This window comes from Eptatretus burgeri, chromosome 9 (genome assembly GCF_056783735.1).
Source record: "Eptatretus burgeri isolate ZD-2024b chromosome 9, Ebu_testis_v1, whole genome shotgun sequence".
NCBI lineage: Eukaryota > Metazoa > Chordata > Myxini > Myxiniformes > Myxinidae > Eptatretus > Eptatretus burgeri.
The window spans coordinates 16,269,306-16,341,394 of NC_140969.1; the positions used below are offsets into that span (position 1 = coordinate 16,269,306).

The 72,089-nt window shown below is 41.1% G+C and overlaps 2 long non-coding RNA genes across 2 annotated transcripts in view; one reads left to right on the plus strand and one right to left on the minus strand.

The window, feature by feature from the left end:
• Positions 1 to 6,050: 6,050 nt before the first annotated feature.
• LOC147019621 (uncharacterized) lies at positions 6,051 to 33,604 on the minus strand. Its single transcript, XR_015061466.1, has 7 exons — positions 33,373 to 33,604; positions 13,905 to 14,334; positions 13,383 to 13,813; positions 11,934 to 13,199; positions 11,277 to 11,392; positions 8,164 to 8,509; positions 6,051 to 7,932 (listed from the first exon to the last, which is right to left on the minus strand). It is a non-coding gene; the product is annotated as an uncharacterized LOC147019621 (long non-coding RNA).
• Positions 33,605 to 71,660: 38,056 nt separating this feature from the next.
• Positions 71,661 to 72,089, plus strand: part of LOC147019622 (uncharacterized) — a 9,772-nt gene continuing 9,343 nt past the window's right edge. The window contains exon 1 of the long non-coding RNA XR_015062032.1: positions 71,661 to 71,908. This is a non-coding gene — a long non-coding RNA (uncharacterized LOC147019622). The remainder of the gene's footprint in view (positions 71,909 to 72,089) is intronic.

Sequence of the window (72,089 nt, forward strand, 5' to 3'; positions counted from 1 at the left end):
CTGAAAATTAGTGAGGAGGGTGTGGGGGGCTGTAACACTGCAGTCTTTGATTTTTCAGTGAAGTATAGACTCTTATTTGAGAATGGATCCTGATTGGTTCAACACTATCTCAATCCATCATAATCATCAGTTGTTTTTTTTTGTTTGTTAAATTACAACTTACAAATTACCCAAAGAAATACAGACCCACCCACACCTTACTTCACCTCCGGTTCAAATATAATTTGAATATAAAGAGGATACCTCTTCTTACACCATCTTTGTAATCCGGGTTTATCGCAGTGCATTGGTGATGGAAGCTTAAGCACCGCTCACCGCAAGCTTCATCGGCTTGTCTTGAGGGACCTGCTAATCCTCCTGCTTGTGTCTGGGCTTTTTTCCAACAGCAAGACAATTCATAGCTGGGAAGCTTTCCAGCTGATATTATCTACTGTGAGCACCTTGTTTCTTTCACAGATGACACGTTTTTCTCATGACCAGTGATATAAAAATGGAGGTGAAAACAAATCGGTATAACTGCCTCAAGGCTGGATTCAGATTGCATGCATGCTGGGCTCTGTGACCTCCACTGATTATTCCTTTTCATCGAAAACAAGTTGATGTTGTAAATCCAAAGGTCAAAGTTTGAATCTTTCAAATCTTATCATCCCACTCTTTATATTCTTTGTCAACAACGCTCTTTCATCATATTTCACAGGAGAAAGTTTCAGCAAGAATCTACTGGCATACCTGTGGCCTGTGATGTGATGGCAACATCACAACCACCTGTGATGAATCAAACAATCCATTTTCGAGTAGTTGTATTTCCTGTGGGTGGTTGGGCACATACCTCTTCACAATGACTTTGCTGGAAGTGGAAAGCAACATAAAGCAAAAATATATGGAGAATTAAAAAAATTGAAAACTGCAAGCCTTATCAACTGCCAATGAAAAGGATTCCTGCTAATCTGTTTCTTTATTTCTATGTAAAATCAACCAACTTCCTCTTTCTCACACAATTCCTCCCATGCTGTACAGTCTTTAATAATTACGTCTGCCACCAAAGGTGGACTGACGTTATGTTTTCATAGGATATCTCAAAAAGTTATGGACAGATTCGGACAAAACTTGGTGAACAGGTTGGGTGTGTGCCAAGGACGAATTGATGAGATTTTAAGGAAAAGCCAAATCCAGAAACGAGAATTTTTTGATTTTTCAAAGTGATTCTACATAGTTGAGAGATATGACCAAAAATGGTATTCATCATATTTCAAAAAGAAAGTTGTGCACGGGTTATGACAAAACTTGGTGGATGAGTTGGGTCAGTGACAAGAACAAGCCAATTAGATATCAGTTCAGGTGCGGATGCAGATCCGGCCTATCAGTGGGATACAAAACGTAAACTGTTCAACCTGGTGGAGGTATGCGCTCTACCGAGTAGATCATAGTATATATGATCTCCTCCATTCATACCAAGAGAGGGGAGGGGGTCTGGGGGGGGGTGTACTTGGCTCTGCTCCGCTGGATGAGCTTTTCCCGGCAGTGGTTTCGGGACGTGTGGGACATTGTAAAGCTTTGGAGTTATTGGCATCATGGTGGTTACCTAGAGCACTTTCTGACCCCACATCCTGATACACACTTTATAGTGAACTTTGGTGGCCTCAAAATGGACGTCAAGGCCAACATGTGAAAGCTTAAAACCATGCACAGATACTGAAATACCTACACCAAAAATTGGGGCCTCCACGTGCTATGGTTCGGCCATGAACGAGTAACATATAAATGCACAAACAAACACAAAAACACTTAAAAATATTTGCAAAAAAGTTTCAATCACTGTTGTAATCAATCCAATATAAACCAGCACAAATTTCTTTGTCTTGTGATGGATAAATAGTTAAGACCATTTTGGTGTGGCATCCATCATACCTTTGAAAATGGCAGTCACATGCTCAAACACGACAAGCAATGGACATGCTGGACCTGCCTCAAGATGTGATGCCAGATTTGAATCCAACATCCTGTGTTGTTTCGTCTATTGTCTCCTAATGTCCTTTTTCAATGTCCTCTGTCTCGCGTAGCGAACGCTGCTCATAGAGAGCTCGGAGTTGTTCTTCTTCTTCTTGTTGTTCTTCTTCTTCTTGTGAAGACAAAACCTTAATCTCTGGGACTCGGCTCTTGTATATATAAGATCCGGATCTCCTTAAATACTGAGCACATGTACACATCCTCACATAAATGGTGCCTTTTGAGAGCGTCTATCATGAACTTTTAAATATATTCGGACATTTGCTTTAAAGTTTCGAAAAGTTCACATTACTATTTAAAGATTATTCCATTTATCGTATTGTAATTTCGTAAATACATTATTTATTTCGTAAATACATGATATAGCGTAAATACGTAAATACATTATGACGGGTTTCGCTATTGGCTTAGTCAAGGCACGGGACGAAATATCGGAAGTTGTTGTTTTTTAAAAAAAAATTTAATTTTTTGTTTGAGTCGACAAAACTTTTATGATGCTGCTCTTGGACACATTTCTCCTCGTTTTTTAACCTCTGCCATCAAAGATGGATGGAGGTTACTGTTTTCACCCGTGTTTGTTTGTTTGTGAACAGTATTACGGAAAAACTCCTGGACGGATTTCGACGAAACTTGGTGGGGAGATGAGGTATGGTCCAAGGATCATGCCATTAGATTTTGGACTTGCTCCAAAAAAAAAAAATTTCGATTTTATTTGAAAAATATTTTAATTTTTTTTTTTTGCATTTCTACATGTTTTAACTGATTTCCAACCCCCCCTCCCCAAAAAAATTGTTAGAGAAAAAAAAACAACAAATTTTGAAACTTTTTTTTTCAAAAAAATTTCGATTTTTTTTTTTTTTGGCATTTCTCCATGCGCGTTGATCTAGTTTAGTTTATTCAATCGTGGTTCAGTAGAGTCTGATCCGTTTTGACCGACAATGAATAGGATTTTCAGGTTCACTTGAGTGACCCAGCAGTATTGGCGGCGGAGGTTTTGCACTCTACCGAGTGCTCTCCCTCTAGTTTCAGCATGTAAGAGTACATTGTTGTTTTTGTACACCGCTCCTTCCCAATTCCATATCCAGGTGATGAATGACGTCATCGCCAGGCTCCAAAGGAAGGGAGTACTCAGTTTTTACTCCGTTTGTTTTCTTTCTTGTTTGTTTGTCTGGGCGATATCTCAGCCATCCTTTGATCGAGGAAGCTGAAATTTGGGAACAAAAGTGAAGATGTGCTTTGTCAAAAACAGTATTTCTTATTTTTCGATTAATCATTTAATTATATAATTATTAGCGATTTATTAAGTACTTATTTATTTTATTTCTCATCCTGGCAATATCTCAGGCACCTTTTGAGTGAGGAAGCTGAGATTTGGACATGACAGTGACCAAGTGATTTGGCTAGAAAGAGTATTTTTTATTTATTGATTCATCAAATAATCGATTAATTATTTTCTTTCTTGCTTTCTGTGCGATATCTCAGCCATCCTTTGAGCTCGGAAGCTGAAATTTAGGGACAAAAGTGAAGATGTGCTTTGGTGAAAAAGTATTTTTAATTTTTTGATTAATCAATCAATCAATTAATTATTATCGATTTATTCATTACTAAAATATTTTATTTCTCATCCTGGCACTATCTCTGGCATACTTTGAGCTCGGAAGCTGATCTTTGGATATGTCAGTGTCCAAGTGATTTGGCTATAAAGGATATATTTGATTATTGATTAATCAATTGATCGATTAATTATTCGTTTTTTGATTAATTACTTAATTTTCAAAAAGTTACAGATTTGAATGAAACGGTGGTGGTTTAGGTATGCTATTAGCTAATTTATTAAGAAATTAGTTATTTTATGATTATTATTTATTTATTTTAATTATGCAATTAATCAATCAATTATTGTACACCACTCCCTCCAAATTCCGATTCCATGTGTTGCATGGTGAGTCAGCATCATTTGTACACGTTCACTTCAGAAGTGCACCGCTCCCTCCCAATTCCATCTCCATCTCCATGTGATGCACGGCGACATCGCCGAGCATTGAAGGTGCCCTGGCAATATCACGTGCTGGAGGATTTGTTATTTATTTATTTGGCATGGGGGCAATGCACTTTAAATGTACCTCAACTGGTCTAATATACTTATCTTGGTATGCAGCTTTTTTTATTCCATTATTTTTTTAATGCATGACACTCTCAGGAAGAGACATACCCATATTAACACAAGCTGCCCTGCCCCTCTTGTAGCAAAAACTCCCACAGCAAAAACCGTGCCTGTGGCACCATATCCAAAAGTGAGTGAAAATGGTGAGTCCATTCATGGTGAGTGGTGGTACAGCCCTGGATCGGCAAGTAAAAATCCACAAACCACCATTGGTTTCAATTTAGAGTTTTACTTCGCCACAGCTACAAACTGTCTGCACGAGAGGTCAGGCAGTACAATTTGGGTTAGAAGAGGATATTTGATCCTCTCACCATGAAGGGTGCTTTCTCGGGGTTGATGTGGTAATCTCTCAACCTTGCCCAGTCATGACTAGTTCTCCGGACACCATTTTATAGTAAACAATTTAGTCTATAAAGCTTGCAGTGATAAAAACAGGTCCATTGCACATTCAGTTCATGGCAAAACATACATTGAGTTTTTAATGGAGACCCAGTTGTTTGGTGGCAATGTAAAATTCAAGAAAACATTTTGTTCTAAAAAATATTATTTCCTCAAATATATCTGTATTCAATTAACAAGGAGAAGGTTTGCATTTTCAAATGAATAAAAAAAAACATCTAAAACAGCCATTTGATTTCTCTCTCGAAGGAAAATGGCTTTTCCCTCGCACCATTTCCTGTCTTACAACATGATCATAACTTGTGGGAATTAAACTTTACAAGTAGAAAGAGCAATAAAATTAACCTGGGTTGGTTTTAATATGATAGCATTGACAGTAAAATTGTTTAAACATTCTCTTTTTTTTAGGAGCGTGCTATATTATGCATTTTATACTCTGAATTCACTGAAGTTTGTTCATGATCCTGTGATTTAAGCATGATTAAACAAATCATGTATTATTCATGTTTAATGACAATCTTTCATGAAATGCATTCATCATGCTGCCCCTTATGGTCTGTATTTACCGAAATCGTATCTTCATCTGTGTGAGCAATTTTAGCTCGTCTACGACGAAGTAGAGATGTCCTGTTAAAGCCACAGCGATGTCCTTCCGTTGGTGCATCCTGTGTCAGTCAGGTAGTCTGTCTGTGGGTTCATTAACAATTTTTCGTTTTTTCCGTCTCCTCCGAGGCGGTTCAACGGATCGTTTTAAAACTCGGCATGATGATTCATGATGTTGATGTGCAAAAGATAGTGGAGCCCTTACAAAAAAACCCCCAAAAAACAACTTCCATCCAGGTGGTGAGATAATTAGCTAATTAATTCAAAATGCAATCGATGTTTGTATGTCCATCATGTATCGTGAGATTCCATCTCACGAGATGTTCCGTTGCTGTTTAATTTAAACCTTTTAATTTAATGTGATTGTAATCATAATTTTATTTAACCGCTTAATTTCATCTTAACCTCAATGTCATTAATGCCCTCTTGCTTTGAAAAATGGGAAAGAAAGGAGGAGGGGAGGACAGAGAGTTGGGGTTGTGGGGAGAGTGGCAGGGAGGGAGTCCTTTCAGGCCCTTTTTTTCGTCCCTTTTAGTACTTTTACCATTTTAAGACCCTTTTGACACTTCACACCTTTTACACCACTTAAGACCATATAGACCTTGAGACCCTAACTGCAATTGGAGTGTACTCTTTCGACCTTTGGATCCCATAGACCCTTTAGACTATTGGACCACTTGACACCATTAAGTCCTCTTTAGACACTTTAGACCCTTTCAACACTTAAGACCCTCTAGACCCATTAGATTGCTTAGACCCCTTGACCCTTTAGACCCTTTACACCCCTTAGACCTTTTCACACCCTTTAGACATTTACATCCTTGAAATCCCATTCGATCCTTTTGACCATAAATAGACCCATTATAGCCTACTTTTGAAACGTAACCTTTAGACCTTTAGACCCATTAGATCCCACTGACCTTTAGACCCTTTATGATCCTTTAAACCCTTAGATCCTTTAATCTGTTTACCTTTTTGACATTTAGACAGATTATATAGACCTCTTTAGACCTTTTAAGACCCATTCAATACTTTCAACACTTTCAACCCCTTTAGACCCATCCAACTGTTCGGCCCTATCCTTTCGATCCTTTAGACCCTTGAAACCCCTGAGACTGTTTGGACCCTAACTACTATTGAAATTATATCCCTTTACACCCCTTCGATTCCATCGCCTCTTTGGACCCCTTATGAGTCTTTAAACCCCTATGTATCCTTTAGACATTTAGATCATTTCAATCTTTTCATTCCTTTTAATCCTTTCAACACTTTCGACCCATTTAGACCCTTGAGATGTTTCGATCCTTGAGGGTCTAAAAGGGTTTGAAGGGTCCTTTCACTGGACAAAAACGAATGGAACGTTTTTCATCAATTCAGGACCCGATCATTCTGCACAGTTTTCACTGCACAAATACAATTGTATTATCAGGCCTTTCAGCTTCAGTGGGCCCATAAATTTCCATCGAATCGAACTGAAAATTAACTTTATCACCAAATGCACCCAAACTACTACAATCACCCTCCATCTGGAAATGATCGTCTATCCTACTTGGGACTATTCGTGAGATTTTCTGAGGGTAAGCACAGTGCAAGGTAGCTATAGGTAAAGCTAAGGGTCTTCGACTGTATTTATCGGGAGATAAATTATAAATCAAAAGAGGTGGTGTTAACTTGGTGCAGGAATTTATTGAAGCCTCATCTGGAAAAATGTGTACAGTCTTGATTGCCACATCTGAAGAAGGACAAAGGGTTCTGAGGATAGCTGGAATATATGGAGAGGGTGCAGTGCAGAGCAACTACATTGATTCTGGAGCTATCTCGGCTAAAATCTGAGGATCGACTGAAGGAAACGAGACTTTCTACATAAGAAAGGAGGCGATTACGATGGGATCTGATGGAGATTTTTAATATATTAAAGGGTGTAGAACACATATGTGGATAAGAGTTTTACAGAATGGACAGTGATGATCAACATGACCATAAGCCACATACTTATAATCAAGAAGAGGAGAGTCAGGATGGTAGTAAGGCAGGTCACTCAGAGTCATGAAAGCATGGAATGATTTCCCTGGAAAGGTAGTGGCAGAAGAAAAAGTAGATAGGTATAAATGGAAAAATATCTATCTATCAAGAAACCTCGAAGATAAAGGGGATGTTGGATATTGGTAGGACTTGCACATGGCTTAGGTTATAGATGGATGATTGTATACAGCACATGTAAAGTGATTCTGATGTCTGTGAGGGGGTCTCGTCAAAAGGTGATTATGCTGTCGGTGTTTGTTCACGATACAGCTCCCAATAAAAAGCAAAACTTTGAAAGACACACACAAACACAGCTTTAAAATCAGAGTGAAAATATATTATACACATACATAATGCATTATGACAGACAACATACAAAAACAAAATGAATACGTCTACAGTACAGTGCACGAGCATTTGCTCTGTGAGCCCATTGCGTGATACGGGGCATGATACCTTCTTTTCATGCTCCCATGCAGTGCATCGATGCATGGTTGTGGTATGTTCTTCCAAGCATCTCGTTGTACTTTCCACAATTCATCCAAGATTATTGGTTTCCATTTGTCTCTTTTTATACCCGAATAACTCCATATGGCCTCATTGATGTTCATATGAGGACTTTGTGCAGGCTAAGGCATTTTTGTGAGTGTTCCATAAACCTCGTTAAGTTCCAGGTCCTCTTTGCTTGGGGTCATTATCATGCTGAAAGATGAATCCTCACCCAATGAGAAGCGTTCCTGAGGGGATGCCATGATGGATCAGAACCTGCCTGTAACTGTCGGCAGTCAGTGTATCTTCGATTTTATATCAATCACCTACACCCTCGGCTCAGATCCAGTCCCACACTTGTATTGATCCACTCTCATGCTTCAATCTAGCTGTTATACACTGACTGTTATAATGCTCCCTGGTCAACCTTCGAACAAACCACAGTTGAATATTTCCAAAATGTTCAAACTATGACTCACCTGAGCACCTGATTCCACATTTGATCATCCCACTGTTTCATTCCTGCTGCTCATTTAAGCCTTTTTGGTTGGTTTCTTCTCACCAGCAAAGGCTTTTGGGTCGCCACTCATCCATTAAGACAACTTTGCATCAATATGCATCTCATTGGTCTTGAAGAAACGTTAACAGTCGTACTTTGAGCGAGGCCAATAACAAGAACTGTCCTGAATAGTTGGAAATATCATGTAATGAATATACCGGAGTACTTGACATCACTTTTCGAGAGATTGTGCTTCCTTGCTCTGCCAATTGTCTTGTCAACTGTACCAGTTTTGCACATCATACTCTAGATCTTGCATACAGCTCCTGAAACATGAAGTTGGGCTGCAATCAGTTGCTTTCACTAATGTGGACTTTCACTTCCATACACTCTTCATTTGTTTTTTTCCTTCCCAGAAGCCAGAGGATTGATTCACCACACATTCATCACAGTACATCGGTATCACCACCTACACATTCATGGTGTTTCTGCAGATTTAGCACTTCTCAATTGCTCTGGCATGACAACCAATCATTGCGTAACACTAGAACAGCACTCAGTAGAGTGCATAACTCTGCCAGGCTAAACAGTTTACGTTTTTTATCCTGCTGATAGGTAAGATCTGGATCCGGACCTGAACCAAAATCTAATTGGTTGTTCTTATCACATACCCAAATCATCCATCAAGTTTTGTCAAAACCCGTCCATAACTTTTTGAAATATCGTGATTATATACTGACATATATCCAGTATCTGATGGACCATACTCTGTTACAAAGCAGTTTCTTAACAAGGGTTATGCTGGGTGGTTTGCCATTGCTTTCCCATATACTGTATATAATATATGTGTATATATATATACATACACACACACACACACACACACACACACACACACACACACACACACACACACACACACACACACACACACACACACACACACACACACATACACACACATTGAAACGCAAAAGAAGCTTACCACCTTTTAAACCTTCAAATATCAAGAATAACACTGCGTGTCGTAAATGTGTGAACTTATTTGTAGACAATAGTGTCCTCACTGTCAGACAAAATCGTCATGGATGGTCACTTGAACCTTCAATGGTCTCTTCATAGCACAGCTGGTGAACAGCCGTTTTGACTGTCAGTGATTAGCCAAGGGGTACGGGATGATTTTAATGAGCTGCACGTGATATCTTGATATTGGCTTTAAAAAGGCCAGTGTAAAATGGGCATTTCAATCAACATGCCACGATTGTCAAGGGATCAACGGCAGTGTGCCTTGGGCATACTGCAAGGCGGATTGAGCTACCGTGAGGTGGCACGTCGCCTTGGCTGTTCACACCAGACGATATCGGCCCTGGTGGACAGCGACACCCTCCACAACTCTGCAGATGACAGACCTCCATCAGGGAGGCCAAGAGTCACCACTGCATGGCAGGACAGGCAGATGGTCCTAAGTCAGATGGCTTCAGACATTGAGGACTGAGTGGGACAGAATCCAGCAGCAATCCATCCAAAGAATGGTAGGCAGTATGCGTCGATGATGCACTGCCTGTATCCAAAACAATGGTGGCCACACACGCTATTGAAAAGGGTCTGACATTGCACCCTGTGCTGTTCTGTACTGTAGAACAAACTTATGAGATGGTGTATCTTGGTCAAAAATTTGACATGTCATCAATAAAATGCCAATGTTTCAATTAGCAATTGTTGGTTTGTTTTATTTTGAACTGTTACAATTTTATTACATTTCAAACAAGTGGTAAGTTTCTTTTGCGTTTCAGTATATATATATATATATATATATATATATATATATATATATATATATATATATATATATATATATATATATATATATATATATATATATATATATATACACACACACACACTCCACCAGTCTAAAAGTTTTAGAACAGACTCATTTTTCCAGTTTTTACTGAAATTTAAGCAGTTTAATGTTTCAATGTACTCTGAAATTAAAGCAGGGAAACAAGTAAACAATTGCAGGTAAAAAATAAATCATGGAATCGTTTTGTTGAACAAAATTTAATCTAAATTTTTGACTCATCAAAGTAGCCACTTTTTGCAGATATAACAGCCGAATATACTCGTGGCATTCTTTCTCCAATGGAAATCAAATATTGTTCAGAAAGTTCTTCCCAACACTGTTGCAGAAGTTCCCACAAATGTGTTGCACTTGTAGGTTGCTTTGCTTTCACCCTTCTGTCCAGTTCATCAGAAACCAGCTCGATGGAGTTTAAGTTTGGAGACTGTGCTGGCCATTCCATGATTTTAAGCCTACCGTCTTGTTCTTTTCTTCTGAGGTAGTTCTGACATAGCCTGGAGGTATGTTTTGGGTCGTTATCTTGCTGTAGGATGAACCCCTGACCAACTAGGTATAGAGCAGAGGGTATTGTATGGCGCTGCAAAATGCTGCGGTAGCCCTTTTGGTTCAGGTTTCCAGTCACTCTGTGCAAGTCGCCGACTTTGGATCCAGCAAAAGAGCCCCAGATCATCACGCTTCCTCCTCCACGTTTGACAGTTAGTGACACACAATGAGGAAACATCCTTTCGAATACTCGGCTATGAACAAAAACCCTGCGTGATGAACCGAAGATTTCAAATTTAGGCTCATCGGTCCATAAGATCGTTTTCCAGTTTTCAGTAGTCCACTGGCGGTGCTTCATGGCCCAGGGAAGCCTCTTTTTCTTATTTTGCCATCTTAGCAATGGCTTTCTTACTGCCACTCGACATGTCAAACCTGCAGCTCGAAGTATTTAGCTTAGCTTCGTACCACTTAGCTTCGTACCATTTCATGTTATTCACTGGAATTGAACTGTTTAAATTTCAGTAAAAATTGAAAAATGGGGGTGTTCTTTAACTTTTGAACAGTTGAGTATATATATATATATATATATATATATATATATATATATATATATATATATATATATATATATATATATATATATATATATATGTTATAAATAAGAAGGTAAACAATTTTCTTCTTGACATATGTTATGGGATGATAGTCTGTAAGAAGATAAACAACGTGAAATAAACTACTAATCTCACCTACGGAATTTTGAAGTGAGATTGTAGATTGCAGCTCTGAGAGAAAAGAAAACATTTATTTGACTGTGACATTCAAGGCAACTGCGACACCATTGTGAGATGTTCCAATTGGCATCCTGCAAAGTAAGTTATAGATAGCATTTAGACACAATGCCACACAAGTCAACTCCAGGATAAACAACAAAGGCAAAACGTTTTCGAGAGATAAGAAGTACATTATGAAGTATTTTTCTTTGCAATACTCTGCGAGGTTATTTGGCAGAAACAGTCGATGTAATCAAAGTAAAATGATTGTTGTCGATCGAATTGCCTGCATGCTGAGGCACAAAGGCTGCTGGATTACTATAGGCTAACAGACATTGAACGAAATGTTGGTCTGTGATTCCTTGTATGCTCAATCAATTGTGCAATTGGCACATCGACTTGATTATCTACAGAACCATTTTTTACTATTCAAGATCGAGGCTCATGGAAGAGTAAGGAATCCGGCAGTGAGACAAACATCAAAGGAATGAACTCACAGGAAAAGAGGAAAGCGATGAGGGGAAGAAACACTGAAGGTAGCAAATAAGATGATTAGGTTAGGAAAGGTTCATGGGGTAATAAAGATAATGGGTCAGAATTGACGATGGCATGATATAGTGGTACACTGCTTACTTGGAGTCCTGGAGGGAAGAGTGAGTCAGAACAGCTGCTGGAAGATGGTTCCATAGAGGCCAAACCACCTTCTCATTCCCTTGTTTCAGGTCTACTAGATGTGGCATAGATCACTATACGAGGTCCGTCTAAAAAGTAACGGGACTGACTTCACAGAAATTTTATTCCAAAAAATATATTGAAATCATTGCTTGTCGCCTTCAAAATAGTTTCCCTCCAATCTCACACATGTCCATCCTCTTCTTCCATGCTTCGCTGAACCCCCGGAAGGCTTCTTCTGGAATCCTCCAGAGCTCCATCGTCACAGCCCTTTTGATGACCTCCGCATAAGGAAATGGGGTCCCCTTGAACACCCCCTTGAGCTTGGGGAATAGGAAAAAAAATCACAAGGGGCAAACTCTGGCGAATACAGGGGTTGCTCCAGAGTTGGCACATATCTCTCCGCCAGAAACTGTCGGATGCTTAGGGCACTGTGAGCAGGGGCTTTGTCATGGTGGAGCACCCAGGCGTTGTTCTCCCACAGATCCCTCCTATTGTCCCGGACTGATCTCATGAGGCACCGGAAGATCTTCTTGTACACGTATTGATTCACTGTTTGACCCTGTGGGAGAAACTTGAAGTGGACGATGCCCTTGATGTCAAAAAATGTGATGAGCATCACCTTGACCTTCAACTTCAACATCCTTGCTTTCTTTGATCTTGGTGATGCCGGACTTTTCCACTGACGACTCTTCCGTTTGGTCTTGGGATCGTATTTGAATATCCACGATTCATTGCCAGTAATGACTCTCCCGAGCAGGTCTGGATAGTCCCAGAGGCGTTCAATAATGTCTTGACAGACAGTGACTCTTTGCTGTTTCTGGTCCTCAGACAACAGCTTGGGGACCATCTTTGCGCACACCTTGCGCATTGAGAGATTTTCAGTGATGATGCTCCAGACAGTGTCCTTGTTGATGGAAAGTTCCTCAGCAATCATCAACGATATGTGCACACCATCTGCTTCACACGCTCAATGTTGTCCGCCATTCTGCTTGTTGAAGGTCTTCCAGACTGTGGATCATCTTCAACCTCCTCCCGTGCCTCTTTGAACCTCTTGTGCCATTCAAATGCATGTGTACGTGACATCGTTTCTTCCCTGTAGACTTGCTGCAGCATTGCGAAGGATTCGGAAGGTGTTTTGCCAAGCTTGGCAAAAAACTTCAGATTGGCTCTCTGCTCAGGAATAGTAGCGCGACGACTCAGACTCGACAACGTGTAAAGCACGACCTGTAAAAAAATCACACAATGAGTGCAGTCAACAATCACCAATCATATATATTGCTGGAATGTTGTGAAAGACTGTGACGCAACCCGTTCATTCAAGTTGTGCAAGTGGAGCACACAGCAGGCTCATTCCCGTTACTTTTTAGACGGACTTCGTATTGTCGTGTCCAGGGGGTTAGTCCCTACCTGGACGGATAGGCGAACAGTTTTCCATTGGAGTCAAGCATGTGATCCTTGGAGATCATGGTGTGTGTGTGGGAAGGAAGGGCGGCAAGGACGGAGGCACATGAGTTTATACTCGAACCCACGACAAGTAGACAACACAAGCAACTTAAATGAATGCGGGAGTCCAATGAAAATAAATCAAATATTTACAATGGCAACAATTCAAAGTGTGATAATAAAAAAGGAATGTGAGGTCAAACTAGATCTAATTTTGAGGTGCCTCCACACAGACTTAAATACAGACAAGGAGACAGAGTAAATAAAAGAAAAATCTTCCCTTTTTCCCGGCACTTAGCTGTGTGTCCAGAGATGAATTTCTGAAGCTTGGGGTTCGCCAAACCGCGTCGTCACTGCACGGGAAAACGTGCCCAAAAATGGCGCCCAGCCGCTCTCTGGGTGGGAAATATACAGGAGGCAATTCAGGTGGTGATACTCAACATCAGGGCTCAGACACCACCATGCAGCTTCTTTCATTGATCGCACTTGCTGATGCCGCTCCTCTGTAGAATGGCGCCGACTCCTTCCCCGATGGCACAACAAGAGGCTTCGAGGAACGGTCTCACCCGACCCAGCCAACAGTCAATGGCCAGCATCTTGCTGCATCACGCGAGCCAATTCACCTCAGCATGAACATGAGAATCATGCAGCCTTCTTCACCGTGTCGAGGGGAAGCCAGCCATAATGCCCATCTCTTCCACCTGCCATCTTGCCTCACTCACTTCTGTCTTGCTCCTTCTTCGTGTCCCGTTCCTGAACCTAACTCTCTTCTCTCTCTCTGATGTCAAGCCCATTAATCATCCACTCCAGGGGCGTGGTTTGCTTGTTGTCATTCCTGGAGGTGGGGTTTCTTGCCTGCTTGGAAGTGCCACTCGGTTGTTGTTGTTTTAAGTACATGATCCGTTTTTATCGCCATCTTGGAAATGCAAAAACATAGGAAAAGGTCACGGGTGTAATCACAGACTGTGAATAATTATCGTGAAATCATACCTAATTAACACAGCACCACCCCCCCCCCCCCCCGTGTGGTGACACGCAACACTTAAGCTCACAGTTTCTCGACTAAATTTACATTGAGATGTCTCCTAAATGTCTACGGACCAAGCAACTCTCTACAATCCGACCTTTTCTATGAAATTCCTCCATCTACCGCACAAACAGAGCAATATGTATGTATATTTAGGATAGTGTACATTTATATACATGAACTATATATATATATATATATATATATATATATATATATATATATATATATATATATATATATATATATATATATACTGTAAATATGTATAATAGAAAAGCTCTTTCTAACCACTGACTGACTCACTGACTATTATAAAGATCGGTACTTTCCAGGTGACTGAGAAAGCTGAAATTTTGCATGCTAATGGACATCAAAGCTGGAATACCGGGAAAAATCACAGAATCATCGCAGAACATCCATAAATGAAAATATAAATAAAGGAAAGTAAATAAATAAATGAAAAATCAAATGCAGGTGAGCGACCTGAGACAATGGGGAAGCATGGCATACCCCACAATGTAAAAATAATCAACCAGCCAATTATTTTGAGGTTATTTTTGAAGGTTTCAAACTTTAATATCAGCCAGTGAGTCAGTCAGAGAGTAAGTCAGTCAGTCTCTGGTTAGAAAGAGCTTTATATATTTTTAATTATATATATATATATATATATATATATATATATATATATATATATATATATATATATATATATATATATATATATATGTGTGTGTGTGTGTGTGTGTGTGTGTGTGTGTGTGTGTATATATATATATATATATATATATATATATATATATATATATATATATATATATATATATATATATATATATATATATATATATATATATATAAATATATATATATATATATATATATATATATAGACAGTAGACTAGGCGTAAGTCGTCACCATCGGGACCGAGAAAAAATTGACGACTTAGAAATGTGACGACTTACGCATATCAGCGTATGCAAACATTCATGATGACTGTGGGGTGAAGGATGAAGTTGCGCATGGCCTGGACACGTATGTGTGAGAGCCGGCTATTGTACCAAAAGGAAAACGCAATCCTCAGGGCATAGGTGGGGTTCATTGGTGAGTTGGAAAGTGATCAAGCAAAGATGGAATTCATGAATCAGTTTAGCAAAAGTAAAGATAATGAACAACTGTAAGACAACTCATATACCATCGGTGATGGTATGGTGACAAATTACATGACACACAGTCATCGTGGTGATAATTACCACCCAATGCCTATGTGTGAGTGCGGTAATATTCTAAACAAGTCAATATAAAACCATGATCGGACTTCAACACTAAGCTCGATCGATCCTTTACTCCTTCGCGAAGTAATCCGTTATGTTTGACTGCCTCAAACTCTTGGGCATCTGGTGCATGAGAAAGGACTCAAACTGGTCATTGTATTCCCTGATGTTGCCTGGATAATCCTCCACCGAAAGACAGTATTGGCCTAATCGGCCGAAACCGAATATTTGGCTGAGCCGACATTTGCCGAAACCAGATGATGAGCGCATCATCGACATCTTCAAAGGACACACATTTCACGCGTTTCACACTTCCCACCGGCCTCGCGATCTTCTCCACTTGTCCAAATATCTTGCCCTTATTCTTCAAGATATCGTTCAATGTCTGCCGTTTGATGTCCAACTTCTCAGCTATGGCTGTTTTCTTCATCAGTGGGTTTGCCTCGCAAAACTGGATAATGTCGTATTTTTCTTTGTAGGTTTTAGTTGTAAGCTTACGCTTCGTCGCCATTGTCCTGCCTGCAGTGCGATCAACGTGTGTACGCAGTTATAAATAGCCTATCACTGATGGTGTAAACCATTGAGCGAGCATCACGATTCCATGAAATCGGGCTTCTCATGAGGCAGCAGTTCCGTGTGACGAGTTTGGAGTGGTAATTTACTTGAGTTTCCATTACGCGAGAACGAACAACATCTGACGACTTAGATGAAGTGACGACTTAGAGATGACGACTTACAGAGAGATGACCCTTTATTCAAAGGGATTTAACATGAGATAAATTCGAGACTTTTTGATGCTGCCGACTTAGGCGAAGTGACGAGTTACACGCTGCCGACTTACGCCTAGTCTACTGTATATACATATACACACAAGGTAGATGTGCTGACACGTTGTGTAATCACACGAACCACACTTCCCCATTGTTTCGGGTCACTCAACTGCATTTGATTTTTCATTAATTTATATTTTCATTTACATATGCTTTCCGAGGATCTGTAATTTCTTCCATTGTATCGGCTTCAACGTCCGGCACTTAAAATTTCCATGCTTCCCCATTGTCTCAGGTCTCTCACCTGCATTTTTTCAATTTTCTTCTTTTTTTTTCATTTATTTATATTTTCATTTATAGATGTTGTCTGATGATTCCGTGATTCTTTCCAGTGTTCCAGCTTTGATATCCATCAACCCACAAAATTTCAGCTTTCTACGTCAACCGAGAGGTACGGATCATTTATGTCAGTGAGTGAGTGAGTGAGTGAGTGAGTGAATCAGTGGTTAAGGCCCAGTCACACCTTGACGTTTTAGCCAGCTTTTGCCGATTTTTGGAAAATTTGTCTAAAATGCTGCTACACGTTGAATACGTTATGGGTAAGTTTTGATAACTTTGAGAGCACGCTGAAAAACACTGCCATATGTCGTAGTACGCTGGCTTTAAACGTTGTACTTTTCGGTTGTCCTCAAATTTTCCATGCTTGAAAGTTTAAGACTTATGCCAGCGTATGACTCGCACGTTCCGCATAACGCTGGCCATAAGTTGCAGGCACGTCACGCGATAGTTGACACACGTTACTTGTAAGTTACTCATAAGTCGAAACACATCGAGGTAATGTTTAGCGTACCCGAAACTTATTTCTAACCTACAAGTAACGTGTTGTACTCACGTTACGCGATCGGTGACACACATCGACACACGTTACTTGTAAGGTGCTCATAAGTCGAAACACATCAAGGTAATGGTTAGCGTCAGTGTTCCAGACTTCCTGGTTTTATTTTTTTTTCTTCCTTCCTTCGGTATGATGGTGATTTTGACACTCGATTTCTAGTGCGGTTATAATATAATATAATTAATAGGCTTCCGCTCAACGATTTAAATCATAACCGCACTGCACACTGAACACCGTCATACCGAAGAAAAAAAAAACGGGAGTCTGGAACACTGACGCGAACCATTACCTTGACGTGTTTCGACTTATGAGTACCTTTCAAGTAACGTGTGTCAATGTGTGTCAACGATCGCATATCGTGCGTACAACTTATTCCCATCACATGCGGAGCGTGTGTCATACGGCAAGTACGTCGTAAAATTTTCAACATGTTTAAAATTACAAGACGAGCTCCATTTAATACGACATATGATAGCGTACTTTAAGGCCCGGTCACACCTTGACGTTTTAGCCAACGTATGCCGATTTTTGAATTTTTTTTCTAAAACGCTGGCACACGTTGAATACGTTATGGATAAGTTTTGATAACATTGAGAGCACGCTGAAAAACACTGCCATACGTCGTTGTACGTTGGCTTTAAACGTTGTACTTTTTGGTTGTCCTCAAATTTTTTCATGCTTGAAATTTCACGACGTATGCCGGCGTATGACTCACACGTTCCGCTACGCTGGCCACAAGTTGTATGCACAGTCTGCGATCGTTGACAGACGTCAACACATGCTACTTGTAAGTTAATCATAAGTTGAGACACGCCGAGGTAATGTTTAGCGTACCCGAAACTTATTTCTAACCTATGATTAACGTGTTGTTGGCACGTTACGCGATCGTTGCCACACATCGACAGACGTTACTTTTAAGTTACTCATAGGCTGAAAGACGTCGGTATAATGGATCATCCTTGCGTCAGCGTCCACGGCCACGGCCAGGACACTTATTTGCAGCATTCTTCAAACTTTTCTTCGGCATGACGAGGATGTTCACACTTCGATGTCTAGCTTGGCTATGATTCCAATTGTCCATCGGCAGCGTCTATTTAAAATAGTCGAGTTTGAGCGTTTTAACACGTTCAGAAGAAACGCTTCAAATTTCCAAACCCCAGCGTCAAAAACAAAGGCGAGTGACAGCAATTTAAATCGTTCATTGTAAACAATGAAAATAGCTGAGTGGTACCGTTTAAAAGTCGTTGAGTGTAAAAAAAATCCAATTGTTGAGCGCAAGCGTCTACTTTCAATAGTGGAGTTGCAGCCATTTAAATCGTTGAGTTTATCATTTAAATCGTTAAATGCAAGGACAATCCATCATAACCCACACCCTCCCCCTCACACTCACCTACTACTGCCAACATGAACAAACTACTACTAATACTAATACTAATACTGATACTAATACTGATACTGTTACTGCTGACATGGACATCGACTCAAAAAGGACTCGAAAACACTGTTGGGTTCCCCTTTTATGAGCAGCATTTTTATATACCAATTCCCAAAACCGCTGGGAACACGTCTTTGTATGGCAGTTGTAAGCTAGAAACACGTTAATTTATTTTTTTTTGTCGACCGGAAGACGTCATTGGAATACGTCTACATATGTCGATGTGTGTTGGGACTACGTAAAGAATTGGTTCAAAGCACGTCAAACATAAGTTAGAAATAAGTTTCGCGTAAAAAAGACATTACCGTGACGTGTTTCGACTTATGAGTAGCTTATAAGTAGCCTTTGTGGACGTGTGTAAGCGTCCACATATTGTGTGTAAAACTTATCCCCATCGCATGCGGAACGTGTGTCATATGCCGAGTACGTCGTAAAATTTTGAACATGTTTAAAATTTCTTGACGTACTCTACTTACTACGACGTATGATAGCGTACTTTAGCGTTCTACTCATGTATACCAAACTTACTCATACCGTATTTGACGTGCCCCAACGTTTTAGACACATTTTTCTTAGGTCGGCATACGCTGGCAAGATCGCCAAGGTGTGACCGCGATGTTGACACTTCCATTTCTACGGCAGTTATGATTCGAATTGTTGTGCATCAGCCTTTTAATAGGCTACGTCACGACATTGTCGGCGATGCGTGCAACGCGCTATGCCGAAGTTAGACTATCGTTGGGCATCGGTTGTGTAGGCCGACAACAGGTTCAGCATTCGTTGGTATAAGTTATCTATAACACAACGAAACGTTCTGTGTCCGTTACCAATGCGTTATACATAAGACCAAGTCGCTATGAATACGTCCGAATCTTTAAAAAAAAAAAAACATCAAAAGTTCAACGTAAGCCAGCGTTTTACATACATTTTAATACGTTGCCATCGCTGGCTAAAACGTCAAGGTGTGACCGGGCCTTTAGCATTCTATTCACGCATACCAAACTTACCCATTCCGTATTCTACGTGCGCCAGCGTTTTAGATGCATTTTTCAGAGGTCGGCATACGCTGGCAAGATCGCCAAGGTGCGACTGCGATGTTGACACTTCCATTTCTGCGGCGGTTATGATTTGAATCGTTGTGCGGCAGCCTTTTCACAACCTACGCCACGTCATCGTCGGCGATGCGTGCAGCGCGCTATGCATAAGTTAGACTGTCGTTGGGCATAGGTTGTGAAGGCCGACAACAGGTTCAGCATTCGTTGATATAAGTTATCTATAACACAACGAAACGTTCTGTGTCCGTTTCTAATACGTTATGCATAAGACCAAGTCGTTATGAATACGTCCGAATCTTTAAAAGAAACATCAAAAGTTCAACGTCAGCCAGCGTTTTACATACATTTTAATACGTTACCATTGCTGGCTAAAACGTCAAGGTGTGACTGGGTCTTTAGAAAGAGCTTTATATATTAGATACCAGCAAATACCACCCGTCACTTCAGTGAAAGGAATACTGAGAGTTTTAGAGTTCTGGAGGACACACACTCACACACACACACACACACACACACACACACACACACACACACACACACACACACACACACACACACACACACACACACACACACACACACACTTATTACTGTAGATATTTACATTGAGGAAGCAGCAGGGCACAGATAGCATCACATATCAGATATTCCTGCACAATCTGTTAACAGTTGTTGTCCGCCACACGGCCGTATTGTCTCTGCCCTGCTGCACACCAGTTAGAGGTGGAATTGCAGTCAGACATGATAAATAACCAGAGATGGCCCTTCCAAACCCAAAGTGACATGATACCATCAGTAAGTCGGTTGGACTTCCTGACTTCATTTGCAGGGATGGCATGGACACTCCATATGTTAAATGCAACACAAAGGCTCCAAAAAAAATCCACCAAGATACAAACTTATAAACATATAAAGTACCTACCACTCATCTGTGGAGGATTGCACATCAAATAACACTCATTAAGCTCTTGCAAATCGTCACTGACAGCTACAAAAATCTGGGCCCCATGGCGACACAATTGGCCGAAGGCCAATCACACCTATATGGGTGTGGTTAATGGTGGAATATTATGCATGGAAAACAGAAAAACATTTTCAAGTCTGTCCACTTCAAGGTTAGTCTTCACATCCTTTGTGTTCCTTTGTTTATGTTCAACTGGCAGCTTTAACGATAGCATGTTTCATAGTGCAATCAAAATAAAATTCCCCAACATGTAAATTCTTCCTTTTTTAAAGTACAGAAACAAGTAATACAAATATTTTTTCAATGCAAAAGGATGGAGGGAAGGTCACATGAAATTATCATGTGAAACCAATCTTACATCTTTCTTTAAATAATGATTGTGCCTGCATTACATCTCTCTCCATTTGGGTTCACAATCCCCACAAAAACTCATGGATTGTGTGTGCGTGTGCATGTGTGTTATTCATTATATCTCCATATGTGGGTTTCAGAAGGTCAGAAAGTGGAACAGCGTCCTCCCAGGTCTTGAAGTATCCACCTCCGTTTCAGTAAGGGCGGTCACAAATCATGGACCAATTTGTGAAGTTTTCTTGTTCTCAAAGTTTTATTCCAAGGGCTATTTTGAGGATCGTCAGCGAGCCCCAGACAGCTTTGAACTGCAGTTCGTTTGTAGTGATATTCCCAAGGATGGATTTTAAGTTCTCTGTGAGGTTCTTCTTTATCATTGTCGTTGCTCCAATGATTAATGCTACAATTTTGGCATTCTTCAGCTTTCAAGATTTTTTCAATTCATTTTTGAGATCATGGTATTTGGTCATTTTCTTGATTTCTTCATTGTTTAGGCTAAAATCATTGGGTACTGACACCGCAATTAACAATGCCATATATTCGTTTTTGTGGCTCAGTAATATATCTGGTCACATTGCTTTTTCTATAGTCATGCTCGATGGGATCATTCAGTCATATGTGAGCGTCAATTCCTTGTTTTCAATGATTGCTTTTGCTTCAAGTTTCCATGAGATGTGCCTTTGTTTCCACGAGTTGTCCACCTTTTTGTGCCTTTGTGTGTACAGCTGTTTGGACATTTGAGTTTTCTTTACATCCCGATAGGAGGTGGTTCATACTTTCTGTTTCTGCTTTGCAGCCTACACCTATCCGATTGACTCAGTACCACCATACACCATTCGTGTAGTGTTCTTGGTCTTGGGCATTGATGGTGACTCTTTCTTCATCCAAATTGAGCTGTCCTCTTCTTAGTCATTCAAAAGAGCCTTGATTGTCTATGCCCAATGTGTCCAACTCTTTAAAAAAAAAAATCTTCCTGCTCTTTTGTCGTTGTCGGTGTATATCTGTTGATATTTCATTTTATATTTTTCTTTTGTCTTTTTTGCAATCATTGGGGCTGTATTTGTTGCTGTTTCAGTTTCATGTGTGATGTATTCAATGCACTTTTGTCTTTGGAAATGTTTTGCTGGCAGCTTTAACAACAGGTGTGTGTGTGTGTGTGTGTGTGTGTGTGTGTGTGTGTGTGTGTGTGTGTGTGTGTGTGTGTGTGTGTGTGTGTGTGTGTGTGTGTGTGTGTGTGTGTGTGTGTGTACAATTTAATATTTCACTGGTAAAGTTAATGAATGGAAACAATCAACCTATACTCTCATTGCAAATGGATGCAGAAATTTACAGGCAACAATCATTATTCAAACAAAGGTGTGGACATGGTTCCACAAGATAATTTCTTGTGACCTATAATATTAACGGTATAATAATGTCAAAGATAAACATATAAAAACAGTTTGGGGCCATAAACATACCCTGAGGGAAATGGAACAGTTAGGGTAACAGAGTAACATTTTAAAATATCAGAAAAGTGGTAGAGGTGAAAATAGATAAAAGGAGGGTTGGGAAAGTGCGGAGCAGAACAACAAAAAGGAGAAGACATTTTGGTGACCAAGTAAAAAAGACATAAAATGTCATAGCCCCCGTTGTTTTAGTAATTTTGCTGTTCGAAGTTAAAGGGCTCGCTCATATTTACGTACAACTAAAATGGCTGCTAGTCTACCATTTGGCTGTCTTTAATGTTATCGCAAAATAAAGTGCACGTGTATGCCATCATGTACTGTGCTTTTGCCAAGTTTGAACAGTCAGACCATGCATGTCTGAGAAATGGTTTGGGACACATGCAAGTAACAAAATGGCTGCCAGTGGACCATCTTGGATCTGTTGTCGAAAAGAAAGAATGACATGCATATGTAAGACATCATTCCCTATCCGTGTGCCTACTTTGAATAACATTGGTAAATGCATGTCCGAGAAATGGTTGAGGATGTGTTCAACATCGGGTTTTTTTTTTACAACTAAAATGGCCGTTAGTCGGCCATCTTGGATCTGATCTCCAAAAAAAACCCAGATGTATATCATATGTAGACCATCATTCCTTATCTGTGTGCCAAGTTTGAACAAGATTGGTAAATGCATGTCCCAGAAATGGTTGAGGACATGTCCGACACCAGGTTTTTTATTTACAGCTAAAATGGCTGCCAGTCGGCCATCTTTGATCGCATTGTCAAACAAAATTATGGGCATATGTACACCATCATGTGCTGTCTTTGTGCCAAGTACAAATGAAATCAGTCCATACATGTTCGAGATATGGTTGCGGATGCATGCACACATGGACATAAAAATCTAGACCAAATCCATAAGCCCCCGTTTCGTACTAAGTCCAATGAGGGCAAATAATGGTGAGGGAGGGAGAGGGATGTTTGGGGTTGGGGGAGTATAATTTAAGCAATGAAATGAAATTCGATTCTGTAGCATGCTTACTTACAGAGCCTATGAGTTTGAACATTTCACACTTATTGTGTACAAAAAAAATTGTGGTGCTTACAAAAGTGCTCCATGTTTTAACCACGGGATGTATTTCAAACAGGACTAAGCAAGACACCAGTTCAGAGGAAATAGTAGGTGGTAGAATGTCTGGTAAGATGGAACACTTGCTTTTGGGTTGTCTAGTACGAGTTCGATTCCTGACCTGATGATAAACTGTCAGGTTGGTATTTTGCAGGCAGGGTCTTACAACACAAAGTGCACTCACTGTCCCTCGGATAGACATCAAGCTGGTTATCTGGTCCGCTCGCATTACTTGGCCTGGTGGACGTCAAAGATCCCACGGTATCTTTATCAAAAGAGTAGATGAGTTATTACCGGCACCCTGAGCAAATTCCTAAAGAAACCTCCATGGGGCACTGCATCAGCAGTGTAGTCACCATCTCGAAAGAATGGTACCTGTGGATTGAACTCGATTGACTCCTCGTTCAATATTCCGACAATGCGCAGGTTAATACTTTTGATGTCTGTGAAGAAAATACAGTATTGTGTTGAGGTATTATCATTCAAGTGCATTTTTACCAGCTGAATCAGTTGTTTTGCAAACATATGTTGCTCATACATTTCCAAGCCATAAAGATAGCTTTCGAAGAGAAACAGTGACCTCAGCATTTAAAGTCCATCAAAGTGGGACATGAATACAAGCTTTGCATAAAACATGGACTTCCAACATCAATACAACTTCAAGCAGGAAGCAACTCAATGGTTTAACATCACTGATAGATAAACTTGAAGTTGACAGAAAGCAAAGGACACATTATCATGAAGAAAGGATGTGTCTACGTTTCATGTGAAGTTAAAGAAATACTGGAACTGAGCCGCAAACAAATGCTTCTTGGACTACAGGATTACCACCTCAAGTAACTCAAGATTCAACTTTGGAGGGATCATCTCCTGTCGGCTACATGAGTAAGCAGGATAGCTTGGAAGTAGCACATTCACTTTTGAGCTTTATAGTCTGGCTTTGATTCCTGACTTACTATAAGCTGTCACTCTGGTGCATCACGGACAGGGCACTGCATTGTTTCGTCCAGTACAATTCTGTAAGACATGATTCGGAATGTACCATCTGCTAGCAATCGATAATGGACATTAAATATCCCACCATCTTTCACAAGAGTAGACTAATGTGTGCCAGAACCCTGGCCAAATAGCAAATTCCTGCCCTGATCTTTTACTGGGAAAGGCAACGGCAAACCACCTGGTGTATTCATTGCCACGAGACTGCTTCGGCAGCACCGACGTGCGCATGAACATCAGGAATGAAAGGTCAAAACATACTTCATTGCCTTCAATCATTACTATGGAATCGTTATGATAACGTCTACGATTTGCTTCCATGAAGCATTCATAAAACTCCTTTAAAGACATTAAAATGTCTTGTGTGGATATGTTTCTTAATAAATACAGACATTCAAAGAAAAAAAAAATTGTAAATGACAATTGTTTGTTGTGAAAAAGGTCATTTGTCGACAATGATTCTCTCTTATAGATCAGAGGGGGTATTATCTTTACAGTAGATGTGAAACATCACGACCTGAAAACCCAAACAAATCCAGTAATTAACAGGACACAAGAAAAGCCAATTATATATTTTTTTAAAGCCACTTGCCCCCCCCCCCCAAAAACCGAGCCATATCACCAACAGCACATCATTTACAACAACAGAACACCTGCACTCGTAAGCCCCTTACAAGCCGAGAACAGCCTTCAACTGGAGCAACACCATTAATTACATGGTTCAGAAGAATCACACGCACAGCACGTGATGCGGTTAAAGAGGAACTGGGAGCTGTGTTTTTCACTGTATATCATGTTGGACTGATTTTAAAACTTTTGCATCAAATTGAATTGCCTCTTGCCAATGATCTGCCTCGAAACGCAATAAAATTGAAATGACAATCGTACTGGATATGAATACGCGTGGAACTTTTATCATACGGCGGTATAATTTGAGAAGTATTTGTTTGTATGTTTTACTTGTCTGCGCTCCTGAACTGCTGGACGGAACGAGTTGAAAACTGATGGTTGTACTGGTGGTGTGACGGGAAGGTTTTAGTCTGTAAAAATAATACATAGCCCCTGGGGTTCAGGGTCGGGGAAGGATGCCAAATGGTCTCCCCAGAAAGGTCATGGTAGCAGAAAGAGTAGATAAGTTTAAATTGGCATGAGATAGGTACCTACTGTAGATGCACTGGAGATAAAGGGGTGCATGGATATTGGTAGGCCTTGTCAGTCGTTTGCATTTAGATGGGTGATAGTATGTGGTGTCGGTGAAGCACACGCATTATGGGCTGAATTGCCTCCTCCTGCACCAAGGTTCTTATTATCCCTTGTCAATGTGCGCGTCGTCCATCGGAAAGACGTGCTGGAGTTACCTGTCTGCCAGCACTGGTCGTTGGTGGACGTTAAAGATCCTACGGTGTTATTAGCAAAGGGGGATCGCCATTACTTTGAACAAATTACAAAATCTTGCCTAAACCGTGGGTAACCAGGAGTCTAGTTTTCTTAGATATTCCTCGACACCAAGTTACACTGCTTGCTCGCTCACAGTGTGGTTGCTAGGTGGGCAGCGGCTTCTCCACTTATAAACAAGTTTACGTCACATGTGAATGCCTTCTGCAACGAAAGGGCATTCGTTATTATTATTTTTTATTATTCCATCTTTCTCCTGCATGAAATGCTTGTACGGCTACCACATGAATGAGCCTGAGACACAAGGAACTGTTCCAACAACATAGTGGAAAATGAAATTATTATTAAAAACAACATGACAGTGCCCTTTTAAAAAGCATGATTCCCAAAGATGGGAAATTTTGCTGAAACCAGTGAACAAGCCACTGAGACTTCAATAGAGTCTTCATTTTAAAATTTCAAAACAAAAAAACAGAAGGTAATATGAAAGCAACACCAACAAAAGTAGGAACATTTAATAATGCACAAATATTGGACATAAACCAAAACCGACACAGTTACCTAATCAGCGTCAATTCTAAATTCCATTTGATAAGAGAGGATGGCATCTGCGTAGGTGTTAAGTACCAGCCAATTTTATGGAACAATCTCAACCGGTGCAGTGTTTGTCACTGCCAATGTCACATCCACGTTTCAAGGCTTCACACTAATAACTGCTGCTGACAACAAGGCAGTGGTTGTAACGTTCTGTCGGCGAGATTTTTTACTGTCAAGTCTTTTCTCAAGGACGAAATATCTGGAAGTCAAATGCATGGCAGCGCTATTTGTGGAAGATTTCATCGACAATCTGTTTGTGTTCTTTCTGCAAACATCATATATTAAGGCAACATTAAGATTTCCTTACAAATGAATGTTTTCTTCTTCGATTTCATCTCTCAATCAACATGACAGTGTTGTCATCTCTCAATCAATGCCCGAATAAAAGCAGCACATTGGTGCTCACAGACAGGGTGTTGCATCACAGAGTTAGCTCATTCTGGCATGGACCTTCCATCCATCTCTCCGTGAGGACCATACTCTGTGTAGTGCATTGGTGCTGCCTAAGCAGTCTCCTTCGCTCTTCGGTACAATCCTGGATGGGTTGCCACTCAGACAAAGGATACCAGCAAGCTGGCACTCATTTTGCTGACCTCAGGAGGATGACAGGCAGAGTCAACCCCACCTGGTATTAATTCAACGGATGATTAATTTTAATTCCAAAACAATTAATGTTGTTTGTGTCCTTTATAACGTCCTCAAAAACAGTGCGTTTCCTGTTTGGAATTATTTTCAATTTTGTTTGACTGCCAGACAGAAAGACAGAGTAAAAAAAAAAAATCTCTCTCCTCTCTGCGCTTGTGCGATCGGGACGAATTCCAAGCCGAAGTACTTCAAAACTACAGGTTTGTTTTCTGATTCATTTTCAAAATATAACATTCAATTGACATGAAGTTGTTACTTGATCATAAACCATTATTGATCATAAACCGATGTTTGAAGACAGAAGGACAGACAGACAGAAGTGAACCAATTGCTTAACCCTAGTTTTCACTTCACATGCGAGATATAATTAATATCCATAACCTATTCCTCACACCTGCAGTTAAACTAACAAGTCTATATTTCTTTAATTTCTCTCTCAATCAATCAAATCGTTTCCTTTTCTTGCACTTTTATTCCCTCTCACAAGAGAATCGTCTTTACAACTTCCACTAGTGAACCTTGCTAACCTTTGCTTTCGGGCCTAGGAACTGATGTGAAAGAGTGCAAAGGCAACTATGAGTAAAATAATGAAAGCACCTGCATACTTTCGGAGGATGAGTACCATTGGTATCAATGGCGAAAGAGAATAGGAGGGGCTCTTGTTCTATGATAGCCATCAGGTTTACCAGTCTGCTGCATTGTATTTGGAAATATTTGCTCAGTTTGGTGTTGCAGTATGGTGTTCATGCACTCAACGGGCGTATTAGCCGTAAACCCAATTTATTGGCCAACAGCTGTATCCAATGTTCTTTCCGAGTTCCCAGTTATCTTGGTTCTGGCTTGCCTTGGGATATCTGGCTCTTTGGATGAGAGGAAGATGTCTATCAACCCCAGCAATTCAATTGTCATCAGATATCACTTTTCTCTAACTCCATTATGCCTCACCATAATGTTTTGGTTAGTTCTGGTCAATTTGCTTGCAATACTTTCCTTTTGTCTCCACAACATAGTGGGAAACATTAAAACACATACGAGAGATTCGGGTGATTTCCGAAGATATTGCTCAAGCAATTAGTGCGTCCCAATGCTCATACCATCAAGCTTTCTTGTTTGTTCTTTTTACACTTTCTCGTATCGAAATACCCAACGAATGAAATGCATTTCTTAATTTTTTTTTTTTTTGTGTTCCTGACTATTCTTGACTTTACAGTAATACGTTTACTTAAGACCACCCCTTCACCCTTCTCACACCACCCATGCCCCCACTCACATTCTCCCTTCCCCTATCTCTCACTTCAAAGCTCGGCTGCTGTGAATTACAGACCATTATTCCAATTATGTAAAATACGAGCTGATTACAAAACTGTTATACACTGTATATATGTATATATATTTTTGTATACCTTGTCGAGACTCACGGAAGAGTTAATACTCAAACACTGAACGGATCAAGACACAACAGGACAAAAGGAATGGTTGAGTGAGGGTGGGAACACCAACAGCAGAGTTGAAGGCCAAGATAGAGGCAGACTTGGACAAACTATGGGTGTGAGGAGGAATGGGGGGCAGTAGAGGATGCATGGCGTGGATGAGCTGGATATAGAAGGAAACTCTCAGGAGGGAAAACTGGAAAATAATTCCATCCCCACAAGGTCTCTAGACAATGTGACCTTTGCTTGCCTTTAGTTTTTTTTTCTACTTTTGTTTCTGTTGTATTTTTCTGTCTTCACTTATTTATTAATTTATTTTTCCATTTAGATTTCATTTTTTTTTGCCTTTTCTTCCTTCTAACTTCTGCCATTGGAGGTTTTTTTTTATGCTTTCAGCATTGTTACGTCCATGGTGTTATCTGGTATTAAAGTCAGGCTTCCACTTTTTATTTTGACCCTTTTGTTCTGCTGATAAATCAATTCAAGAGGAAACATTCCTGTTCAGGGCTGGTGCTGTAAACTTGGATAAATCCCATGACCATCTTAAAGTGCACCTTTTTAGTAGTGGTCCATGGAAACGCCTTGCTTTCTAACTTCAGGATGGGAGTATTTAACCTCTTGGTCAGTGAAAAGAAAATAGGGAGAAGGAAGGAAAGGGACAATTTGGGATCATGACATGCTTGACACACACACACAAGATTGAACTTAATTCTTGCCATATGGATGTGGTGACTTGCATCGGACACCAAATGAGATACCTTGCATCACATCAAAATGATAATCAAGGATGTCGATCTCATAATCCAATCTCAAGCATGAGTTAAACCTCTACAGGAAGGTATAAAAGTAATGTACCACACTGTGTAGTCTGTCTTATCAATAATGGTCATATCAGGTTAGAGAGGAAGGAGATCAGGCATGGAAATGGATTTGAGTATCTGGGAGGAACAACGACTGGGGATGGTAAGTTGGAGGCAGAGGTGCAGAGGAGGATTCAGGTGGGTGTGAATGCATGGAGGAGGGTGGAGGGAGTAATGGCACACAGAAAGACATCAAGGAAATTGAAAGACAATGTTCTAATGTTGTGTGTAATGCTGGCCGACCTTTATGGTCTGGAGATGGTGGCACTGACATAGAGACAACAACAGAGGCTGCAGATTTGCGAGAACAACTGGGTCAGGAGGATTGCGGGAGTGAAGAGGGTGGATAGAATGAGGATTGATGACTGAGGGAGGAGATTGGAGTGCAGATTAGTTTGACGGGGAGAGTAGAAAATGCCGGCTGAGTTGGGCTGGGCACTTGGTGTGGATGGGGGAAGAGAAAATAGCAAAGAGAGCGGATAGATTGAGGAAGCAAGGTGGGAGGAAAAGAGGTCGACCGCAGTTGAGATGGAAGGATTGTGTGAGGAGAGATATCCATAAGGTAGGGGTGGATGGAGAATGGAGAGAGTTGGCTGAGGACAAAGGGAAGTGGGGGAATATCGTGGTTGAGTCAAGGCAGAAGCTTGGTGCCATGGGATCTCACCCCTTTGATGGGGAAGAGGAGGAGATCAAGCAAAGTCTACCCCAACCAAGCAAGTTATGCAGGAAATGACGTCAATTATGCTCAAAGCAGTCTGAATAAAACCAAGATGGCAGCCAACAGTCACAGCTCGGTGGTATCAAACAGAGGTGCATCATTGATTTTCCTTGTGAACAAGAACATATGAGCTGAAATTCTCAGGATAGTATCTTCACAATCTCATGGTACATGCCTTTCAGGAAGTCATGTGTTTAGATGGTGCAGTCAGTTGAAAATGGAAGACATTTGTTATTTATGAGACATGTTTGATATCATTGGGGAGGTGGGAGGCAGAAATGGCTGTGAAGACAAGGATAAAAGTAGCTTGAAATGTATGGAAAGAGTTAGGAGGTATCCAAACAAAGACTATGTGACATGGGCAGTAAAGGTTAAGAGTGCATTTAGCCTGTGTAAGGACTGCCTGATTGTATGGGAGTGAGAATTGTCCCATGAAGATGTAAGAAGAAAGAAGAATTTCAAAACTTGTCTCCCTCCTATAAAACCTGGTGACGTCAAGTCTGTCTAGTGCGTTTGCTCATCCTCCACCCCTTTCCTCACTTAAAATGGAACCACAGCAAAGTCCAGTCGTGAGAAGGTCGAATGCCTCAATTCTGTGTTTGTTTCCAAATCTTCTATCCCTAACCCCTCTCTCTTTGTACCCACCCTTCCCAGTCATACCCAACTGCTCCAGGACACTGCGTCTTTTGCAACTGAGAAGGTGGAGAAGTTCCTGGTAAAGTAAGGTAGGGGTGAACAGCTTCTACTCTACAAACCCTTCCATGACTCTGACTCTGCAACTGGATTGGATGGAATCCGCTCATGTGTCCTAAAAACATGCTCTGCTGCTGTTGCACTTCCTCTCTCTGCACTTTTCACCCTGTCATTTACCGGAGGTCCTCTTCCATCTGCTTAGAAATCAGCCAACATCACAGCACCACATAAAAAGGTGGAAAAACAAATCCCCTTAATTGCAGACCCATTAGCTTACTTCCAATTATCAGCAAGGTCATAGAATCCATCATCACAGTTGACATAAAATCATTCCTTTTCTCCAACAGCCTCATCTCAGATCATCAATTCGGATTCAGACCTGATTACTCTACTATGGACATGCTGGTTCTACTCTCACAACAATGGTGTAGGCCCTCAATATCAGACATGAGACCAGGGAAGTGTCTCAAGCTTTTGATTTAGTTTGGCATCCCACATTGCTCTACAAGCTGTCTGCTAATGGAATTCACAGCCAACTTTACTCTTTAACACTTGGAATATGTCTTTTAACCCTGAGAAATACCACACACTCATTCTCTCTCTTGGAAAGGATCATACCACAAACCCTCCCATCCACTATCTCAACAACCCTCTTGAAGAAGTTCAGTCCCTCAAACTCTTGGCTCTCAGCCATGATCTCTCTTGGGCAAACCATATTTCAAAGTTGGCCTCCAAAGCCAGATGCTGACTGGGCATCCACCGTAGTGCAAAGTCCGTCCTTGTAACACCTGAGCTCCTATCCATGCACAAGACTTTATTTAATCCACAGCTTGATGAAGTACTGCTCTCCCCCTCTGGGCTGGTCTTTGATGGTCTTGGAGGCCACGGCCACATAGCCCATATTACTTCCTGCACAAAGTTGTATCTGTACCCCACGTATGGAGTTTGTAGCTTTAAAGATATGCCCCCCTGCCTCACATCTTGCTCAGCTTGACCTTGTGTAAACCAAGGCCTTCAAGATCATTGGAATCTCCCGCGATGAAGCTAAGTTTATGGGCTTACTACTTCACCGTCGCAGACAGGTCGGTGGTCTCTGTGCTCTACCACCTCCTTTCCGATCTGGCAACCTCTGCTCTTTCCATGCTTTGTCCCCTCCTGCCCTCCACCCCCAAGTTTCTGCAGTGCTCACACGGTCTACCATCAATCCCCTTCTGGTGAACTTACCTAAATCAAGGATCACTGCTCACCTACACTCATACATTCCTCTTTTTCCCCCTCCTGTCGAACAAACTTCCACATTCTCTTCAATCTCATCCTTCTCTCCAGGTCTTAAAGACAGCAGTTCACCTCCATCTCAGATCGTCCCCAATCCAAAACCATGATCATGTCTACCTTCATTAGCCCCTCCCCCACCCCACCCCAATGCCCCCTCCTTCCAAATTTCCAGTTTCCCCTCCTTGGAGTTTCCTTCTTTATCAATATTGTCTACCCTATGCATACGCTCCTGCCCCTCATTCCTCCCCACACCCATTGTTTGTCCATGTCTCCCTCTATATTGGCCTTCAACTCTGCTGTTGGTGTTTCCCCCCTCTCTCTACTCTTCCTTTTGTGTCCGTCTCCACTGTTCCTTTTTCATCCTGTGACATCCTGATCCATTCAGTGTACAAGCTCTTTCATGAGCCTCAAGTATGTCAAAAAAGAAGAAAAAAAAAGTGCTATGCCATTGAGGGGACAAATAAGTAGGTATAGCATGGAAACACCATGAAGGTTCATCAACCTCATTGTACATTCCTCATTTCTAGGATAATAAAGGTCGACATCAACCTTGAACTATCTTCATAGATGGCCCCGAAGGGAAATCCTAACAGTTGAAATTTCACACATTAAGTTTAGGCCAATTGTAATTCATTTCAATTAATTGAGCCGACATGCCAACATACAGAAACTGTCCAGACATTGGGCTGAAAACAATGTCAGTAATGCATCACATTTGAAATTGGTAACACAATCATTTGGTTGGAAGCTTATATTACACAATACTCTTTGTATGCCTTGCATTCTATTCAAGTTTAACATAGAGTTGCAGCCGAGGCCTTCAAAATCTGCATAAACATGGCATTTGAAACATGGCAAAATTTGTTTTCTGAGGCCTAAACTCTGTTGCGCTCGATTGACCTCGCAGTGCATAACCTGCTGTGGGCTGCTTTTGTTCTGTATCATTATCTTAGCTCATTCAAGAAGTGAACAAAAGTAGAGATACGCAGTCATGGGAAATGCACAATACTTGCTCACCTTCCCAAATATCTCCAGGCAGTTTGTAGTTGCAGCACAATTTGGTTCTATTAATTTTCATGGTGAATTTTACAACTCTCTTCAGGTCAAGGCAGGTAAAATGCTACCACCTTCCTTTGCGGAAAGAGGTCTCTGAGAAATCAATGACCCATGACTCGATTCGAGGCAAAGTGGCAAGTAATGTCGGCTTGGAATATTCAAACTCTTGAGTGTGCTTTGCTTGAATTCGAGTCCTTCAACCTAACAAACCAAAATAAGATTACAAATGTGATGTACACACATTTAAAAATGGATACGCATTCATAGAATCATGGCAATTCAATGTGGATAGTACACACATGGTTTCAAAAAAAGTTTTGTCGATGATTTTTAACAATAACATCATCATCTCTGCTGAGCCCACTCGTGCAATGTCCAGCTGTCAGTTCAACTGCCACTCCAGGAAGGAGCTTGACAGCTGACAGCATGGTTCCCTGTTGCAATCTTGATGGCTGGTTGGATGAAAGCAGCAATGAACTGCTCTGGACCAACTGAAAAATCCTGAGGCTCTGAGTTTAATGCACCGAAACCTCAATTTTCAGTGCTCAAATTGTAATCCAGCTGAAGGGATGTATTTTTTTTAAATAACAGGTGTGTGTGTGTGTGTGTGTGTGTGTGTGTGTGTGTGTGTGTGTGTGTGTGTGTGTGTGTGTGTGCATATCGGGAGTAGGGAGGGGAGCAGCAGCTGAATTAAGCATGCGAGGGTGGCTCAATGTTTCCACAAACTAGCTGGCCAAGGCTGCTGGTTGTTTGGCCATGGCAAAATGGACCCGCAATGAACAAAACCGTGCTGCTTCTGGTGTGTGAGTGTACGTGTGTGTGTGTGTGTGTTCTCCACTACTCACTCATCACTGAAAAAAAATTGTAAACATTGTCGAGGCTCGCATGATAGCTAACACACAATGCACAACAAGGGGGGCAGGAGACAAGAGGGGCGGGAGTGGGAAGGACAAAACAGTGGGGAACAGAGACATGAGGAGATCTGTAGATGGGAGAGGGAGAGTGCGGGGTACACAGGGTAAATAAGATGGACACCACTTGGACTTTCAGGAAGGAAAGCAGGGAATTTGAAGGATGTGGGTTTGAGGTGGATTAACGGGGGTAGAAAAGATCATGGTTTTGGATGGGGGAAGATAAGAGATGGTGGTGAACAGCTGTTTTAAAGACCTGGAGGGAAGAATGGGATTGAAGAGAGTGTGGAAGTTTATTCCAAAGGAGGAAAAAAAGGAGGATTGAAAGAGTGAGGGTGAGCAGTGATTTGTGATTTTGATAGTTTTACCAGAAGGGGGTTGCTGGCGGACCTTGAGCACCCTGTGGAAATATGGAGGGGACATATCGCAGACAGAGCGGGGTGGGGGGGGGCAAGACGGGAGAGGAGACAGTAGAAGAAAGGAAGACCACCGACCTGCCTATGGTGAGAGAGTGAGAGGCCCAAAGACTCAAAGTTACCGAAGCTGAGAAAGGTGAGAGGCAGAAACACCAGCCCAGAGGGGAGAGCAGTATTCCATCAGGCTGTGGACGAAAGCTTTGTATGTGGGAAGGAGCTCAGGTGTGCCAAGGAAGGACTTTGCAGAAAGGAGGATGCCCAGTCGGTGACTGACTTTGGAGGCCAGGTTAGAAATGTGGCTTTCCCAGGAAAGGTCATGGCAGATAGTGAGACCCAGAAGCTTGAAAGAAAGGGCTTCTTCCAGAGGATTGTTGAGAAAGTAGATTGTGAGGGGGGGGGGGGGTTCCAAACGGTCCTTTTGGAGAGACATATTGCATGTGTTGGACCAGTTTGTGATTTTATCCAGGTCTGCAGAGAGTGAAGAAGCTGATGCTTGCCGGTCTTAGGGATGACAGATGGAATGGCAGAAAGTGGAGTCATCAGCATCAAGATAAAGAGGATTTTCCAGAGAGTTGGAGAGATCATTGATGAAAACCAGAAAAAGAACAGGGCCCAGAACGCTACCTTGAGGAACTCCAGCCTGGACAGGAAGAGGGGATGAGAGAACTCCATTGAGGGCCACACATTGGCTGCGACAGGAGAATAAATTCCGAGCCATGAGTGGAGATGGCCTTGGATACCACAGGAAGAGAGTTTGATGAGCAGGGCAGAGTGTCAGATGGTGTCAAAAGCTCCGATTTCATACCCTTGATGGCAATATGTCTCGGGATATTGCTCTGATTTCATGTCTAGCATTGAGGACCTCCATCCATTGTTGGGAGAGCAGAAGCAGCATATCCAGGGTAGAGTGGCCTGGTCAAAAACCAAATTGATGATCGGAAATCAAGTCGTTGGAGAAGAGGAAGGATTTGATGTCTGAAGCGATGATGGATTCCACAACCTTGCTGATGATTGGGAGAAGGCTGATTGGTCTGTAGTTGCAGGGATCTGTTTTTTCACCTTTTTTATGCAGAGCGGTAATGTTTGCTGATTTCCAAGGAGATGGCAGATTACTTTAAGCAAATGAGAGGGTGAATAGAACAGAGAGAGGATGAGTAAGAGCAGAGGAGCAGGTTTTTAGGACATGTGGTCTGATGCCGTCTGGATCGGTTGCAGAATCTGAGTCGAGGTTTCAACGCAATCTCTCCACTTTGTCAGGAGAAAAGGACACAGAGTCCAGGGACAGCTGGGTGCGACTGGGTAAGGTGGGTACAGAAAGAGATGAGTTTGGGACGCAAAATTTAGAAGCAAACACAGAGTTTCGGCATTCAGCCATTTCATGTGCCGTGTCAATTGTGCAGCCATTTGAGGCAAGGGAGGGGATGGAGGGGGAACATGCACCAGGAACAGATTTGATTAGATGCCACCAGAATTTGGATTTGGGAGAGAGGTTTGAGAGTTCACACTTGAGATCAGAAAGGTGTTATTTTCTGGCTCTCCTGAGGGTAGATCCACACTTGTTCAAAGATTTATAGAAAGAACTAAGATTACCCTCAGTTGGGTTTGCTTTCCATCAGGTAAAGGCAAGTTGTTTCACGACAACTGCCTCGCCACAAGCTTCAGTGAACCATGGGCAGGAGGAAAGTTAGGACAACTGAAGATGAGAGGGGATAAATCTGTGCATGAGAAAGAGGAAGTTTGTTTGAAAGAATTCCCAGGACGAGTTGATGTTGGAGAAAGTAGAGATGGGAGACCAGTCTAGAAGTTTGTTGGCTGCTTGGACACCCTGCCAGTCAGCCTGAGCGAAATGCCAGACTCGACATCGCTGAAGTGGTTCTCTAATAACAGCAAATAACTTTACTTAGATATTAGCACAATTCAGCAGGCTTGATGGGTCTAATGGCCTCTTCCTGCATTGAAATTCCTTGTATGTCGTTCTATGCAGTAAAAGTGTGAGCTTGAGTGTTCAATTAGTAGAGATGTTAAGAAGCAATGGCAGTAAAAAAAACAAACAAATAACAACAAAAGGATTGGAATGGAAAATAAAACAATCATGCAATTATGTAAGTGTAGAGAATTCTTCTGGATTAAAAAGAAAACCAAGAACGTCATACTTATGCGGATCAAATTAAATAATTAATGGTAAATAGGCACAACATCACGGCGAAAATATAATTGCCTCGGTTTTTACCATTTTACAAAGACGCAAGTGAATTAAGATAGCACGATGTTTCAAAAAGTCGTGGACGAGTTATGACAAAACTAGGTGGCTGAGTTGGGTAGGAGACAAGAACAAGCCGATTTGATTTTGGTTCAGGTCCAAATGCAAATCTGACCCATCAGCGGGATATAAAATGTAAACTGTTCAGTCTGGCGGAGTTAATGCGCTCCACCGAGTGCCGTTCTGGTTACCTGGCGCACACAAAGTGAAAAGCAGGCTTCAGCAATTATTAGTATATGTCCGACAGTCTGTCTGTCTCATCAGTTTATGATCTTCAGTTTGAGATCGAGGAACAACTTCTTTGATTGACCCTAGGATGTATTTGCAAAAAAAACAAAAACAACCTTAATGCATTTGTAAGTCATTTTGACCAAGGATTTCTCAGATGGTTATTGTTGTAAAAAAACAAAAATAAAATGTAATGATCTTTGGTGTTATATTCTTCTTTGAGATATATTATTTTAATTTTTTTATTATAATTATTATTTATTTCAACCTCCCCGAAAGCAACCCAAGGTGACGTATTTCGACTTATGAGTAACTTACAAGTAACGTGTGTCAACGTGTGTCAACAATCGCATAACGTGCCTACAACTTATGGCCAGCGTATGCGGAATGTGCGAATCATACGTTGGCATATGTCGGAAAATTTTGAGCATGCACAAAATTTGTCGACGAGCTCGGCGTACTACGACGTATGCCAGCGTGCTTCAGCGTGCTCTTAACGTATACAAAACTTACCCATAACGTATTCGACGTGTACCAGCGTATTCGCCAAATTTTTCATATGTCAGCATATGCTGGCTAAAACGTCAAGGTGTGACAGCCCCTTGCAGCCCATTTTTATATACCAATTCCCTTAAACGCTGCCAATACGCCATTATACGGTAGCTGTAAGTTAGAAACACGTTCAGTAAGTTCTGTGGTCGTCCGGAAGACGTCAATCAAATTCGTCTACATACGTCAATATGCGTTGGAGATACGTTACACATAGGTTCAAAGCACGTTACTCATACGTTAGAAATAAGTTTCCGGTACGCTAGACATTACCTCGACGTGTTTCGACTTATGAGTAACTTACAAGTAACGTGTGTCGACGTGTGTCAACGATCGCATAACGTGCCTACAACTTATGGCCAGTGTATGCGGAATGTGTGAGTCATACGCTGGCATATGTCGGAAAATTTTGAGCATGCACAAAATTTGTTGACGAGCTCAGCGTACTACGACATATGCCAGCGTGCTTCAGCGTGCTCTTTACGTATTCAAAACTTACCCATAACGTATTCGACGTGTGCCAGCGTATTCGCCAAATTTTTCATACGTCGGCATACGCTGGTTAAAACGGCAAGGTGTGACAGCCCCTTTACTTAAGGCCCGGTCACACCTTGACGTTTTAGCCAACGTATGCCGATTTTTGAATTTTTTTTCTAAAACGCTGGCACACGTTGAATACGTTATGGGTAAGTTTTGATAACATTGAGAGCACGCTGAAAAACACTGCCATACGTCGTTGTATGCTGACTTTAAACGTTGTACTTTTCGGTTGTCCTCAAATTTTTTCATGCTTGAAATTTCACGACGTATGCCGGCGTATGACTCACACGTTCCGCTACGCTGGCCACAAGTTGTATGCACGGTCTGCGATCGTTGACAGACGTCAACACATGCTACTTGTAAGTTAATCATAAGTTGAGACACGCCGAGGTAATGTTTAGCGTACCCGAAACTTATTTCTAACCTATGATTAACGTGTTGTTGGCACATTACGCGATCGTTGCCACACATCGACAGACGTTACTTTTAAGTTACTCATAGGCTGAAAGACGTCGGTATAATGGATCGTTCTTGCGTCAGCGTCCACGGCCACGGCCAGGACACTTAGTTGCAGCATTCTTCAAACTTTTCTTCGGCATGACGAGGATGTTCACACGTTGATGTCTAGCTTGGCTATGATTCCAATTGTCCATCGGCAGCGTCTATTTAAAATAGTCGAGTTTGAGCGTTTTAACACGTTCAGAAGAAACGCTTCAAATTTCAAAACCTCAGCGTCAAAAAACAAAGGCGAGTGACAGCAATTTAAATCGTTCATTGTAAATAATGAAAATAGTTGAGTGGTACCGTTTAAAAGTCGTTGAGTGTAAAAAAAATCCAATTGTTGAGCGCAAGTGTCTACTTTCAATAGTGGGGTTTGAGCGTTTTAACACGTTCAATAGAAACGATTAAAATTTCCGAGCGCCAGCGTCAAAAAACAAAGGCGAGTGACAGCAATTTAAATCGTTCATTGTAAACAATGAAAATAGCTGAGTGGTACCGTTTAAAAGTCGTTGAGTGTAAAAAAAATCCAATTGTTGAGCGCAAGCGTCTACTTTCAATAGTGGAGATGCAGCCATTTAAATCGTTGAGTGGCAGCCTATGAACCTACCCGTGGACACGCGGACGCAAGGACGATCCATCATAACCCACACCCTCCCCCTCACACTCACCTACTACTGCCAACATGAACAAACTACTACTAATACTAATACTAATACCAATACTAATACTGATACTGATACTGATACTGATACTGATACTGATACTGATACTGATACTGTTACTGCTGACATGGACATCGACTCAAATAGGACTCGAAAACACTGTTGGGTTCCCCTTGTATGAACACCATTTTTATATACCAATTCCCAAAACCGCTGGGAACACGTCTTTATATGGGAGTTGTAACCTAGAAACACGTTAATTTTTTTTTTTTTTGTCGACCGGAAGACGTCATTGGAATACGTCTACATACGTCGATGTGTGTTGGGACTACGTAAAGAATTGGTTCAAAGCACGTCAAACATAAGTTAGAAATAAGTGTCGCGTAAAAAAGACATTACCGTGACGTGTTTCGACTTATGAGTAGCTTATAAGTCGCCTTTGTGGACGTGTGTAAGCGTCCACATATCGTGTGTAAAACTTATCCCCATCGCATGCGGAACGTGTGTCATACGCCGAGTACGTCATAAAATTTTGAACATGTTTAAAATTTCTTGACGTACTCTACTTACTACGACGTATGATAGCGTACTGTAGCGTTGTACTCACGTATACCAAACTTACTCATACCGTATTTGACGTGCCCCAACGTTTTAGACACATTTTTCTTAGGTCGGCATACGCTGGCAAGATCGCCAAGGTGTGACCGCGATGTTGACACTTCCATTTCTACGGCAGTTATGATTTGAATCGTTGTGCGTCAGCCTTTTAATAGGCTACGTCACGACATCGTCGGCGATGCGTTCAACGCGCTATGCCTAAGTTAGACTATCGTTGGGCATCGGTTGTGTAGGCCGACAACAGGTTCAGCATTCGTTGGTATAAGTTATCTATAACACAACGAAACGTTCTGTGTCCATTACTAATATGTTATGCATACGACCAACTCGTTATGAATACGTCCGAATCTTAAAAAAAAACATCAAAAGTTCAACATCAGCCAGCGTTTTACATACATTTTAATACGTTGCCATCGCTGGCTAAAACGTCAAGGTGTGACCGGGCCTTTAAAGACGGGGCCCAAGGACACACACACACACACATGCACACACAAATGCTCAGAAAGACATGGACCTGTCCACCTCGTGTGGTTCTCGACAATCTTCGGGTAACGTGACTCAAACCCGCAACAGAGGCCACTCTAAGCTCCAGGTACAGAAGGTAGCGTCGGGCGGTGGCACGCTCCGCCGGCTCGTAGGCAGGCGACACGAGATGATCTCCCAAGTTGAGATGGTCGACCGCCCGCAGCAATGCGCCAGATGAGATGCCTCGGATCCACTCGATGCACTCAGCCGCAGACCCGGACAGAGACATGCACTCGAGCAGACTGGACGCGCACTCGAGCAGACTGGACGTGCACTCGAGCAGACTGGACGTGCACTCGAACAGACTGGACGCACACTCGAGCAGACTCGACGCGAAATCGAACAGACTGGACACACACTCGAGCAGACTGGACGTGCACTCGAGCAGACTGGACGTGCACTCGAGCAGACTGGACGCACACTCGAGCAGACTGGACGCACACTCGACGCACACTCGAACAGACTGGACGCACACTCGAGCAGACTGGACGTGCATTCGAGCAGACTCGACGCACACTCAAACAGACTGGACGTGCACTCGAGCAGACTGGACGCACACTCGAGCAGACTGGACGTGCATTCGAGCAGACTCGACGCACACTCGAACAGACTGGACGTGCACTAGAGCAGACTGGACGCACACTCGAGCAGACTGGACGTGCATTCGAGCAGACTCGATGCGTACTCAAACAGACTGGACGTGCACTCGAGCAGACTCTGAAAAAAAATACATTACCTCAACATGACCTTCACAACAACAACTACACCGCCTCGAACAGGATCTCATCTGAAAAAAAATACATTACCTCAACTTGACCTTCACAACAACAACTACACTGCCAAGAACAGGATCTCATCTGAAAAAGTAAATATTACCTCAACATTACCTTCACAACAACAACTACACCGCCTAGAACAGGATCTCATCTGAAAAAAATTAATATTACCTCAACATTATACCTCAACATTACCTTCACAACAACAACTACACTGCCTAGAACAGGATCTCATCTCAAAAAATTAATATTACCTCAATATTATACCTCAGCATTACCTACACAACAACAACAACACCGCCTCAAACAGGATCTCATCTGTAAAAATAAATATTACCTCAACATTACCTTCACAACAACAATGACACTGCCGAGAACAGGATCTCATTTGTAAAAATAAATATTACCTCAACATTATACCTCAATATTACCTTCACAACAACAACGACACCGCCAAGAACAGGATCTCATATGGAAAAAAAAATTCATCAACATCACCTTCACAACGCCAACGGCACACTGCCGAGAACAGGATCTCATCTAAAAAAATTAATATTACCTCAACATTATACCTCAACATTACCTTCACAACAACAACTACACCGCCAAGAACAGGATCTCAAATGAAAAAAACAAAATCCTCAACATTACCTTCACAACGACAACTACACCGCCTCGAACAGGATCTCATCTGAAAAAAAATACATTACCTCAACATGACCTTCACAACAACAACTACACTGCCAAGAACAGGATCTCATCTGAAAAAGTAAATATTACCTCAACATTACCTTCACAACAACAACTACACCGCCTAGAACAGGATCTCATCTGAAAAAAATTAATATTACCTCAACATTATACCTCAACATTACCTTCACAACAACAACTACACTGCCTAGAACAGGATCTCATCTCAAAAAATTAATATTACCTCAATATTATACCTCAGCATTACCTACACAACAACAACAACACCGCCTCAAACAGGATCTCATCTGTAAAAATAAATATTACCTCAACATTACCTTCACAACAACAATGACACTGCCGAGAACAGGATCTCATTTGTAAAAATAAATATTACCTCAACATTATACCTCAATATTACCTTCACAACAACAACGACACCGCCAAGAACAGGATCTCATATGGAAAAAAAAATTCATCAACATCACCTTCACAACGCCAATGGCACACTGCCGAGAACAGGATCTCATCTAAAAAAATTAATATTACCTCAACATTATACCTCAACATTACCTTCACAACAACAACTACACCGCCAAGAACAGGATCTCAAATGAAAAAAACAAAATCCTCAACATTACCTTCACAACGACAACTACACCGCCTAGAACAGGATCTCACGTAAAAAAAAATTAATATTACCTCAACATTATACCTCAACATTACCTTCACAACAAGAACTACACTGCCTAGAACAGGATCTCATCTAAAAACATTTTCTACACTAACATTTTCGTTTCAACATATTTATTCAAGAAACAAAAACAATGATTAAGTGTTACGTGAAGCCAGATTTATTCACTAAACCAAACATGAATTTCTGATTCTGTGGATCTTTAAGCATCAGGTGGATACAACACCTCAAGACATTCCTTATTGAGCCTCACATTTTTGAGCCTTTCAACCTGTGCAAGAATATAAGGCCTCCTTTTTTATTTCGCTGTATTTTTACCATGGGCTTCTGCGAGTTATTATTATTGTTATTATTATTATTGTACTTGCGGGGCATAATAAAAAAAATTGTAAGCAATAACGAACCGTGCTTGCCAATTGTCTCGGAAGGCTCACCTGCATTTGATTTTTCATTTATTTATTTTCATTTATTCATGTTTCTTTTTTCATACATTTATATTTTCATTTACGGATACTTTCCAATGGTTCTATGATTTTTTTTTTTTCGGGTGGATAGGCTTCGATGTCCATCGGCATGCAAAATTATGGTGCTTCCCATTGTCTCGAGTTGCTCACATGCATTTTTTTCATTTATTTATATTTTCATTTACAGAAGCTTTCCGATGGTTCTGTGTTTGTCCAGGTGTATCTTTGGTCCATCGGCACACAAAATTTCAGCTTTCTTTGTCACCTGAAAGTGGATCCTTTAAACATATTTATACATACCACACACCTGAAAGTGGAATACCGATCTTTAATAACAGTCATTTAGTGAGTCAGTGGTTATATATATATATATATATATATATATATATATATATATATATATATATATATATATATATATATATATATGTATATACATATAAACTGCATGTGTGTGTATATGTATGCATATATTTGTATGTATATATACACATATATATGTGTATGTATATGTATATATGTATATACCAAGTCGTATAACACCAGGGGGTGACTCAGCCTGTCATCCTTCCGAGGTCGGCGAAATAAGTACCAGTGTACTGGGCCGGTGTATACCCCTGTTAAAATAGGTGTACCAGATCCCTGTGTCGTAAGAGGCGACCAGGGTTGCGTCAGGAAGGGCATCCGGTGTAAAACATGTGCCAAATCACTATGCGGATCATATGGATGATCCGCTGTGGCGACCCCTAACGGGAGCAGCCGGAAGAAGAAGAAGAAGTATATATATATATATATATATATATATATATATATATATATATATATATATATATATATATATATATATATATATATATATATATATATATATATATATATATATATATATATATATATATATATATATATATATATATATATATATATATATATATATATATATATATACATATACACATATACATACATACACATACACAGAGGCATGACAAAGTAAATAGACACCTTAAATTTCTTCATTTCATCTGTTTAAAGCAAGTTGTACTCAGTGATTTGTACTAATATATTCAACTATTTATTTGCAGAAACTAGTTCCTGGGTCGTGTTTGACAATTAACTAAGCCTCGAACCCAAGGAGCATACGACCTTTGCGATTTTCAGAGGACGAATTGTTGGCCATTCGAAAGGTGGAGTCAGCCAGCCTCAGATCGCTGAGAACCTTGACATTCCACTTTCTACGGTCAATCGGGTGATTGTGCAATTCACCAGCGAAGTCAAGGAATTCACAGCCTCCAGTTCTGGTTAATCTGGGCCCTCAGAAAGATGTCTTCAAGCTGTCAAGTGATCCATTGAGAAAACTCCCCATTGCAAAGCAGCAGATGCTGCAGAAGAGGTCCAAGTTAGCTCAAGTACTGCTGTGCAGTTCCTTCATCAACTGGGTTACTAGGGAAAGCAGCTTGGAGAAAACCACTTCTTCGACCAGCCAACATTCAAAGGAGAAAGAAGTGGGCTGATGAGATGGCCAACAGACCTTTGAAGTTTTGGCAAACTGTCATTTTACAGATGAGTCCCAATTTGCTCAATTTTCTGAAAGTGGACACATATGGGTCTGGAGACTTACCAGTCATGAGTTCCCTTTGAACTTATTGCAGCCAACTGTCAAACACGGTACTTTTTCAGTGATATTGTGGGGAGCAATCTGGAGCACTGGTCGGTCAGAACTCGTGGAGTGTGTTGGCAACATCAACTCTACGATACACATTTCTATCCTTGAGGTTGGACTTCTCCCCGTCTTTTCCACTGCTCAGATGGTCAAAAACAACACTCTGTTCATGGAAGATGAAGCTCCATGCCACACTCCAAAAAAGACCAAAGAATGGCAGGACAGAAATGGGATCAAGCGACTTCCATGGTCAAGTCAGTCTCCTGACATGAATCCCATTGGACACCTCTGGGCCATATTGGATCGAGCTGTGCAGAAAGAGTCCAGGAAACAAACATCTCGGGCAGAATTGCTAACACGACTGCGTGAAGCCTGGGCAGAAATCCCACAAGAGAAAATTTCGGAACTCGTTAAGTTCTAGTCTGAAAGAGTAAAAGCGTTGAAATCTGCAAATGGCATGTCTACCAAATACTACAAAGTACAAAGTACAAAGTTTGTACAGTTTATGTACAAACCAGAGAGTTGGTGTCAAAGCCACCCAATGCTCGCCTGTTTATACATTTATCGTTTTCAAAAGACTAGTCTAATAATATTTTTTATAAAGCATTGCAGTGAAGTCTGATCCAAATAATTTTAAAGCAATATATGTATTTGTATAATGTAATCAGTAAAAAATAGTGTGGTAGATAAAAACATTAGAAAGGAAAAAACTTTAACGTTGATGTGCTACAAAAAAGTTAAGTTCAAAACAGGTCAAAAATTTTAAAAAAATTAGAAATTATTTTTAAATTTCAACTTCACTACATCAATAATATACCCCAAAGGAACTTCCATGCCAAATTTCAGCATCCTAGTACACATATTAAATGAATGGCAAGCTTCTAAATAACTTGCAACAAAAACTTTAACATTTTCGCTCATTTTTCTCACAAAAACGCTCACGCTCATGCAGGGGGTATCGCTATAGCTCTCTGTTCTTCGAACAGGCGAGCTAAAAATGGATAAAATATACTTCAAATGTTAAATAAATATATTGCTTAAAAACTATGGTGTCTATTCACTTGTCTATCTCTACATTCACAGGTGAGAGATGAGGGTGGGTCTTTCCTTATTGTTTATATATTGACTGCTTTTGACATTAGCACATAGTACATGCTTGGGAGCCTCATTGTTATGCTTTGCTATCTGTGCTGTCACTGATGATTTTCCAATTAGTGATGAAACTTGTCCAGCAGCTGAGGGAGTGTGCCGCATTGGTGTTCTCATGTGTGTACTATTTGTAAATGTCTTTATCGCTGTGGAGGAACTCTGGGAAGGGTTTGATACAGCATAGCACTTACCTTGTACAGGCCTTCTTGGTTGCTTTACGCAGCAGTTTCGACTTGAGGAGTGTGGGAGGTGTCAATCCATATATATATATATATATATATATATATATATATATATATATATATATATATATTTATTTTTTTTCTCTCTTTTCCTCCCCACACGAGACTGAATAATGGTGACCAATCTTTTGCTTGCATAATCTCCAATGGAAAAGGCTCTTCAGATTTATTTTCAAGATGTGTAGCCTGTGGACCCTACTTGCATTGAAGAAATGTTTTTGCCCAGTAACGCAAGTGGACAGTCACTTGAAGTGGTCTTCATGAACTAATAGCTTTCCCTGTCTGGCCCAGGGATGGGATAAATCAATGTATTCCAATGGCTTTCTCTTGTGGGGGACACCTTGATGGATGGAATTGAAGTTTTGTCGAACTGGCTTTCTCCAGGGAAGGAGGTGAAGTGCCATTGTCTGAGTATCCCATTAGTGTGCAACCTGCTTTTGTCTGGAGGCTTCTGCATTTTGGAAAGCAAATTGGACTTACAAGTACTAATTCGAACGTGTCTGTAATGTCAGATAAAAGGGACGATCATTTTACATCATTGCTTGGCAGGTTTACTTCTTACCAGCTTGTCATCTTGTTCCATGACATTGAAAATCAATGTAGGAAGTGGATGTAGACTCTTTGTTCTACACCTGTTGTATAATTTTAAGGAGCACTTTGCTGGAGTTTGCCTGCAAGTCTGACTGACATATCGAGCTGTGGGTTTTTAGCATCTGATTTTGGTGCTCAACTAATGATCACGTTAATTTTTGAGGTGAAATTCAATATGATGAACCAGATCCAACAAATGATGACTTCATTGTCTTGCTCCAACATTCAGCACTTGTAAGGGAAATGACCTTCACATTGAAGAATACTGATATAAGTATATTTCACCATTGGATATTACATTTTTATTATCCAGTTCCACAGTGACATGCAGTTGGACATTTCTGTTATTGTATTTGCTAAGGTACAAAGAATTGGACATTTGTATATATCTCTCCTTTTCTTTCTCTCATATATTGTTTGCTGGCTTTTCTTCTTTGTGTTAGTATTTCAATAATCATTTCATTGATCGTGATTTTAATTTTAAGTTTGGGCTTTTTTTACAAATTTCACATTGACTATTTTGTCCTGCTGTTTCAGTTATACGGACACCAAATCGAGCTTATTATGAGCATGCTTTTTGACCTTTTGATTAAGCTGCATGTGTGTTGCATTGATAAATTTTCCATGACATTGTCTGATCAATTACTTTAATTTTCAGCTACTGTATGTGTTCAGCATGTTTTTTTAATTCTGAAATTAACGGTAGTGGAAGAGCTGATTTTTTTTTTTTTTTTACATTTTTGAAAGAAAAAGGTGTTTCTTGATATATTTTGATTGAGAAACAGTGCTGTCCATAATTGGTGATAATGTGAAGTTGTGAAAATACAGGTGACCATTTGGTTAAGCAGCAAGGCAGAGATCAAGTCTCACAACAGCCGGAACTGCACAACGAATGAGCAACAAAGGCCGTCTGCCACCATATAGTGGCATCACTAGCATCAGTGGGGCATCATTAGCCAGTTTATAAGCCTAAACGGCTTCAAATGTCACCGAGTGGATGAAACAGCTAATATTTTGCCCTGACGAGCCCAAATAAGTGCGAAACCTGGTCGGTAGCTTCACTTTTCATTTGCTTGGTGACAGCTTTTGACTTTGTATTCATGAACTGCTAGATGCCCTTCTGGGTTTGCAGGCATGACGATGTCACGATGATGTCATCATGGCGATGTATAAGTGAGGAGCATTTAATAATTTCCATATATGGTATACAGTAGTGGGGTATGCTTCCACATTGTAAGCAATAATGAACCATGCTTCCTCATTGTCTCGGGTCACTCATCTGCATTTATTTTTACTTATTTATTTATTTATTTATTTATATTTTCATTTATGGACGCTTTCCAATGGTTCTGTGATTTTTTTCCTGGTGCATCGGCTTCAATGTCCATCAGTCTGTAAAATACTTCCCCATTGTCCTGGGTTGCTCACCTGCATTTGTTTTTTCATTTATTATTATATTTATTTATGTTTTAATTTAGGGATGCTTTCGAACAGTTCTGTGATTTTTCCTGGTGTATCGGCTTTGATGTCTGCCGGCACGCAAAATTTTAGCATTCTACGTTACCCGGAAGATACCAAACATTAATATCAGCCAGTCAGTCAGTCAGTGAGTGGTTATAAAGAGCTTTATATTTTAGATATACATTACATGACAACCGGGCTCAGGTGTCGTGGGAAAAATCTTAACATTCTAGTTCAGAGGTGCCAGTGGTTGATACTCTTCCAAGGGATGGCCTGTCATCTCATCTTTTGGGGGCAAACCACCATGTGCTGATAACAGCAAGCGAGACAAAAATGCATCCGTGGATTGATTATTTTCCCCATGTGGGGCATTGATGATCTTGCCAAATAAAAATGCCTCCAAAGCCTGTGTAGGCTGACTGATTCTGTGATTATCAGTGCAGCAACTGATGGTTTCCCTTAATGCTGTTGCCTCTTTCTGGAATTACTTTACTGATATGCTATAATGACGTTGTAAGCCTCAACTTCAATGTTTCTTCGAAGAAGTCAGCATTAAAATGTTAGTTACTAGTTCATTGATGGAAGCTGTTCAAGTATATATATATATATATATATATATATATATATATATATATATATATATATATATATATATATATATATATATATATATATATATATATATATAGATATAGTATTGGCATTCCAATCAAGTTGCACCCAAACCAGGCTCAGTGCACCAAAATAAATAACTGCAGTGAAAATAAATTCCAACAGGTGTTGAAATTCGTGAGAGATGCAAAGACATTGGGCAAGCACAAATAATTGGCTAGCAAGGGTGGGCTGCTTTTTGCACCATTTTTGCAGCCTGGTATTTCTGTTTAGCACCAATTATTTGTCTCCAGCAATCACAATGACATATAGCAGCAAATGATGCTTCATTTCCTTCTCATAATTGCAACAGCCTCAAATTCATTCATTAATGCTTTTTTTCGAGACTCACCGCTGCCTTAATTACAATTCATTGTCTAATGCAGTCATCTGTCAACGACCATATGGTGTGTGCATTTTGATGAAATGCCATAAATTTTCTGTGATATGAATCCTTTGGAGCATTAAATGCACTGTATTAAGTGTAGGCACAAAATTTTGACAGTGTGTAATTTTTATTTCAAATTAGCGAGTTGGTAACATGCTCACCATTGAGCTGTCTCGTCGAGATTTGATCCATGATAAGGTTAAACTCAACTATTAAAAGCTGCCCATTTATGCAGTACCAGCAGAGGAACCAAAGCCGGTCATTGCGTGTGCATTTTGGTCATGGACGTTAAAGATCCAATGGTACATTTCAAAAACGAGTAGGCCATTGTTTATTGTTACCCTGGATAAATGCCCTGCTTGGGCCTTATTGTATAATTAGCACTATTTGAAATAAGTGAGAGTACTCGAGCGCGGGTGTGGTGCAGGCATGATGGGCCAATTGGCCTCTCCTTATGCTCCAAGTTTCCGTGCACAGTATTTGTTAATGTAAACCTTTCGTGCGTTTGACATTATTGATTTGTTTTCAGATTACATTTGGATGAGAGTGCCTTTCAGAAATAAAAATGCTGAAAGGTCAAAAGTTTAAGCAATACCAAAGCTCACTCCACCCCCCCCTCTCCGGTTCTCTTCAAATTGGATTTGTCATCATAGCAAAAATGAATTCGCATTTACCTCTTGCAAAATTCAAAAGACATTTTCCTTCATACTGTACTTCAATATTCGCGATGAACAATTGCTTTTGTTGAATCGTTATCAGGTCAGTTGTAGCCTGGTGAGATAATCAGTCTTCTGAGATTCTTGCTACAATTAGTCTCCTGGTACTTAGCTCCGTGACAGTAGAAATGGTCACTTAGGTGAAGGCACTCTGGTTCCTGTGGAAGAAAATTGATCTGGCTTTCACAGGAAAGAAGACTGACCCCCTTTGCCACGAAGACACACAGCCAATCCCAGAGGCTATGGAGCTCTGCCCTCTGGATTAATGAGAGCCTATATCTTATTTAAATGTCGACTTACATGAAAGTATAGAGGGAAAAATAAGAAAAAGCAAGTAAACGGATAGAATAAAAATAATAAATGAATAACAGGGATAGAGAATGCCTCATTATCTGATTTTTACAAATAATGATATGTTTATCTGATTCATTGTATTTTGTCCCTATATTAAAATGAAAATAAATAAAGAAACAAAAAAATTAATACACTCAATTTTTTTTTTAAAGGATTTCTGTATTTACCTTTATTTTGTTGTGCTTTGGAACTTAATTATTTTCTCCTTGAGGAAATTCTAGCTGTTGGGCGGCACCAAACGTTTCGAGGGGTTCTGTGCAAGCCAAGCTTATTGCTCATGAAACAGCAGACTTCATTTTCAGTTCAACCTAATTCATCATCAAGATGTTGAAATGTTTCTTCAAGCTGAAGTGGACACAAAGAAATTATGGAACAGTATCACTTCTATCAGCATTACTTTTGAACTTGCTTTGTCAGTGGAGTTTTTTTTTTGTATACTTTTTAGAAACCGTGTCTGTTTATTTTCCGAGTGGTTATTTTTGGTTTCAGCTCAAAAAGAAAACAACCATACTTTCTTGACAAAGACAAAGTTTCTCTGAAGATGTTTCTCTGACTTTACATTTAATTATTCATTTGAATTTTCTTCTTCAGGTCATAACGCTTACATGTAAGAAATATGGGATCATATATATATATATATATATATATATATATATATATATATATATATATATATATATATATATATATATATGAAACTCTTTCTAACCACTGACTCACTCACTAACCAATCCATTGCGACCATACTCTGTACCGACTGTTGTTACTGCCGAAGCAGTCTCCTGGATAGGTCACCACTCCAACACAGGATAGTCAAATGGTTCAATCATCCCAGAAAGATGGGACTCATTTTGCCAACCTCAGAAAGATGACAAGCTGAGTCAACCCCACCTGGTATTAATTGGGCGGAACCACACATTGGGCGGGATCCGAGTGTGCAAGGCACAAGCGGCGCGTACTTTTCAACCCATTTCTGGACTAATTATGTCAATCGGATTTCGCCCCGCGCACACGATAGCAGAATCAGGCGAGCGCGAGTGATGACCACATGGGCCATGGCGGATCTGCACATACCACGTGAAACATGCATGGAGGTATCCTAACACTTTACCGTCGGTCCTCGCTGGCGGCCGTGGGTGTTCAACACAGACGGGGACGTTTCCTTGCCTCTCCGGCCAGCAAAGCGGCATTCAGGCAGAGGCTTGTGTGCAGTCTGGATCGCTCGGGCCACGTGATGCATCACGGAGCAGGTACATTGACCAGCGCCAGTCGGGGGTGCCCAGGCAGGCATGTGGGACAAACGCCACCCTCGGCCGGTCGTCAGAGCACAGCCCATGGGTTCTTGTAAGGCAATTCATGACGCGGAGTTCGGTGTGGGCGATTTGTATCATGTCGTGGGGTCGGAGCGGGACATTTTTACGGCTCGGGGTCACCTGGCCGGAAGTGGAATGTTGCGGCTTCCGGCCATCAAGGCCGGGCCGTGCGGAGGGTCGGGCTCTATCAGAGCGCCCGATTTTGGGCGATGACACATCGCTTCAGGGTGGCACCCCGCCCCACGCCACGAGGTCCATAAAGGTTGGAGGGGGGCCTTCATTCTCTTTCTCTCTCTGTTCTGCTGCCCCGCACGAGCTGGACTTCGTCATCGCTTGGACTCCGTCCTCCTGTCATCACCTCGATTCTGCCTCCTGTCAGCATCGCCTGGACCCCGCCCTCTCAACTCGAGTTCCTCCTTCACACCGATGGTCGCGTCGCATTCTCTGGACGATGCTTTGCACGAGTTTCCACAAAGCAAGGGACGACGCGTCAGCTGTCAGGGGGATACCGCACCACGGAGCATCCCCCCAAACGTATTGGTGGCACATTTGGGCAAGCGTGCAAAGTTACCGAGAGACCGTAGCCTCAACTCCTCTCCTGTCTTGCTGCAATAACTCCTCTTCATCGGGTTTTCTGTGCTTGTGTGTGTGCATGTATGTGTGTCCTGGCGCCTGTCCACAAAAGTAGGATTGCAGAAGGTATTTATTATTTCGCGTTAAGTCTGCTCTGTGTCTGCTTTTGTAAGTTGCTTGTATATTGCCGCACCTCTCACATTTCTTTTTTTTTTCCTGCACAATACACCCCAATAAACTTATTCCATGTGCCACATACCTTTCCTCGCCCCATTGTAAATAAATTATTGTTAGAAATGTTCCCAGCTCGTTCTTGTCTTTTCTTGCATTGATCCAGCATGGTCCGAATCCTAACTCAGCTGGGACGTTATTCCCAATGATCCGTTCCTTTTAGCCGGTACATCCTTAGCAGGGTCGTTTGGCTGCATCCGATCCGGTAAAGTGATCCGGTTAGGACAAGACGTACCAAGGGCGTGTTCCCCTGTAATTAAATCACGTAGTTATTTTTAGGTAACCGGATTAACTAGATGGAGGACCCCAAGTCACGTGGTTGAGTTATTGGCATTCATCTGTGTCTGCAGACGTCCTCCTGCAGTTGGGTTACTTTTTTTTTTCTTTAGGAGGTTGGTGGTAGGATTTGCACTCTGGCCACCGTAAAACACTTCATCCCGCAAAACCCACAAATACAAAGAAAACTGATAGCCCACTCCGTGGGAGTACCTCCTGTGCTGCTGCCCTTCGTAGGGCAGCTCACTGGATGACGGGATTGGGGCAAAGCCTTCGGGATCCCCAATTCTTGATGATAGGAGGGAAACCACAGGGTAAACCTTGAGGGTCAGATTGCGGTGGTGTGTGGCGGAGTGGTGCTGAGGTGTCATCCACCAGACGGCGTCTCCTTGGGTTAACCTGAGGCGGTCCCTTCGGGCAGGTGCCTGGAATGTCCTATTCATAAGAGAGGATGATCATCTGTCTCTGTTATCGTCTGAGCTCAAGTGTTTGAACATCGGTATTGCAGCACTCTCTGAAGTTTGGAGACCGGATAGTGGCAAGATCATGGGGGGTGGTTACACCTACTATTAGTCTGGTCACTCTGATGGTTACCATGCCCAAGGAGTTGCAGAGGAGCTCCTTGTAAGCTTTGTAGCTGTCGCTGTGTCCAATAAGCTGACTCCTGTAATAATTCAATGATAACACCAGTCAATGAGTGTATTATGAGACCAAGGATTCGTCACTCCTTGGGTGTCGTTTCCCTGGTCTCTGTATATGCTCCGACTGAGGCGAGTGATCTCACCGCCAAGGAAGCATTCTATGCCGCGCTCGAGTCTGTGGTTGATCAGTGCCCCAGTCGAGATGCTCTTCCAGTCTTGGGGAATTTCAATGCATCAACTGGAATTGATTGGGATGGTAATGAGACATGTGTTGGTTCCCATGGGTCTGGAACTGTGAACCAGAATAACACTAAGTTCTTTGACTTTGCAAGAAATCATGGACTAAGGGTGGCTGGTTCATGGTTTCAGTGCTCACAGGCTCATTGCTGGGCATGGTATTCCAATGCTGGCGGTGTGGCAAAGGGGATTCACCATTTGCTCGTTCATGGTCGCTGGAGGATGACCCAGAACAGCAGCGTCTCCCAGGAGTGCTCAGTTCCTCAATACCGACCACAGGCTTGTTGTAGCAACTCTGAAGTTGCAGCTTAAATGCAGGAGAATGGTATCATCCCAGCTTAGGATGGATGTTGGCAAGCTCAAGGATGAGAGGGAAGCTGAGGAGTTTGCAAACAGGCTGAGTGGGGATTTGGGGGGTCTGGGTGCTTTGTGGAATCCTGAAGAGTTGTGGAGTGCCTTCAAGACCACCATCCTTGATGTTGCCCTTGGATGTGTTGGAACTCACCATAGGGTGAAGAAGAATGTTTTCTCTCAAGGGACACTGGATACCATCGACCAGAGTCGCAGGGCCAGGCTTAATGGCAGAGCTGAACTGTGCAGGGAGTTGAGGCGTAAAATTGTGGTCAAGCAGCACCTGTGGTCAAGGCCTGCAGAAACCTCGGGTGAACAAAGCACAGAAGGAGCTGAGGGTGCAAGACCAGAAAAGAGGTGGTGGAAGGCAAAGAGACCACTCACCTGTCTGTGATGAGAAAGAGATAGGCCCACAGACTCAACTTCAGCACGGAAGATTCCAATAATCTTGAAGACTTTAGTTTCCTCAGCGCTAAGTTGAACAAGATGTGATGCAGGGGACTCAGCCCAGAGGGGAGAGTAGTTGCATGAAGCACAGTTTGCAGCACCATTCCACTACCTGTGTAAAATGCCCAAGCCCTCACCTCAAAAATCTCAAACAAAGGAGATTTTACACAACGAACTTGCTCAAAACTGATACTTGTCAACAAACTTACTCATCGTGGCCAACATTGAGAGAACAAGTGGTAGGATTGAAAGGATTGGTGGTGCTATGGAGCGAAGCGACTGAGGAAGGGGGGGGGCTTGAGAGGGGGTTGGGAAATGTCCTCCCTTCCAAGGTAGGGGAATTTTGTAATTTTATCCTAAGATGTGTGCATTATCATTCACTTTTATGCAAAATTAAAGCAGAATAATCATGTTTTCCTAATTAATTTACACCCAAACGCTGACAAATACCTTGTCCCAACATGAAAATCTATCAAAAGCTTTGATGAGACGTATTATTTTGTAAAAGCGGTATTTTCACTATAAAAGTGGAAGGCTGTTAAAGTAGGCAAAAAGTGGGAGACTACCACCTAAAGCGGTACAGCTGTCCATGGGCTGTCTTAAAGTTAACACTCACTGCCTCCTTGGTGTACGTTTTACAATAAGGCTTACTCTGACATTTTCATTCTTACAAGAGTAATCGAACCTATGCAGACTTATGGACCATACAATTCTTAAGACAATCTGGCGATGGACTCTACCCCCCACGTCTTCCACATAACAATACTAAAATGATTGACAACTCCTGCACTGTACCATCTTACCAAAGAACTTGTATTGCACATGCATATTTTTGCCCCGATTTACTGTGCAAAACTATATTCACACGAGGAAAGTCAACGTCATAATAAAAACTTTCAATTCTTTACTAAATTAATACAGTGGGATTAAACAGGGCCAGCGGGTACCCTGACGTTTGACGTACAGCACATTGAGCAAAGAGGTCCTGATGTCAATCCATCAGGCAAATGCTGCACAACTATTTTTCATACATGTACGGATATGGACTTGGCACACTTGTTGAGGTCAAATTCCAGTTGAATGTTGGTGGAGTACTCTTTCACTAATTTGAGTTGTTGTGCTAACAAAAAAAATGTAGTTATGACTTTGGTTATTTATGATTGGGCCCAATTTTTTTTACCTTCAACCTTCTTCTTGTTCTTAAAAATAAATAAATTAATCGAGTGATTGTGTTCCACACCATCTTGCTATGTCAGCATGTGTTTTACGTGCGCAAACAAATTATTAATCAAAAATGCCTGAGTGCTGACTTTTGACAAATATTCTGGTGAAAAAAACAACAAAATTCATCACTTTCAACCTTACATTGTGCATTCATTTGGTGAGTGTGTTTTTGATAACTTTCTTTTGACAAATCATTTATTACACGGTTGCGTGATCTCTCAGTGGTTTCCAAAAATTACGACTATACCGTTTCAGCCATGTCATCGCCAATTCCTAGTTTCACCAGTATTTGCCATGACAATAAAAAGGCCCACGAACAAACACCACAAAGAGTTGGCCTTCACCTGGTAAAACCTGTGTTTTCCCCTGGACAACTGCATGCCACTAATTCATGTGCAACAGGATTTCACGGCATCAGTTACGATGGTGCTTAACAACATTGCACATTTAACAAAACTAGAGGGGGAGCACCCAGGAGAGTGCAAAACCTCCGCCGCCAATACTGCTGGGTCACTCAAGTGAACCTTATATCTTATTCATTAAATATGATGGCAACAGTGCTGACAGTTATAGTTCTTTTCTCCATTTTTTTTTGGGGGGGGGGAGGGGGGGTTGAAAATCACTTAAAACATGTAGAAATGCAAAAAAAAAGAAATCGAAATTTTGTTGAAAAAAAAGTTGCAAAATTTTTTTTTCTCGAAATTATTTTTTGGGGGGGGGGGGGGTTGGAAATCACTTAAAACATGTAGAAATGCAAAAAAAAAATTTCCTCTATTTTTAGGGGGGTCGGTAAGAATATTTTTGGAGGGGTTGTAAATCACTTAAAACATGTAGAAATGCAAAAAAAAAAAAAAATTGTAAAACAATTTTTTTGGGGGGGGGGGGGTGGGGACCAAATCCAAAATTTAATGGCATGATCCTTGGACCATACCTAACCCCCCCACCAAGTTTCGTCGAAATCCGTCGAGGAGTTTTTTCCGTAATACTGTTCACAAACAAACAAACAAACTAGAACGGGCACTGGGTAGAGCGCATACCTTCGCCGCCGCAACTTTTTTCCGGGCACATTTGAAAAACGTCATTTTAAAACGTCCATGACGTCACAACCGTCAGTCCGATTGACGTCAAATTTGGTGTGTAACCTCCTTGAAGGCAGTCCAACAAAATTGAATGATAAACACTGAAAAATTAAAAAGTTGAAAAATGACGTCATCTTTTGATGTCATTTTGACGCACTTCCGGGGACGTCACGTCCAATCGGGGACTACCATTCTGAAAGCTCGTAGTTCACTGAACATTTTAACGTTGGTTTCATGTCAATAGCTCTATTAGATCTGAAGCAATGCCTACAAGTATATTTTGACCTTGACTACAGAGTTAATTGGCAAAACCTGTACATCAATAAACAGATATTTTGGTACTGATCCTAATGCCTGGATTTGGGAGACTTTGCTTAATAAATTATATAGATATTTGAATGTAAAATATCAGGACATTTTAGCCACAATTGAAAAACGTCATGTTCAAATGTCAATGACGTCATAACGGTCAGTCCGATCGAAGTCAAATTTGGTGTTTGACGTCCTTAAGGTAAGTCCTACAAAACGGTATGATCAAAACTGATGAGATCGAAAATTGAAAATTTACGTCATCTTGTGACGTCATTTAGACGCACTTCCGATGACGTTACATCAAATCCGACACTACATATCCGAAAGGTATCTCATCATGGAACAATATGGAGGTGGTTGCATGTCGATAGCTGTATTATGAAGGAAGTTATGCTCAAAAGAGTGTTTTTGACCTTTTCATGACCTTGACCTTTGACTCGATCGCTCCCAAAATCTAATCAAATCGTGCTTGGATACTCACGAATCATCCCACCAAATTTCATGCAATTCGGTTTAATACTTTCTGAGTTATGCGAATAACAAACAAACACACATATTCACAAATAAATAAATACACAGTGACCAAAACATAACCTTTCGCAGAATGCGAAGGTAATCAACCAATGTCACCCGCAGTGTGACCCATATCTTGCCAAAAGGTGACCACGTGTGACTTCTTTAAGGTCACACTGAGGTGAACAGAGCTGCTATCCACCAGGAGCGACTCCTTGAGGAATATCTGCCTACGAGAGATTCCGATGAGAATCGTTCTACAGAGTAACCATGAAAAATATGCTTTTGCCTCATAACGTCACCAAATGACGTCATAATGTCTCAAGCTTGACATATCTAGAAAGCACTCATCGAGGTGTTCAATTTGAGGTACCACACGATATGGTTCCTAAAACTTGAAAATTTGACCTTGGGGTGAAATATGTTTGACCTTAGGCGCTAACCATGAAGGTCAAGGCCAATTGCCACCAAAAATTAATCAGCTGAGCGCCAGACCATGAACTATATTCCCATGAAGTTTTAAGACGATCCGATCAAAATTACTAAAAAAATAAGGGTTTCGTCGACTCCCTTGATTTGCGACAAAGTGACCTTGACCTTCAAAATTTTGTGCACTGAAAGGGACCTCTATAGGCCTCTGATATGCGAAGTTACAAAAATTTCCAATGATAACTGTGCTCTGCAGAATTTTTTATACGTGATTACAGACAAACAAAAAAAACAAAAAACATACAAGCTGACTCACATATCTTGCAAAAACTTTGTTTTGGCAAGATAAACAAACAAACAGAAAGGGGTGAAAACAGTAACCTCCATCCATCTTCGAAGATGGCGGAGGTTAACAATCGTTCTTCCAGCAGCACTCCTGCAGCACCCCAACAATTAAAACAATCTCAGTTTTGGAGCATACACACCAATCAGACACAAACAATTTCATCTTCTGAAGGCCACGTCTGCATCACCATCGATCTCGTCGCAACATTAAATAAAACAACTAAACTTCCATCTTAGCACAACAGGGTGAGTAATATGTCAACATCAAAAAAACCTGGAGTGTACTAACAAATAATGACATTCACTATTAACTAATTGCCATTTTACCAGGTCCCTTCGCTAGTTTTTCATGAAAATATAAACATAAATTTCAATGAACAGATGTATTGTGCTTCCTAAATTTGAATAATTCCGATTGTGTTGCACAAGCTAAGATATTTTAATCATTTTTATTTTTGAAGTCCTGGAGAGATTCATTTGATTTCATATCAAGGGTCTGGTTTGATCCCTGCAAATTATCCATGTTGTTGTCCTCCAACTAATTCTGAACCTTAATCAGTGACATCAAGCGTGTGATGATGCTGACAGGTGTAAGGCTTTTCACAGTCGTACTGCATCAGTCGTGCAGTGCTGTCCAAAATGTCAATTTATAGAGCACGTGATGCTGTTCAGTGTTGGCAACATACAGTATGCAGGTTGGGCGAGTTCATTTCAAGCTTGGCTTTGACGTCCCAAATGTTAAAACAATATATTTTGCGTACATGAGTCAAGGTACATTGTGCATTGCACATAAGAATACACCACTTTATGTCATACAAGGAATTTTGGATCACAAAGTATCGAAAAATAACTTAAGAGAATGCCAAATGAAAAGGCATGAGGTTAGAAACCAGAAGCACATATAATTTAATTTTTTTGTTGTTGCTGTTTTAACGTTTGATCTTTGCAAATGGCTGAAAGTTAGCTGACCACACTTCACTCAATGCTGATTTGACATGCACGGAATGACCTGTATAATTGCCTTCAGTTTGAAAACTTCTTTGGATTATAACAAGTGTATAATCTGAGTGGTATTGAGAGATACAGGTAATAAAAAACATTTTTTTTAATGCATAAGGATGCAAGGATGGTATGCCAAAAAGTATGTAAACAGGGTAGGGATGGTCACAATAAAATTATCATTTGAAACCATCCTCTTTCCTTGATTCATGGTTGTTGTCTGTCCATTCCTGCATAGATTTGCAATCATAGTGTATATGGAATTTTTCCATTCATGAATTTTACCGGTGAAATATTAAACGATTAATGCATGCATATGGACATGCATGCAAAAAAGCTTTTGATAGCATTCCACATTCATGGATGATAAAATGCATGCAATTGTACAAGATCAACTCCCAAATAATCAAACTTATTGAGAAAGCAATTGAGCTGTGGAACACCACATTGATACTGTGACATTCAGAAGGAAAGATCTAAATACCAGGAATGCAGATACGTCACAGGATCTTTCAGGGAGATAGCCTTTCACCCCTACTCTTTTACCTTGCCCTGGACTCACTGAGCATCCTCATTAATGAGCAAGGATATGGATACACCCTAACGTCCAATAGGAGAACTTCCAAAGAGTCAGGAAAGGTGACAATTTACTGTACATGGATAATCTAAAACTCTTTGCACCAAACGACACAAAATTAGCACAACAACTGAAATTAGTGAAAGAGTACTCCACCAACATTCAAATAGAATTTGACCTCAATAAGTGTGCCAAGTCCATATTCGTACCAGGTAGAACAACAAAAAGGACAACATAAAAATCAACTTAGACACAACAATACAGGACTTAGACAATGAAGCATCGTAGAAATGCCTCAGAGTGGAAGAGGGCCACCAAATATGTCAAAAAACAAATGCGCAAAACAATTACCAAAAAATACCTGCGTAGAATGAGGCTGATCCTGAAAACATACCTTTCTCTAAGGACAAACATCAAAGCCATAAACCAACTAGCAGTGCCAGTATTCCAATGCAGCTGCAGAATAATAAACTCGCCACAATCAGAAATCAATAGACTGGATATCAAAGCAAGGAAACTCCACACCATCCACATAATGCTTTACAAAAATCAATGCATCCCGAGAATGTACCTACCGAGATGAGGAGGAGGTGGCGGCCTGATGGTGCTCAAGCAAGTGCACAGAATGACAACTGTAGAATTGGCTGAATACGTCAAAAGCTCAACAGACTACACAATCCACTTTGTATGCAAACACGAAGAAAGTAAGTCAACGAAGGTATCCCTAACCCACCGAGCAAAAAAATCCCAAAGACAATGCAAATGGAAGATGTTGTACATGAAACCATAACAGCAACAAATACAGCCCCAATTGATTGTAAAAAAGATGAAAGAAAAATATAAAGTGAAATATCAACAAATGTTGTTGTCCATCTTTCGGCTGCTCCCGTTAAGAGTCGCCACAGCGGATCATCCGTTATGATCCGCATACTGATTTGGCATAGGTTTTACGCCAGATGCCCTTCCTGTCGCAACCCTGGTCGCCTCTTACGACACAGGGATAAGGATTGGGTTTCGCCATGATTCCAGGCTGCCCTACACCCTCTCATAGCGCAGCACAGCACAGAGCTCCCATCCTCAAGCAATCCTCCAACCCAAGCCTCCGAGTAGCCGGATTACAGGCACACGCCACTGCACCCGGTGTGAAATATCAACAAATATACACTGACAACTGGGAGAACAACAAAAGAGCAGGAAGATTAAAAAAAGAAAGAAAAAGAGTTGGACAGATTTGGCATAGACAAAGAAGGCTCATTGGAATGGCTAAGAAGAGATCAGCTCAACTGGGATGGGGAATGAATCAGTATAAATGCCCAAGATTAAGGGTATGACACTAATGGCTTTAAGAAAATGGTGGGACTGAATCAATCAGACAGGTGTAGGTTCTGTAAGGTAGAAATAGAATGTATGAGTCACCTCCTTTCTGGATGTAAAAAACGTAAGTCCAAACAGCTGTACACACAAAGGCACAACAAAGTATGTAGATTAATCCATTGGCACATCTGCAAAAACTTCAACATCCCAGTCTCAGAAAACTAATGGAAACAGAAAACTCATGTAAAAGCAATCACTGAAAACAAGGAAGTGACGCTCAGGTACGACCTGATGATCCCATTGAGCGTGAACATCGAAAGCAAAGCATTACGACCGAATGTGGTGCTGGGGTACCATAAAGAAAATAAGGCATTGCTAATTGAAGTGTCAATACCCAGCGATTTTGGCCTAAACAATGCAGAAATCAAGAAAATGACCAAATACCAAAACCTCAAAAAATGAAGTGAAAAGATCCTGGAATCTGAAGAGCACCACAATTGTACCAGTGAATATTGTAGCAACGGGAATGAAGAAGAACAACCTTACAGGTATCTTAAAAACCATCCCTGAGAATGTTGCAACAAACGAACTACAGTTGGAAGCTATCCGGGGCTCGGTGACGATCCTCAAAACAAAACTTTGAGAACAACAAAACCTCACAGCTTGGTCCATGATTTGTGACCCCCCCACAGGTATGTGTCGGATAAAGGGCCCAACTAGATCATGTGTTTGGTGGCCAGGACTGAATATGGATGGATGTAGAGGACACGGTAAGGTCATGTCCTGAATGCGAAAATACAAATGTCCCCAAAAGCTGTTCCACTTTTGTTGTGGCCATGGGTTACAGAACCATTTTGTGGGGAAGACATGTGGTCATACTATCCCCACTGCAAGGACACATGCTTGCAGAATTACATGAATACCATCCAGGTATGTGTTGGATAAAGGGCACAGTCAGATCATGCGTTTGGTGGCCAGGACACGATTGGATGGACATAGAGGACATTGTTCGGTTGTGTCCTGACTGTGCGAAGACATAAATGTCCCCAAAAGCTGTTCCACTTTTGGTGTGGCCACGGGCTACAGAACCATGGCAACGGATCCACATATATTTTGCTGAAGTGTAAGGTCAAAAAATTTTTGATGGTGGCAGACAGGTATTCAAATTGGCTTGAGATTTTTCCTATGTCCAGTACTACAGCAAATGCTACCATTGTTGTGCTAAGGTTGCGATGTATGGTTTTCCACAAAATGTCATGTCCGATAACAGACCACAATTCATCGCCGATTAATTTGCAACGTTTTTTTTTTAAATTGAACGGCATAGATCACACCTTTTGTCCACCGTACCATCCTGCAAGTAATGGCTTAGCTGAAAAAAAAATGTTCAGACACTCAAGAAAATGTTTGAGAAATCTGACAAATCACAGACATTGTACCACAAAATAGTAAATGCACTTTTGAATTGCAGAAACAGTCCTCATAAGACAATGGGTGTAACTCCGGTTGAATTGTTATTGAAAAGAACTTCAAACGCCGTACCATCTAAGGTAGCAATGGTGGTGTCATCAATATTATATGCCACCACCTTCGTATTTTTGGCATTAAGCTGTAGACCAATCTTCTTGCATTCGCCCTCCACAGCCAGTAATCAATCCCTCACCTTCTTTGCTGTGTCTGATATCAGAGAAATGTCGTCGGTGAAGTCAAGATCTGTGATCATTAAGGGTCGTACATGACGGCTCCGACGGGGCACCAGCGTAAACCCAAGCTCCTCCTCCCTGCCACTGATGGCAAGCCTCAGTGTGTGGTCAAGGACCACAATAAACAGAAAGGGTGCCAACGTATCTCCTTTTATTACCCTAGCCAGAATCTCAAAGTACTCTGTTTCTCCATCAGGCAAACAGACCTTAGCACGAGTCTTGGAGTAGGTGGCACTGATTGCTTTAACCACTTTCTCAGGGATGCCGTAGGCATGGAGGACCTCAAAAAGTTTCCCTTGATGAACACTATCGAAAGCCTTCTTGAAGTCGATGAAAGTGATCACTGCTGTAAGGCTCCAATCTCTCACTCCCTCGAGTAGTCTCCTAAGTGCCAGGATCTGCCCCACAGTCGAGCGTTCCAGGCAGAAGCCATTCTGAGAGTCCCTTAGCAGGGGATCTAAGACGGGTCTGATACGTCTCAGAATCATTCGATTATATATGTCTTTGCCACCACTGAGCTCAGGCAAATCCCACGGTAGTTGTCGGTCTTGGAGAGATCTCCTGTCTTCGGTACCGGGACAATGTTCAGGATAGACCACTGCTCCGGCAACTCCCCTTCCTCAGACGCATGGTTGATGAGCACTAATATAATTTCATCCAAAGGGGCATACTTCAAAGGGACATACCGAACCCTAAAATGAGATCATTTGACTCTGTATTAGCCCGTCCTTGTCAGAAATGTGAGAGGAAGGAAGGAAAAGTGGATTCCAGGGATGATTGCAGCTATTAAAGGTCCACTTACTTTCCTGGTGAGAGTTCCACAAAATAACCGTAGGTATGTGAACGCTCACCATCTGATAGCTGACGATTTTTGTAGAAATGGTGATGCATATGGTAGATCAGAGCAAAGTTTACCTGAGTACAAACCAACGTTGAAGGTTCTTGATTCAACACCAAGAAAGAGTCACCATCACCTGATTTGGTACTTGTGGATCCCCATACACCTGCATAATCAAGCCTGGTTCCTCAAACATTCAATGTTCGTCCAATAGCTCAATGCCAGAAAATACATCCAACACCCAGTCAGATGCTGGTCAGTTCCCTGTTGTTAGTTCAAAATCTGATTCAAGTAGAGTCATTTTAATGGTATTCAATTGGTTGAGCAGTGTCCAGACCTCCACAGAGACTTGACTCAGACGATTAAGACTGAGCTTTGGCATGTGAGGTGGAACAGAAAAATGTTTGGTTGACTCATTAGTATTGCATGTATTTTCTGTTAAATTTCATGTTGTTTTTGTTAGAACATTTTTCAAAGTTGAGTGGACTATTTTTTGGATTCCTCGATAGGAGGGAGGAATGATGTATACCAGAATGTTCGGGGATCGACGGCACGAGGGATGGAGTGTGCGCATGCGCAATAAAGCACTTTGGTTATGGCTTCCCTTCGTCTGAGTTGTGTGCATATTTCCTCAGCCAAGAAGACTGGAATACTCAGCATATTTGTTGATCCAGGAAAGAACAGAGGACATTAAATGTGTAAAAGCTTTTAAATTATTTATTTTATTTACAAGTTCTGAGGCTCATGGAGGAGCTGTTGCATGCGGACAGCGACGTAAGACAACTTCAGACTATTTTGGCAGTCAGCAGGGCAATTAAGGAGTAATTGTGCACATCAACATTTAACTGTCCAATGTGCACTCTTTGCATTCGTTCTTTGAGACCCAATTTCGCTAAGTTATTATTGAATTTGTTTTGAGCCCCAAATTGGATATCAGTCTGGGTGGGGACTTGTTTTTTTATTGGTGTTGTCAATCGCTCCGTCAGTCCGAGCATTCATCGGCAGACTCTGAGGCACATCAAATTATTCTGGGATTGCAGCCAATCTGTAATTTTAAAACAACTGTTTATGGGAGAGAGTAGTCCAGGATTGTGTATGTTTTTGTGACCTTGTTTACAAAGAAGGGTAGAAGGTAAAGAAAACGCTTCTCAGGTTCACCGTGATGCTCCTAACCCTAAAATGAGATCATTTGACCTGTATCAGTCCGTCCGTGTCAGAAATGTGAGAGGAATGAAAGAAAAAGTGGATTCCAGGGATGATTGTAGCTATTAAAGGTCCACTTACTTTCCAGGTGAGAGTTCCAGGAAACAACCGTAGGTATGTGCACACTCACCACCTGATAGCCGACGATTTTAGTAGAAATGGTGATGCATATGGTAGATCGGAGCAAAGTTTACCTGAGTACAAACCAACGTGAATTATAGATTTATTTAAAATGCACTTTACCATTTCCACTGCTACATGTTTATTTATTTATTTACTGATTCAAATGTAAACTCTACAAGTCCCGTTGTTAATGTGTGGTTGTGGGCTGTGTGCGTGTCATATTCTACCATTTAACTCTGAATCAGGAGCAACAGCACAGGCAGTCAGCCAATAAGAAAAAAAAAAACTGCCGGCGCCAGTGTGTTCAGACGACATAGATAATTTAAGCAATCTAAGCCTTTAGATGGAAATAGACAATGGTATGGCAAACGTTTTAAGAAGCTCATCATGTGTTTGTGCTGGTAACGCTTGTTTTTTTTTTTTTTAAAGTAACTCAGCTGATGTGAAAGTGCTTGGTGAGCCTGGTTAACTGTACACGCAATGATGTTGTTGTATTTACTAAAACACAATAAGCTAACTAAGCAGAGCTTGTACCTTGTTTTTAACATTGATCTAAGCTTCAGGAAGAAGCTTGAACACAACTCACATGCAGGATTTGAGATATATATATATATATATATATATATATATATATATATATATATATATATATATATATATATATATTAAAAGATGTCAGTGCACTTTAACATGAATTACAAGGAGATTCAATATGGTATATGGCACACAACATATAGCGCTAACGAGACAGTTATTACCTCTGCCCCCGAAGGTGAAGGAAGTTATGTTTTCACCCCTTTCTGTCTGTTTGTTTGTCTGTCTGTTTTTTTACAGGATATCTCAAAAAGTTTGAGACGGATCCGGATGAAATTTTTTTGATATGTTGGGTGTGTGGCGAGGACAAATCGATTCGATTTTGGTGAAGATCCGGATCTGGATCTGGGTACGGGAATTATTTAATTTATAAAGTGATTCTTCACCATTGAGAGATTGGGTCAAAACTGATATAGTTCTGTATAGCAAGATATTTCAACAATGTATTTGGCCAGATATGTTCTCATGGATCAGGCATTATGTGGCGGAGGTATGCGCTCCACCGAGTGCCCTTCTAGTTTCATTAGTATTTGTTTTAAACAGCCATTCCCTTATGTGTAGTGGGTTTATGGGACAAAAAACGTTGCATGGGTATTAGATAGTGTTTTTCTTTCCATTCCTTGCACATCTTTCATTGTTTACATTACCTTACTTCACTGCACCCACAAACTCCATCCTGCAAGCATACACACCACAGCAATGGGGGCAAGTCATTTGCATACGCACGCTCTCTCCAATTCAAGTCGCGCACAATTATCCAAAAGGCTTTACACCTTGGCCTTCACCAGACTCGAACCCCAACATTATGACATTTCATGCACCATCAAGATGCCTTTATGAAAATCACCCAATCTTCCTTAAGGCGCTGTCACATTGTGACGATTTAGCCAGCAATGGCAACGTTTAAATATGTATATAAAACGTTGGCATACGCTGAAATTTTGATGTTTTTTTTTAAAGTTTTGGTCGTATTCATAACGTGTTAGTCGTATGCATAACATATTAGAAACGGGCACAGAACGTTTTGTTGTCTTAAAGATAACTTATACCAACGAATGCTTAGCCTGTTGTCGGCGTTCACAACCTATGCTCAACGATAGTTTAACTTAGGCATAGCGCGCTGCACGTATCGCCGCCGAACTCGTGGCATAGCCTGTTAAAAACCTGCCGCACGCCGATTTAAATCATAACCGCCTGAAAATTGGAAGTGTCAACCACGCAGTCACACGTTGACGATTTAGCCAGCGTATGCCGACCTATGAAAAATGTGTCTAAAACGCTGGCACACGTCAAATACGGAATGGGTAAGTTGTGTATACGTTAGGAGTACGCTGAAAAACGATGAAGTATGCTGTCATATTTCGTGGTACGTTTAGTACATCGTGAAATTTCAAGCATGCTGAAAATTTTACGACGTACTCGCCGTATGGCTCACACGTTCCACTACGCTGGGAATAAGTTGTAGGCACGATATGCGATCGTTGACACACGTCGACACAAGTTAGTTGTAAGTTACTCATAAGTCGAAACACGTCGAGGTAATGTTTAGCATACCCGAAACTTCTTTTCTCCGTCAAGGCACATTTTCTTTTTTTTCTCCTTGGCTCCGTGAAGGCACGTGACAAAATATCTGAAGTTGTTGTTGTTGTTTTTTTTTGTTTTTTTTTTTAAGTGTATCACGAATTTTAAAATATATTCGGACATTTGCTTTTAAGTTTCGACGTCGACGTGACAATATCCTCAAACAGAAAATATTCACAGAGGAGGAACTAAGAATAAGACATGAGCAAACTGAAGAGGCAATCGGACGTGACGTAACGGCACGTGACGAAATATCGGAAGTTATTGTTATTTTTTTTAAACGCTGCCAATACGCCATTATACGGTAGCTGTAAATTAGAAACACGTTAAGCAAGTTCTGTGGTCGTCCGGAAGACGTCAATCAAATATGTCTACATACGTCAATATGTGTTGGAGGTATGTTACACATAGGTTCAAAGCACGTTACTCATAGGTTAGAAATACGTTTTGGGTACGCTAAGCATTACCTCGACGTGTTTCAACTTATGAGTAACTTACAAGTAACGTGCCTCGACGTGTGTCAACAATCGCATAATGTGCCTCGACGTGTGTCAACGATCGTGTAACGTGCCTACAACACGTCACTCATAGGTTATAAATAAGTTTCGGGTACGCTAATCATTACCTCGACATGTTTCGACTTATGAGTAACGTGTGTCGACGTGTGTCAACGATCGAATAATGTGCCTACAACTTATGGCCAGCGTAGCGGAACCTGCGAGTCATACGCTGGCATACGTCGTAAAATTTCAAGCATGCTAAAATTTGAGGACAACCGCAAAGTACAACGATCAAAGCCAGTGTACTACGACATATGGCAGTGTTTTTCAGCGTTCTCTTAACGTATACAAACTTACCCATAACGTATTCGACGTGTGCCAGCATTTTAGACCAATTTTGCATAGGTCAGGCATATGTTGGCTAAATCATCAAGGTGTGACAGGGCCTTTACCTTCCCCATTAACAGTCACAGCCATACCACCATGAATCGCAATGCCATAACTCACCGCTACGCTGCCGCTACAAACGTCTCAACCACAATCACCACCACCGACGACCACCACTCCCTTTCTGACCAACAGGGAATGGGGTGAGTGCAGCGTATCATGACAGATGCTCGGAGCTGGACATTCTAGTGTGTAACTTGGAGCACAAGAGTGTACAAGAATCCGTTCAATGTCTTGTGGATAGCCCTAGTACTCTGCTCAATTACTGCCCTCATTGGGTGTCCAGGACGTGTTCGTGGCCAGAGTGCGCAACCGAATGCCCAGGCGACATGTTCGCCTCACTCGCCCCAAACCCCGCCACGTGATCCATCTCTGAGGTTATTTACACTGCCGAAGCTTTCTGTGGGTGCAGCTAGTCCCAGAGTAATCGTCCGTACACCAATGAGGGGGCTAGAAATTTTGATTTGATTTTGAGTTTGATTTTGAGTTTGATTTTGGGTAATTGAGTTTGATTTTCCAGTTGCATGATTGTTTAAAAAAAAGTCCGTTTAATTTTTCCATCCACTGGCTGTGCATATACAGCCCTGAGAGAAGGAATAAAGCTTGAGAGCAAATGCATAATCAATGCGCCAACTCACTGGAACAAACTTGGAATCTGCTCATTTAAGGACTACAGAATGTGGTATAATAATAGTTTACAATTGAGTCTTTCATTCAATATAAAGTACAATGTGATAGAGGAAGAAATGCCTTCTTTTCAACCTTTTTGAACTCGTGATTTATGTATCGTTGTATCATAATCTATATCTTAAAGTAGCCAGACATTCGTCCATCTGTCCCCCTGCCCATCACACGATTTTTGCTGAAATGTCATTACGGCATTACGTTTAGCAATAGGCGAAGCCTCTACAGATGTGCAAGTCATTCAGGTGTCCAGCACTGAACTTGTCCCATCACTTCGCTGACGGCAGTTTAACAGAATAATCCATAAATCGGACTATCCGACGAATATAGGCGACGGGTTGAATGCCAGACGCCAGGCGTCTGGATAACGTATTTAGTAAGATGGCGGTTGAGTAAGATGGCGGTATGTCTGGGACGTCATCACGGTGGAACGTCTTGCGCTTGGCTCGGCCTTTCTGGCAGTACATGCTTCATGACTCAATGAGAATTGTATTTTTCTACTTGAAAAGAAAATGATATAACATCTGATTCCTGGGAACATAAAACAAATTCCTAATAATATTTTTGGTGAATACATGTGCGTATTAATAAAATGAACGCTGGGGTGTCAGCAGTAAACAAAATGTTTCTGGAATAAAAATTTTTTTGCAAATATTGACTCTCAATAAACTGTAACATCTATAAGTTATGTTGTTTAACCACCATAAGCGGTGACGGGTTCAATGCTAGTTCCAGGTAAAACTCAGCCATTTTATAACCAACTGGCTATTTTATGCTGATTTAGACTACACAACCCCCCCCCCCGCCCCCCCAAAAACGTAAATTAAAGAAGCGACATTGGAAACAAACACTACATTGTGAAAGTGTAAAAGAACATCCTGCAGCCGTAACTTTCTTGGAATACAGTCACTTAATCCCCAAAAAATCATTCCATAATTTACATCACTGCCTGTTCATGGAATGTCAAAAGAGGGTAATGGAAATGTAATTGTATGGATGGTACAGATGTCAACATATTGATTGTGAGCTCCTCTGACATTGATGCAGTTCCTTCTTCTATTCAGATGCCAGATAATGTTTTCAGGGATCCTGTTCTACTCTTCACTCAATGCTGTCCAAGTGCTCTGACATCATGTGGAGGATCAAGAGGTTGATAAATATGATGTCCGAGAATATCTCAAACATATTCCATTGTATTAAGGCATAGGCATTGTTTTGGGACACTCCATTACTTCCGCGGTTGATTGTGTAAGATACTCTGTGATGACGTTCATAGGATAGCATTGAGCATTATTTTGCTTCAAAATGAATGGCACCAGAAAAATGTCCTTTACAACATGATCCATACGTGTTTGAATGTATCACTTTGCTGTAAATCCACTCCTGGAAGCACAGTGAGGCCTAAAAGTGATCTCCAACTCCAATGCGATAACACTCAATAATTGTGCAAAACATTGTTCAGACGTCTGCCAGACTCTAATGTCGATCGCTGGTGAACAAGTGACCCCGAGCATCATCAATGAACAAGATAGGTGTCCAAAGTCAGAGCTGCTTGTTCGAATGATTTAGGCAAATTCTATCCATGCTCCATGTTGTTGTAGGTTCAGTTGTGGAGCTGTTACTGGCCATATGGACCTCAACCAAATTTATTTAACCTGTTAATCACTGTCTGAATGCTTTCATTGACTGTCGTGGTTGTCTTGAAGTAGATATTTAGCCCATGTGCATGGACTGACGATTCCTCAATGCCATGTTTTGAAGATATTGATGTCACCTGCACAGTAGTTGAGGACTTTGACCCGCATGTCGGTTGTACACACTGGTAGTTTGATAGTGTGTCCGGAACATGCAATTATAAAATGAAAACAAACTAAAACTGGCCAGCTTTGCACAAAATTCCAACATTTAAATACTCTGCCGACTGTCTGTATCTCAGCGAGAAATTGTCGTTAGCTACACCCTGGCATTTTCAGAAATCGAGAACTGTGAAATAATAGGAACTAGCATCCGTTGAAAACAAAGTCTTCGATAGCCCCCGCCATAGTAAATGAGGACAAGTAGCAAAAGGCACCAGTTCAATATATTCTTGATGTGTGTACAAAATTTCATAAAGAAATAGTTAATAGTTTTGCAACTATGCTTTGGAAACAAAGGTTAACTCAATTATTTCTTAATACCCAACTTGTTTCCATGGAAAGTGACGAAATTTTTTAGGGGGGAAATCTCTAAATATCAAAAGGCACCAGTTCACCACTTGCTTGATATGTGTACCAAATTTCGTAAATATATCTTGAGGTGATTTGTAGTTAAGCTCCGGAAACGAAATGCGACGGATGGACGGATGTACGGAACCCATTTCTATATCCCGCCAACTTCGTTGGTTGGCGAGGGATAACAAACAAAGCTATTGTTAGAGCAGCCACCATATGAATTAATTTAAATTTAGGGCGCATGCCCTTGTGTGTCCATGCATGAAAACATGCAGCGCATGAAAACATCGTTTGAAGAAGTCCTTACATGCACCTATAATTATTATCCCCCGCCAACCAACGACGTCCGTACGGCCATATGGCAGAGGCTGGCAGGATGGCCAAGAGGTATTCACACTCACCTCTCAGTGGTCTAGCCTGGGTTTGAATTCTGACACAGCTATAATCTGTCTTCCCGGTGTTTCACAGGATGGGTGTTTTATTAATGTGTGCCAGCTCTTGGATGGACGTTAACCTTGGCGTCCTGTCTGCCTGCATTAGTTGGTGGATGTTATAGATCCTAAGGTATCCTTTGCGAAGAGGAGGTGAGCTATCGTGGGCACAATGGCCAAATTCCTGTCCTGACATCCTGAGCTTGAGTGGCGACTCGACCAGGATTGTAGCCTACTAACTACTTCAGCAGCACCAACTCTGCATCGTTCATGGTATGTAATGATGACGATGAATCATTATAATACCTTTTCATTTTTTCAAAATATTCCAATGTCACAATAACCAGAGTGGTGTCAAAGCCACCCAATGCTCGCCTGTTTATACATTTATCGTTTTTAAAAGACGTCTAATAATATTTTTTATAAAGCATTGCAGTGAAGTCTGATACAAATA